The sequence below is a fragment of the Sprattus sprattus genome (genome assembly GCF_963457725.1).
Source record: "Sprattus sprattus genome assembly, chromosome: 10".
NCBI classification, from domain to species: domain Eukaryota; kingdom Metazoa; phylum Chordata; class Actinopteri; order Clupeiformes; family Clupeidae; genus Sprattus; species Sprattus sprattus.
Genome location: NC_137908.1, coordinates 30887157 through 30959245, shown reverse-complemented (window position 1 = coordinate 30959245; position 72089 = coordinate 30887157). Strand labels below are relative to the sequence as shown.

The 72089-nt window shown below is 42.5% G+C and overlaps 3 protein-coding genes and 1 pseudogene across 4 annotated transcripts; 1 reads left to right on the top strand and 3 right to left on the bottom strand.

Annotated features, from left to right (window-relative positions):
- Nucleotides 1–3600: 3600 nt before the first annotated feature.
- On the bottom strand, nucleotides 3601–11487 carry agtrap (angiotensin II receptor-associated protein). The gene is made up of 5 exons (XM_080845804.1): nucleotides 11368–11487; nucleotides 10916–10950; nucleotides 10502–10610; nucleotides 9945–10155; nucleotides 3601–4047 (listed from the first exon to the last, which is right to left on the bottom strand). Exons 1-5 carry the CDS (start codon nucleotides 11392–11394, stop codon nucleotides 3920–3922), a joined length of 510 nt encoding a protein of 169 aa, XP_080701930.1. The 5' UTR covers nucleotides 11395–11487; the 3' UTR covers nucleotides 3601–3919.
- A 6184-nt stretch (nucleotides 11488–17671) lies between these two features.
- draxina (dorsal inhibitory axon guidance protein a) lies at nucleotides 17672–27988 on the bottom strand (the record flags this gene model as incomplete). Its single annotated transcript, XM_080845692.1, has 6 exons — nucleotides 17672–17784; nucleotides 18429–18518; nucleotides 18638–18730; nucleotides 18986–19106; nucleotides 26343–26521; nucleotides 27400–27988. The coding sequence occupies 6 exons, from the start codon at nucleotides 27986–27988 to the stop codon at nucleotides 17672–17674; spliced, it is 1185 nt and encodes a 394-aa protein (XP_080701818.1).
- Nucleotides 27989–37640: 9652 nt separating this feature from the next.
- pank4 (pantothenate kinase 4 (inactive)) lies at nucleotides 37641–57066 on the bottom strand. Its single transcript, XM_080846315.1, has 19 exons — nucleotides 56939–57066; nucleotides 55871–55953; nucleotides 55000–55208; nucleotides 54501–54684; nucleotides 54281–54373; nucleotides 53540–53693; nucleotides 52684–52865; nucleotides 48868–48949; nucleotides 47614–47714; nucleotides 43118–43273; nucleotides 42771–42883; nucleotides 42379–42466; nucleotides 41999–42150; nucleotides 41710–41765; nucleotides 41550–41599; nucleotides 41091–41195; nucleotides 40826–40926; nucleotides 40639–40707; nucleotides 37641–40291 (listed from the first exon to the last, which is right to left on the bottom strand). Exons 1-19 carry the CDS (start codon nucleotides 57057–57059, stop codon nucleotides 40063–40065), a joined length of 2328 nt encoding a protein of 775 aa, XP_080702441.1. The 5' UTR covers nucleotides 57060–57066; the 3' UTR covers nucleotides 37641–40062.
- An 11888-nt stretch (nucleotides 57067–68954) lies between these two features.
- LOC308370750 (transcription factor HES-5-like) lies at nucleotides 68955–69533 on the top strand (annotated as a pseudogene). The gene is made up of 2 exons: nucleotides 68955–69017; nucleotides 69128–69533. The product of its transcript is annotated as a transcription factor HES-5-like (transcript).
- Nucleotides 69534–72089: the final 2556 nt, after the last annotated feature.

Here is a 72089-nt window from a genome sequence, read left to right as displayed (position 1 = left end):
TATGGCTAGACAATATTTCTTTCTTCGTTGGGATTTAACTCAATAAAATCTATAACTGAATGTTAAAACATCTTTCAAACTACATAATTCAATAAGAAGTAAAACAATATAAAATCAATGATGAATGATTAACTTTCTTTCTCAAAAAAATAAAAACAAGAACTAAAAATATATGCTTACTATATAGAGAATGGGAACTTGCACGTCACCTGGATGACTAGAAATCCGGCCCCTGACAGTGTTTTGCATGTGATACACTGTGGTTGCAAAGGTGCCTGTGAGACAGACAGATGTTTTTCTGCAGGATTGTGTTGCATAGTTGACCTATGTCGTTGCTGTAGGAACTGGAAGATAACTGTCCTGACACTGACACTAACAGTGAGGACTGAGTGTCCCTAATCTGTTATTTCTTATTCAGTTTTGTACAGTTTTATATCATATTTCATGTTTCATAAAGAGTGTTTTTATGGTTCATTAGTGTTGTTTTCATTTGTGGAAGAATGAATGAATGAATGAATGAACAAACAGATGGTCATTGGTATTTACAATTACTGCCTTTTATTGATACATGGAGGTTTATTTGTCACATACATAAAAATACTACTGTTTTTTCTGTGCGAGTGTGAAGAAAGAAAGATCAAGAAATATTTTTCATAAATAGCAAGAGGGAGTTTAAAGAGCAGTGTGTGAAAAAAGGTGTAATTGATGTTTTATAGTCATTGTGTGTGTTCAGGATAAGGAATGCTTGAGGAAAGAAGCTCCTCCTCAGTCTCTCTGTTCTGGTCTTGTAGCAACAGAGACGTTTGCCTGACCTCAGTGTTTTGAAAAGTCCATGGTCAGGATGTTAGGAATCCTTTACAATACCTTGGGCGCTGGTAGGTAGGTCTTTTCTTGTAGGTCTCCTGCAGAATATGGAGAGATGCTCTGATGATTCGGTGCTGCAGTCACAGGCTGTACAGTTCCCATACCAAGTGATGCTGTCAGGACACACAGCTGATGGTGCTGAACTTCCTCAGCTGATGTAGGAAGTACAGTCTTTGCCTTAATTTCTTCGGTGGGTGTTTGTTCACAGTCCATGTAAGATCCACAGTAATGGGTATTCCCATGTATGTTAAACTTGATGTAAATGACTTAACATAAAAATAACATTATCGTATATTTGCCTCATTGTTATTCTTGGACGCGGCTATCTATACAGCACTAATTAGAATTAATTTAGCCCACTTTTGAGGATGTTCGGATGTTTTCCTCTATCTTTAACGATGTTTCTAACCACACGGGAGCCGCCATTTTTCCATTCTGTTGACAAATGCAGCCTTCTCATTGGTGTAGCATGATCACGTGTCGAACCGTGGCACGGCTCCCGACAAAAATCTTATTACGCTCTGAAGTCTCTAGTTCTGCATAAAATAAATCCATACAGACAATCGACTGGAAAATCAGCGACGAACTTTTTTTTGGTAACTAACCACGACTCGTTCTTTTTTATAAGCTAAAGATTGTGTAGATGCCAGTGAGTGGAACGGGCTGAAACGAAAACCGTGTTCACTTTACGGCCTAATAGCCTATGGCATAAATTATAGGTTCTAACCTGATTGTTCAAATCCTTGATTGTGATTGGCTAAAAGCCGTTGTAAAATCCAGCATTACCTTACAATTTGACCTGATTGCGTTCCATATTACTGCGCAGCGAATGGCAAGGCATTCATATAGCGCATTGCATACCCAGTGTTCCAGCTGGCTGTTGCGTTGCTTCAAGGGAACTATAGGAACTATATTTTTTAGTGGCGGAAGAATGACGGTTTACTTTATCATTAAACTATTGTTTCTTAAATTGAATTGTCATTATTTATGAAGCCATATCAAATATGTGTAGTAACAGCTTTAGAAAAGCAATAAGCCCCGCGAGTTCCCCTTACCTGTTCTAAAATCAGCGCAAAGCACGGCCTTGGGGCTTATTGCTTAATCATCAGTCTGTTTGTAGAGCTGACAGAGACTTGTGGATGGAAAATTATAGACAAAAGCAATCAAGCCTTTTCAATTTGTCAGAGTTGCAGACTCTTGGTGCTTTTAAATCACTCAATTTTAGCAGTAAAAAAGCAAGCTATTTTAAATTACAAAAAAAATACCCTATCATCTATAAAGCTTCAAGTGCTTCCCTCTGACATGAGTTTCGCACAAAGGCTGCAGCCAGGTTGCTTAGTGGCTGTTATCCACGCGATTTGAGACAGCACAACAAAGATGAAATCATCACCTCAGGAATGTCTAAAGAAACAAGCTATCAAATGTAAACTAAAAATCAGCATCAGCAGAAGACTTGGTATTTGTCGTTGTGAATCTTCCTACAGGCTTACACAACCAACCAGCAATAACAGACATTAAAGTAACAACTCATCAACGGGACATTTGGCATTATCACAAGTCTAATGAAGGAATATATAATTGTGTTGCGCTGTCTTGTTCAAGTTCTGTATTGCACCTGATTCGTCACTTCCGATGGAGAGGCAAAGTGTAAACATCCCTTACTAAATGATGACAGCCCACATCGCCGTGCTATCAGGGATGCAGCAGCAAAACCCAATACAGACTCTAAATTCAGTCGTGTTTTCGCCGAAGCCCCAATTAGGCTTGTTCACTTTCACCTGAAAAAAAACATAAACCTTTCTTTGAAGTAATACTGCAACATACTCAGAGAGCTAATGAGAGGGGGCAGAGTGGGGTACGTTAGAGATGGGAATGTTACATACACTGGTAATAATGGAAGGACAAATATCTGTCTACAGCTTTTTGATGGTTCCTATGGAAACGTGTTACGTAGAATGTTAAACAGCAGGAATCTAAATTTAAAAACCAGACAGTGTCTGAGGCAGGGAGAACTATGCATTAATAGAGCTAAATGATAATGAGCTTTTGTATGAAATAACATGACTCAAGGAGAGCAGCAACAACACAGACGTACCTACAGTCCATAAAAAGAAAAAGAGAAAAGAAGCATCAAACTGCTGACACGAGTTAGCTGCTGGCATGATTTAGACCGACATAGGATTTACACGGTAATACTATGACCTTACGCTTAATCTGATGTCTTGCCAAAAATGTAGTTGCAAATGTCACAAAATATGTCTAGGGCATTGATACAGATGTGCTGGCTACAAGGTCCATGCATGTTATGTGCTGGCCAAGGAAATTAAGTTATATCAAATTTCGCACAGTCTGAATCTTTACCTTCATGAAAATCCTTTTGAGGGATTATACCACTAGGCTGCAAAGAGTTGTCCAGAGAGCTGAAAATATTGAACCGCTGACACATCTTACGAGGAACATTATGAGGCAGAAAATCTCTTTCATGACACCCCCTTCAAAATTAAAAGATCTTTGAATGTGACCAGGCCTTGAAATTGAGAATGCTACTTTGATTTTGAGAGTGAAGAAGATAAAAAGACCAGTCTCATGAATGCCAGTCTTTGCATTGTTGGCCACCACATATAAAGCCCATCACAGCAGATTTCACATGACCATGTACCATAGGAATCCTTCTCATGTGGTTTCATATTTCACGAGGGATGAATACAAAAAAGAGCAAGTGTAACAATACAAAGCCTTAATACAGTAAAGCTATAGTGCTAGAGGTATGCATTGTGTGAACATACATATTAACGGTATGGTTGACCTGACCATCAGCTCACAAGACAAGCAACGACACACTGACATTGAATCACATTTTCTCTGCATAACACTTTTAATACACTAAGGTTATGTGTGCTGATTATCACTGTAACAAAACTCCTTCCTTTAAGTGCCGATAGTGCCCTCTACACTTCATATCACATGTAGCATCATCAACGTTCACAAGTTGCCCAACAGAGTTGAACAAGCACGGTCATGGGTCTGGGTTTGGCACATAGGCCTTGTCAGGGTGTCAGTAGGATCGCACCCCTGGCTTGCTGCCCTCTGCCTGGTTGAAGGGGTTTGCCGGGGTACTGGGCGACTGGTCTTGCGTGTCAATGGACTGGTAGGCCTCTCGGTTGCGCGTAACCGTGGGGAACCCTGAGTAATAAAAAAAAAAAGGTTTGTGAGAGGGAAGCATTTCCATAAATGATGATATTATCATTATTATTATCATTGCAAGGCGAGAAGTATATTGATACCTGGAGACAACCACAGAGAGATGCCCAATGGGGGATGGGAACACTAAGTATACAGTATTTAATATAACTATTATTAACTAAAGCAATACATATACCTCCTTTAAGCAGAGTTGGAAGGAGGATTGGAAATCATTGGCTAAAAGTACAGATGCATGCCAAACCAAGGGCCTAATAGTCAGGGTCTAACCTGCTCCTCCGAGACTGCCTTATTATCAGCATGTGTTAAAACTGCCAAGGGAAGCCTAGAAAAACTGTTGTTTCGATATCTACTTACGGAGCCCTGACAAAGTCATCAGAATGTTCCTCCTATATCCAGTCCCAGATGTGCTATTGATCGGATGATGTTTTTGCACACACAGGCATGTACGGATTTACTATAATGGGAATAGACCTTTGGCACTGCGTGATGAACATGGACGCAGAGAGGCAACTAGAGAGTGAAACTGCTGCAGCTGACACTAGGTCATTCTACAAAGCCTGGTCAGTAATGTGGGAGTAGAATGGAAATCAAACTGAAAGTAACCTTTACGGAAATTGTTTTATTTACGGAATAATCTTTTATTGAAGGGGCGTAGACCAACATGAAACTAACACAGAAAGCTTAATTGTACCACAGCCCTTAGGAAAATAGAAACCACACAGGCAGAATTCTAGGGTCCAGAAACCAGTAAAAGAAAAGGGACAGAATAATTTCTAAGTGTCTGGTCTGTGCATTTAACACTGCATGTGTGCGTGAAATAAAAGTTCAATATAACCTTGTAAGTGATCTGTGATCAATAGTGTTGCGAGCATGAGAAGCTAGACTCTAGACTTTTTCTCCCCCTCCTCCTCCTCTTGCTCCCTCGGTCTCTCTCCTCATGACATGTTGTCATAACCAGAGCTCACCCACAGGTCTCCAAAATCAATAAGAGGACAATAAAAGCCCCCCCTGGCCCCCCAGGCAGACCGCCACAGGGTCCCAACTGTAATCATCTCCACACTTTGCCTACACCGCTTTCTATCTCGCCGCCAGGTCCTCTGCACATAAACCCACAAACCCACAGGGAAGACTGAGCAGAGGAACAATGGTGTGAAATTAGCAAACATTTCAGTCTCATGAGGAAAGATCTGTGGTTTGGAAAAAAAATGTATTATGAATAGTATACTATTTAGTTGGCTTTCATCTGAAGGTACCTATTTCAGTGATTGTTTCAATTGTATACCCAGACACTAAGCTTTTTATATTTTACTATTACCTGTTAATAGTTGGGAGTGATATTGTGGCTAATTATCTAGTTATGGTATTTTTAAAACCATTTCACATAGTGTGCTACAACCCTCTATTTCAAATCCATCAGTGTATCTATAAGATGGGCCACATACGTAGTAAGAACTGGGTGGCAGTAAAACGTCGTCTTCAGCTTTCAAATCGGCAACAAAGTTAGAACCCAAGGAGAATTGATTTACCTGTTCAGAGGAGACAACTCCAAACCACAGTATTGCATGTTTGGGTCCTGAGATAGGGGTGTAGAAACATCCTCATATGTATATACATACAGCCGCGGAAAAAATTAAGAGACCACTTAAAAATTATCAGTTTCTCTGGTTTTACTATTTATTGGTATGAGTTAAAGTAAAGTTAACATTTTAGTTTTATTCTATAAATTACTGACAACATTTCTACCAAATTTCAAATAAAAATAATTAAAAATTAAGAGCATTTATTTGCAGAAAAATGACAATTGGTCAAAATAGCAAAATAAATGAAATGTTTTCAGATCTCGATTAATGCAAAGAAAACAAGTTCATATAGATTCTTAAACTACACAATACTAATGCTTTAACTTTGGAAGAGATCAGAAATCAATATCTGGAAAAACCGCATCTTTTTTGTTATTTTGACCAATTGTCATTTTTCTGCAAAAAATGCTCTAAATTACAGTATTTTTATTTGAAATTCAGTAGAAATGTTGTCAGTAGTTTATAGAATGAAACAAAAGTGTTAATTTTACTCAAACACATACCATTAAATAGTAAAACAAGAAAAACTGATCATTTTTTCAAAGTGGTCTCTTAATTTTTGCCGCGGCTGTATATATATATATATATATATACATACACTGTATACACATATATATATATATATATATATACTGGCCAATTATTCAATTACTTACACTATTTTCATCCTGAATTCCCTATGTGTCTCTCCCCTGGGGCCACCATAGGATATCTGCCACTAAGCAGGATTTACACTCCTCTTCCCGCTGCAAAATTCAGCTATAATCTCATTTCGACAGCCTGGAGATGTGTCAATAAGACCAGGCTTATTGGAAACATAACTACTCAGGACTAGTGTCGGAATACAAATCATTCACCCATGCTCAACCGCAGGTGATGTATCTCTTTGACCTTGAAAGGATGTGAGCTGAACAGATTTTTTTTTTTTTTTAAAAAAGCATGCTGACCTTAAACTACATGTCAGAGCAATGTCAATTTTTCACTGTCAATTTTTCAGTCACAAAAATTCAGTCATGACAGAAGGAAACTGAAGGGCTAGTAGCATAATTTTCTTTGTCACAATTTATTTAAAAATATTATTTATAAAACCTACTTGTGAATAAATTACTACTGGGTAAACATAGACAATGTCTAGGTAATAACAGAGATTTGAGCAATGATATGAATGAACTAACGCACTGTTCGAAACAGGAGACTTGCGCCACATTATCTGTTTTGGTCCTCCGAAAATAAATATATTTCTTCTCTGTATCTGCAGCCTGGGACATTACTGTAGACATTACTCACAGTTTATGGCTAGTAATGAGTTATAAAAAAAACACATCTGTGTGATATTATTGGAGACAACTAAGCAAATGTGCTGTCACACAGGCGTCCCTTGTTTCCTCTTGACCTGTAAGCATAACTTCATAAACCTTTAAACCCACTCCACTGGGCCTTCATTTTAGCTGGTAAGTTTGGACATGTTGGAATGCAACGGCAACAGAATAAGCTAATTAGAATTCATCTAACTGCTAACATGGCACGTTAGATTTAAAATCCTATTCGCTAGGACCCTACCAATTATATAGGACCCTCTGATTTTTTGGCTACTTTATCTGATGACATCACTCAAACAATAGCTAAAAATAAAATAAAAAACACAACTAGAATATCAAACACAAAAACAAAACATATGCTCAAGCTACAGCCTACATTTCAAAATGTGTGCCAAATTACATGTCAGAGTCACTTGAAAATTGCGACATTTATGGACAGCCAACAGACAAGAGATGACAGAGGAGATTTGGACTGAAGCAGGGGCACAGGCACAGGCATAGGCACAGAAAAGACATTTACAGACAGCTGGGGGAGGACAAGAAGATACCTATGGCCATAATTGCTCCCTTATGTCACAGCATCTCCAAAGAGACCATGGAATGAGAGATAGACAGAAAGCAACAGGGAGGGGGGAGGGAGGTGAGAAAAAGTTAGCAAGACAGAAATTAAAAGAAAAACAGAGGGTGGGAAAAAGAGGAAGGGGTAGGAGAGAAAGAGCGAGAGAGAGAGAGAGAATGGTATCTAATAGCGACGGAAATTGCTGTCTGCACTGTCCGAGGTGCAGTGGCTGTCCACGGAGGTCTCCAGATCTGAGGAGAAACGGACACGGATGGAGGAACAGGAGCAGAGGAAACGCCAATGAGGAGACAAGAATGGGACAGAGACAGAGAAATAAGTACAGAACAGTGAGGACAGCAAGGCACAACACCACAAAGACAATAAGGATGGGAACATAGTAGTGAAAATGGAGGGGGCTGGTATCCCACCCAAACGCCCAAATATTTGCACCCACTTAGCCACAAACACCCTAACCCACCACATTCCCAAGCAGTTCATCATTCTTTTAAGAAAGACTAAACTTTGTGGTTTAAGGACCGGCTGAATGATAAGGGATCTAACTTGGGGATCTAACTTCACGTATCTCTTCATTTAAACTATATAATGACTTGCCATATTGATGGGCTAATTTCTGATTGTCCACATGAATAAATGCTGACTTGCGGCTACACACACTTGGTACTATAATGACAAGGACATTTGAGGACTTCTAAGGTGACCCATTTACACTTACCCTCTCCATCATCCCCAGGACAAGATTCAACACACAACAGGTTGATGCATGGCAGCCAGCAGTAAGCACTTGCAGAAGAACTCGACTGAAAGAGGTTGCAAGAAAACACACACCTTTGTGTGCACACACACACACACACACACACACATATGTGTGCACACACACACACACAAACACACATGTGCTCACATGCACACACATACATATGCATGCACGCGCACACACACACACACACACACACACACACACACACACACACACACACACACACAAAGCAACTCGTGGCTTACATTTGAAAAAAACGCAGGGGGTGTCTTGAGTCATGCTTTCCAGAAAAACCCACAGTTTTTGTAACAGCTAGCCTTTTCACGGTTACAGATGGACATTCGACACTACACTTGAAGCTGATTCACTCAGACTTGGTGTGATGCTGGTTATGTCTGTGAGATACCGGACGTACCATACGTACCATAATCCCACCCTCCACATAGTCTTTGTGTCACCGCAAAATAAGCATGTAAATGACCATATTTCATCAGCACTAGGCCTACACATTTACTTTATGGCAGCCTACATTTCTGCTACAGTGTTTAGTATGCAGGGCGATGGAGTCCCTTACAGAGGTGAAAAGTTCACCATAGAAATACAGTCTTCATATCCATCACCACACCCTCCATGTTTAATCACTCTAACACTGGCAGGTGCTCCATTACGTGCCCGCTGGGGTCTGGAGGTTGATGGCTATTCCTTTTCCTTTTTCAAATTCTCTCTTTCCATCTCTCTCAACCCCAACTCTCTCACCCACCCTGTCTTTGGCCAACAGCGCTCACAAAAACACTTTTTTTGCTGTGTCCTTAAAACACGATTGCTGTGTCCTCAATAAACTCTGTTGGAAGTAAACCACAGCAGTCTCCAACATTGATATGCATTATTAAAAAATATATAATTATAATATAATAAGTCATAAGTCCATTTGATCTATTTGAATATCTTTATGTTCTCAATTATCAGACAAACTTATCTCTACGCCAAGTATTTAATGTCAACAGAAATTATAGGAGCCTTAAATGTTTATGCAACAACATGGTCCGATGCCACATCAGGCAGTTTCAGACATTTTCATCAATTTTTTCAGTTTTTTGCAAAATCACTTAACAGCAAAATCAGATGCACAACACACGCCTTCTCCCTATGACCCGGACTGCTAATGGATTTCTATAATTACAACTCCATCCCCCATTCAAACTGGCACTCAAGTTTGTGGAAGAGCGCATTTGCAGCAGAGGCGCATCAATTCATTTACCCGCCGAGCACAGCTCTTATCTGGTCCACACTTTACATTAGCAAAGCCTGGTATATCAGGCGCATTCGTCTTGTGACCCACCGTCTCGCTAACTTAATTAACCCGAGCCTCTAGTTCTCCCTGCCTCCACTTTCCTCTCCAGACAGCTTCAAACACAGCAGATTTGCCACAACTTCGCAGAGACGAAAAGCAAAGTCTAAGTTCACACAGGAAAAGGTTTTTATTTTCCTATTTATCCACAACGCACAAAAAGTTGAGCGTTTCTAAAAACCAAGGGCACATGCATCACCACCTCGTGAAGAGAACACATCTTCAGAGCACCAAACCTATGAGGCCCTCTGTATCCATCCAGCAAGGCCCTCTCCGGGTGTAGTTCACTTACCGAAGTTGACGTTGTAGTCGCCTCCCCTCTCACGGTACATCTGGTACACGAAGAAGCAGGAGACGGGCTTGAGGAGCAGGCTAAGGATGGACATGCCCACACTGAAGCGAAATGTGTCCCTATTCCTCTCCGCCAGGCTCTCAGCCACAGGGTAAAATATTCCGAAGTGGATGATGTCTGTCACGATGGTCACGACCATCCCTAGAAGGAACTGTTGGAAAAAAGGGCGAGGTTGGGCGGAGGAGGAAATACAGAATCAAATGAGTTCAGTGATTCATATATCTGATGAACAACCGCCAATTTGGTGCCATCAGATGTGTGGAAAAGAACACAATTTGCTTTCCGTTTGTGGGCTCAGAGAATCACGGTCAGGGCCAGATCCTTCTCAGAGTGCAGAGCTGCCTTCTCAATTCTGTGCCAAATCAATAATTCTGGGTAGAACGGCAAGTGGGTAAGACCACGTGTGATAAGTATGTAAGTGTTATAATAATCTGAAGTACACATGTGATTGCAGTTATTTTGGAGAGAGCCTAAGAAGACATGCTTTGGTGACCCACCATTAGCACAGCATCTATGGAGTCTCTGTGAGCGATCGCCCATACACCAATAGCCAGCATGGTAAAGTTTCCCCAAGCATAGGATGATGGCATCCATGCCATACAACCCCTGTGGACAGATACACATTCATTACATTACACATAATACAGACACATTACATTTTGACTCTATATCAACTGAGGGGATTAACTTCAGCTGCACCAAACAGTAAAAACATTCAAGAATATTTCATGAATCAGGACAAAGAACAGTGAAAGGGGTGCAGGTTCATTGGTGCTTCAGAGGGTAGTCATCTACTTCTCCACCTGACTAGCAGACCTGAACAGCACCTTCAACTAGCGCTGGCAAGGCCTACGAGAGAAATTCCTCAGGTGAGTGGAAAAAATATCTGTGGAGCCTTGAGACTCACTCACCAGACTGTCAGCAACCAGTGAACCAGTACGATGGCCTACAGGGATAAACAATGCAGCGTTACCGCAGGAAAGTAGTTATTACGTTTGCTAATCGCCTAAAGTTTCACGTCTTAATGAGGAACGTGCGTCACACATTTTAATGGATCACGTAGTCTTGAGAGATACCTTTAAGCAATAGCCCACACTCATAACAAGCATTCCACTCTCACTGACCAACACATTTCTTTCATCACAGAAACATTTTCAACTTACTCAGCGCGTAAAAACAACAGAATGTGCTACACAACTACTCGTATAGCAGGCTATGTGTATAAAATACTCAACTGGGCATCTGTCATTCATAAATTCACAACAATCGACAGCTTCTGACTAAGTAACCTTGCGGTTATGGAACTCAGGTAAAGAAAAATATACTGTCTGTCTGGTAATTAGAATGATAAATGGGTGATTACCTTGAGGTTAATAGCTGGGATTTCCATAATTACTAGCCAGTGCGGACACTGGGCAAACTCCTTCGCTTTTTCAAGTTTTTACCCACAATATAAAGTTCTGAAGCATACTGACTCTCTCGCGCTGAAGTTTACTAACCCCTCCCTTCAGGGGGTCGGGAAACACAAACCATGTGACAACAGCCTGACTCTTACACGTGACGCAAAGCTGCTCCGTTAAGTTCCGCTATGTTTCTATTCAAGACATGTACTCCCTTTTGATTGTCTAAATTATCCCAACATGTATCACATTTGTCGTTGTGCCTAAGAATAACTTGATTAAAGTCTCCAACTTGCTTTCGCGACTTTTTATGACTGTCAGAGTTTGTTCTGCCCATCATGCTATTGTATCTAAATCCTTCTCGTCAGATTCTTGTCTGGTCATACATCTTAATCCTCAAGTGACCCCGATAAGTAGCCTACATTGTCACTCTTTTAAAAGGTTGCTGCGATGCGTTGGCATGGTTTTATATGTGTATCACTTACTGGTGTGACTTGAATGATTGGGTAAGATGGCTATTGGGGGTGTCCCAGTAGCCTACACTTGAAATGTTATCAATGCTTCACTCCAATAAGCTCATTAAGCTTCATCTGATGTTTTTGTATTTATGTTGTTCAGTGGCAGTGTACTATGTGTATTGTCTATGACACTTCTGTGGTTAATGTCTGGCTCAGATTTGAACATGGTGCGCATTATTTGCATGGAGGTCGACGAATAACATGCTAAAGTTGAATTCTGTCATTCTGACGAAAGGTTATTTGAGCGTACCAGCTAATCAAATTAGACCCTTCCTTCCGTGCTCCTTTCCAGTGTGGTGATTGGCTGGAATTGTTTATGACCCCAGCCTACCCTTACATAGATAAATTACTCACCTTCAGGTTGCAGATAGATTTGGCCCTGGTTTGGTACAGGTCAACCATATCCACCCTGGGTCAGGGCCTAAGTGGGGCGTATAGTGCTTCTGTCAAAGAGAAACTGAATAAAATGCTAACAGCGAAGACCTCTCATTTCCTCCTGTTGTGTGGGCAATGTTCTGTTCTGTCTTCTGCTGCGGCCTGCTTACGTGTGGCATGTAGGCTACACTGCAAAAAGTGAAATCTTAGTAAGATAAAATATCTTTATCAAGGCAATGTATGCTTGTTTTTTGTCTGACAAGTTATAACTTCTTACAGGCATTTTTTGTGTTAGAACTTTTCACTTGCTTCAAGCTTTTCAGTCCTTACTGCAAAATCTATATTATTTCAATGATCAATTGCACATTTGCATTGACTTCAAAACTCTCCAAAAAAATGGCAATATTCTCAACAGATGACTGTTTTAGGGAAGGAGCTGTGGCACACGCAGTAGCAACCCTGCACAATGAATGGGTCTGATGGTGATACAGGTAAGCGTTGGTCATTTCTCAATTCCTCCCTCCAGCTAGCATCCTGTCTCGCACTACTGTCCTATCTGATTAAATGCAAAAAAGCCCAAAAATGAAGCTAATAAATGAAATAACAAAATTGCTGAATTTAAGCTAATTGTCCTAGATATTGAGAAAATAATTCTTATAGTATCTAGGCAAATGCCTTACTGATTTCAAGATAAATTGTCTAACATACAGCCTTATTCCAAGATGATGGTGCTATTATTTGCTGAATATAGGCACACTTTTCTACGTTTCGAGAAAATAATTCTTAATTTTTTTAGTTTTTAGGCAAATGCACTTGTTTTTAGAGAAGCTGAACTTATTTCAAGATAAATTGCCTATAGCCTCAATTCAAGATGATGTTGCTATCATTTGCTGAATACAGACACATTTTTCTACATTTCAAGAAAATGATTCTTAAATGTTTTTGTTATTAAGCAAATGCACTTGTTTTTAGAGAAGCTGAACTTATTTCCAGTTAAATTGCCTAGCATATATCTTCAATTCAAGAGGATGTTGCTGTCATTTTCTGAATACAAGCAAATTTGTCTACATTTCGAGGAAATAATTCTTATTTTTTTTTAATGTAGGCATATATACTTGTTTTAGGTGTAGTTGTACTGATTTTAAGATAAATTGCCTTATATAGCCTCATTTCAAGAGTATGGTGCTAACATTTGCCAAATTTCAGCACAATTTCCTACATTTAGAGAAAATAATTCTTACTTATTTTGACAAACGTACTTGTGTTTAGTCTGGCCACACTAGTTTTAAGATATATTTGGGTTCTTTGAGGCTTGCTATTTTAACTTGTTTTTTTAAACTCTTAGTAAGTCAAATCTTCCTGTTCTGTTGGCAGATAATTTAGCTTATTTTAAGCAATATTTGCACCATTTTATTACTTTTTTTTCTTGTTTTTGAAAGCTGATTTTTTGCAGTGTAGTGGCCACATCAAACAGGGGAAAACAGGGGGGCATCTTTCACACCCCTGGGGTGTGGCGAAAATCTTTTGTTGGTGGACACTTGATGGGCAGATGGCCCTCTGGCGTGCAGTGTGGTATCTTGGGAGCAGGTGTGACCTTTGAACTTTCGTGGTGTCCATCCCAAATACTGTGACCTTTGATTGATAGGGCTCACAAAGATTTAATTTGATGTTGGCTGGCTGGTAATATTCTAAATTACATTATACTCTGATTGATACGTTGAAAATGGAAACATCTCCTGCTATTGGATAGTTTTGTTAAAAAAGGGAATATGTGGCATGTTTTTATTTTGCCCAATTAAAAGTAAACGGATTAAATCATAAATACAGCGGCTTTAGCCCATCCACAGAATGTTCTAGCTTTCATCCACATTCAAAGGAACGGTTGTCCCACATCTAGCTGAAGAAGAAAAAAACAAATTCAGTGAGTGTTCTGGATCTAGCTCTGACAAGGTCCAAATAAGGAATAAGGCCCAGCAATCTAATGACCTCTTCAGTCTTCCAAATCGTCATATGGCACCTGTTCAGTGCACGGATAACGAGCACGCTCCAACTCTGTTAATGTGGCTGGAAACAATTCTATCTCTCCGCTTCCCTCTTAATTCTCTTGCTCAAAAGATGGATGGCCCTGGCAGCCTGCCGCCTGATGCTGCCACGGAAGTTTTATAGTCCGGGCAGGTCCTGAGGAGTCTCGTCTGTGTTACACATGGATCCAGCAGAGATGAGTGGTGTGATCTATCATTCGGCTGGCCTCCTTCCAAGCCGATGGCAGTGGGGGGGGGACGGGACATGCTGCAAAGTTATTATTAAAAATACATCAAAAGTGCTTTTAAAAATTCGAGCAAGGAACGGCATTGCGCCTTCTGATTGCCTTGCCACGGTTAGAAGAATGTGCATTTCCTGCCGAGGCTGCACAAATATTGATGCAGCGGCTTGGTTGTTGAGGCTAATGTTTCATGGGGCAAACATTTAGTGGTATTGATTAAAACTCTCTTTGGGCTCAGCCAAGCAATTCGTGTTTCCACCCACCTTTTGTTAAGGAAGATGGAGAGGGGTTACAGAGAGAGGGACTTGAAGAGGTGGTGGAGAGGTGCGTGGAGTGTCTATGTATATGTTACAAAGAGGAAGAAGCTTTGTGTGTCACATTTGTGCACATGTCTTACATCTTCCTCTCTCTATTTCCTTCTGTAAGTTGTGTGTGTGTGTGTGTTACAACTATGAATTGGTGGATGTCTAAGGCAGTGTGTGATAAACTTAAGGGGTGGGGTACACCATGTGTGAGGTCAAAATAGACTGAGAAATCACAGCTTGTCCATTTGTATTGTTAGTATGCATGTGAGACAGAGAGCAGGGGTAAGAGTTAAACGAGATAAAGTGAGAATAAACATCCCAAAAAGGAGAAAGCATAAGTGAGAAAAACAGAGCAAGATGTCCTTTCTGGTGTTGAAGGGAACCATCAAAAGGCCAAGGTCGGAGCAGGCCTCTGCAACTGAGGCATGTTCTGGTCCCCCTCCCCACCCCCCACCACACCGTTGACGCCACACAGCGCCTCTCCTCTCGGGGCCCTCTGAGACAGGCAGCTGGCGTCTCCACAGACGGCTTGGGGCCCTCGCTGCCTAATGACACGTGCTTCTGGTGACTCTGACAAACACTTCTCAAGGACCCTTGCTGCATAATTAACTCTGTTGATTTTCTTCAAAGGCCTTTGAAGAGGTTATCACTATGTTGACTTTGTATGTCAAGTGTAGGTTGTGTGCATTTATTCATTTTTAATATTTTTGTATGCTGAGTAATGGACTGCTGTTGAAGGAAGCCACAAATGTCTGCTGCCAAACAAATAGCCGGAGTTGTCATAATAAATTTGTTATTGTCCTTGACATAATGAAGACATTATCATGACATAATGGGGTCATGAATTGAAAGTCATCTTTCATCTTTGTCACAAAATATTCAAAAGCTCTCACTCGTCGTTGTGTTTCCCACAATCAAGTCACACATAAAAAGCAGGAAATAAAAAGAGGATTGGAAAAACAACAGCATGTTTGCAATGTCCATTTTCTGCAAAGCAGAGCACTCCACATCCCATCTGTAAAAAACCTGGTGGAGACTTTTTTTTACGGCCATGGATCACAGGCATCCGTGCTCCTCTCTCAGCTGCACTCAGCAGGTCGATCAGTGGCTATGGCTGTGACTGTCGTTCGAGTATTTTATAGAGTGGGGTGGTGAAGTGTGAAGTGGGCTGTGGAGTCCTTGCGGCACCTGCTTCAGACTAGTGCTGTAGACAATGCGCTGTGTGTGTGTGTTATAATGTAAGTGAGTTATAGTGTGAGTATTATAATTTCGTCTAACGTCATTTTATTTCAGTATTCAATCTATCAAACTATGTTCCTTCATTTGAACTTGGTTCGTTTTTCGTGTGTGTGTTATAATGTGAGTGAGCAAGTCTTTCTCTCTCTCTCTCTCTCTGTGTGTGTATGTGTGTGTGTGTGTGTGTCTGTGTGTGGGCCTGTCTGCTGCGGCCATACCAGTATAGAAGAAAATGCTTTTTAATCCATTTTATTATTGGGCTGCCATTCTTCTGTGTAGCTGTCGTACGGTCTAAAAGTAAAGTTTTCAGTGAATTTCTTGTTCATTTTATGAAATAAAAAATGCCATAAATGGAAGCACAGACACATTTTGTAGCCAAAACAAACATACCTTTTACAATATAACCTTATTTGTCTTCCTCATTGCCTCATTGACTATTGCCAAAGAGTTAGTAGATTATTTTTATACATATTTTCTAGTGTATTTATTCAAAATGTGAGTCTTGATCCTTGAATCCTTATTCTGAGAAACGCCTTTCTGGATATTTTGAATATTCTGCTCCATGCTTGTGACAAGTACAGTTGTTTCACATGGATGTTATTGACTTGACAACTTCAATTTATATTATCTTGTACCTCAGTATTTCTTCATAAAAGAGGGTGGCACAAGACAAGTACCAGTTCAGGTGTTTAATAATGACAGTATGACAGCTGAAAAAACCATCATCAACAAAAAGAAATACAAGTTGTGAGGTGTATAGTACAGGATGTAAACAGATTTACCATGAAGAAAGAGTTCAGATAATGGAGGAAGCAATCTTTATCTGTGACAATGGCATTAGCAACAGCATAGAGGACACTCCACTCACACTGCCAGAGAGTCTTAACGGACGCGCCTTCACTGTCAGAAGAGCAGACAATCCGTCCATCTCTCCCTCTTTGTCTTCCATCTCTGCCATTATCTACACACATCCATCACTGTCTCTCTCTCCTCTATTAACAGACAGATTTGACACTCCACACTCCCGAAAAGACGGGCTCCTCAGTCACCTCAAGGCATAGAATTAAAAAAAGAAAGGAGAGTCCTGTTATGAGTGGCTGACATAAATAAAGCACAATTTAAAATGGAACAAACAGAACAGAGACATCTGCTGTCATTGTGTAGTTAACAAGCACCACTGAAGAATGATGAGGGGTGTTATCCATACAAGGAGAAAAACATGGTCGCTCGGCTTGGCTCTTACACAGAGACTAATACTGTACAGTGCAGACTAGAAGAGCATGGAGGCTACACGGTCACCTTTGACACATAGTACATGCACTCACAGTGGGATGGGAGGGGGGGTATGATAGAATGATGACCAGGGCAGGCTGGCACTGTTGGCATTTGGCATGAGCCAACCCTTCTCCCTCCCCCATCCCCTGCTGTGAGGTTTGGACTGTGTGACTGTCAAACAGGTGGGTATGCAGGCTATTTGTTAGCATCTTCATCTCTCTTTCTCTTTCTCTCTCTCTCTTTCTTTCCCGCCTCTATCAGACTCCTTCACACTCCTTCTCTCTCCCTCTCTCTCTTAGATGGTGATGAAAGCTCCCTGGTCGCTGTTGGCGGACTCTGGCTCCACGCAACGTCCTCTTCGCCGAGTCACGCGTCGCTTCCGGTGGAACTTAGCGTAGCAACGGAGCCCTGCATGAACACAAGATTGGCAAAGGCAGCAAAAAAGGCATTGAATTATAATTCCATTTAACGTCATAGAGTTTCAGTATTCAATATATCAAACTATGTTCCTGCATTTGTTTACTACTAGAAGAAACTTGGTTGGATTGAAAAAGTGCCCCGATCATTTGTCTATTATATCCCATCACCCTGCCCTGCTGTGTAACCTCCATTATTTGGGTAGACTAGCATTATTGACCCTCATTGGCCTAGCATTATATGGCCTCATCATGCTGTCAGTTAGGGTGAGGCCAAGCATGAACTCTGCAGGTACCACAAAGTGCTCAGCTGAGTCATATTTAGGGTTTCAAAAAGCACAAGATTATTTTGTTTTTTGTTCCAAATGAGCTTGTGCCTGAGATTGTATCCACTGGCCAAATCCATTTCACAATCGTTTGTTCACATCAAAGCAATCATATTACTCTGCTGCCAGTGTGATGTGTATATTTGTGTATTCTGTCTAGTGAGCATTTTCTTTTAATGTATTCCATGCATTTGTTGATATATGGCCATAAAGATTCAGCAATCTTTCTAGCCAGATTTGTTTGACTTTCCACAGCTGATTTAGCAGTATGTGTGTAAGGGACCTTCAGGCCTCAGCATCTAATACTCACCTTCCTCACACATGCAATCATCATAACACTTATTGTTGAGCCCTCGGTTGTGTGGCTTGCATTCATGTTGCCTCAGGTCACAGCAGGAACCTAGGGATTGGGGCAGAATTAGAAAATACCAAAAAGGACTGGTCAGTTTAAGCTGTCAATCATACTATTCTTCCCCCTCATTGGGTGTTGTCGATGGAGGAGAGTGGGGGCTTACTGACCAGGCAGGCAGTCCAGGTGGTGGTCACATGGCTCGATGGCATCTGCATCTATAGTCACGTTCATGTTGCTCAGGTTCTTACTGCGTCGCTTATCTGCATTGCGCACACATGCAGTCACACATTTTATTAATTTACAGTCACACAGTCATGCACAGAAATTATACTATTTGTAAAAACCCGGGGTGGAAAATGAGAAAAACTACGAGCGCAACATTTTCATTCTTTGATTAATCTCCTCCTCCCACCAGTTAAATACTTGTAGATTCACTGCGTCACCACGACGCAAAGCTGCTTCTTGCAGCCACAGCGCCTACAATATTACTCTGGGAGCTGTTTTCAGGGGCTTACCTTTTTTCTTGGAGGTGGGCCAGGAGTCCGCAGGCTTCATGTCCTCGTAGTCGGTCCAGTCAAACAGGGTCATGTCCAGAGTGGGCATCACCTCTCCCTGGGCCTTCCCTCGGGCAGACTTCTGCAGACACATCACACAACACTGCTCATCATCTATTTCCTAACTAGTCATTCATATTCAGCACGTAGACATTTCTAGACGTGTCAATTATCAGCATTTAGAAAGGTTTAGAAATGCAACTGATGCATGTTTGTATTACCCCTTTAGCTATTTAATGGACTTTGTGCAAACAAACATACTGTATGTGCATGTGGATACACGCAAGCGGAGCAGGCGGAGGAGGATGAGAATGTGCACACAGCTTCTTCCCTCTCTATCTCTATCACTCAACACACACACTCTCACACACACACACACACACACACACACACACACATAAAATACACAGAGCACCCCAGAGAGGCACACCCATAGGCGTCAATTACGGGGGGGACATGTCCCCACCACTATTCATAATTAGAATTTTGTCCCCACCACTTTTAAAAATGTGCAAACCAATTGCGACCGAAAAAATCCCTATCAACCGAAATCGTTGAGTCTAAATCATGCGATAGGCGCGCACAATGACATCCTCACAGCATGAACACCTGCCTGGCTGCGTGTGGAGCAAAGAAGGAGCAAAGAAGCAAAGAAATGTAACTCTAAGGTAAGCACGGACTGATATTTATACTCCTACTCACGATCTGTCTTCACACCTTTGGTGACTATTTTTCGATAATTTTTTTTCACTTAAATGTGTTTTACGGACTTGTGAAGTTCAACGTAAGAAAATATCTCCACCTTATTAATGAACACCTGAGAATTGGTTCTTACACAGCCGAAGTGTTCTCAGCTGTGCCGATTGAGGTAAAGGATGTCATACATTTTGATTTGCATACATACACACAACACGCCTCGCCAGGGCACGCAACCGTAGTGACGTGTGCAGTCAGCCCTAGCCCTAACACGGATGAGGCACGTCTCTTTGCTGCCTCTGTCAATATCTTCTGTCAGTCTAATTTTGTTTTAGGTGTTATTAAATATCAATTACTCTAGCCTACATTTAATTTGGAAAACCACCGACTGGTGACAGTGATAAGGTAAGATGTGGCGTTGACCTTGCCAAATGTTAGCTTGCTATTCACAGATGAGGTAACGTTCCCTACAGCTAGCCTAGCGCACGGTATGTCTTAAATTGAGACCGTTATGGCAAAATAAGCAAGCTGGTGCTGTTGTCAACATCGAGATTATCTATTTTTTATTGTTCGAATTGGATTTTCAACACCTGACAATACACTGTAGAGCATATTGTAATGCAACGTTGAATGGATGAATAGCTTACATAAGGGTACCCATCACTTTTCAAACCACACTCAAGCTTATGGTTATTGTCCCCACCACTTCTAAAAACAAACTGACGCCCTTGGGCACACCATTGGGTATTGCTGTCTACTTTCAGCTATCTGATGGGCCACACACACACAAACACTATAAACATCTTACACAGCACAAACATTTGAAGCGTTTTGATGAGTAACATTCATTTGAATACCAAAACACTGACACACAAAGATGTTTTACTCAAGAGATGTACTGCTAACTTCATAAAGAATGCCTTAACATCGCCGTGGCCAATGGTTGAAAACATTTATGGGTGCTCTGCGCACAGAAGCCCCCTACCCACACCAAAACCAATTTAAAGTGTATTGATATTTGAGCTTCAATGGAGAAATTGTTTACCCTCTTCCCCCCCACCTCCACCACACATACACACACACATACAGTCTTTAAAATTCCCCGTGCAGCCACCTGCTCTGTGAAGGGCCGTAAAGCTGACAGCGCTGAGCCAGAGCACCCTCCACTGTGATTTACAGGCACTCCAAGAGCTGCCCACAACATAATTGCCTTTGCCTGGGTGCCGGTAGAGCCTCTGCTCGAAGACATAGATAGAGATAGAAAAGAGAAGAGGAGACAGGAGTGGAGTGGAGAGGAGAGGAGAAGAGAAGAGGGGAAATGATGAGAAGGGAAGAGACGAGAAGACAAGAAAATATAAGAGAGAAGTGGAGAGGAGTAGAGGGGAATTTATGAGAAGTGAAGCGAAGAGAAAAGAAGAGGAAGTGAGAAGTAAAGGTCAGGTATTTAGCAGACACTTTTGTCTAAAGTGACACCCTGCATCAGTTTGGGGTCAAACCCAGGTCACCACTTAGAAGACGGCCATGCTAACTACTGTAGCACACTAGTGTAGAAAGTGAGATCAAAAGAGGGTGAGGTGAGGGGACAGAGAAGGAGAGGAGGAGAGCAGCGGTGAGGGACAGCTCACCAGAGAGAAAGAGAATAGAGTAGATAATAAAAGTAGAAGAGAAAGGGAGGAGGAAAGGAGGCTATTTAGGTGAAAGGGACAGGAAGGAAAATGAGACAAAAGTGGAAAGAAGAGGTGAAATATGGAGAGGACAGAGAGAACAGACAACTGAAGAAACCCCTTCTCTCTCAGGAGAGAGAAGTGGCACAGAGGGACATAACAAGGTGTTGTGATCTGATCCATGGCCAGTGTCTCCTCTGCTTTCATACTGATGGAGCCGCATAGAAATGCTCATATGGGGGACTGATATAACTGCAAAATAGCTATTCTACTGTTATTTTGTATCATTTGTATCTGTAACTTATATATTGGTGTATTCCTGCTCTGATTGGTTGCTGCAAGATCATTCTTGTGTGAGCATAGGAATGCTCATATGGGGGACTGATGGAACCGGATATTGATGTTTCCTATTCTGATTGGTTGTTGCATGGTGGTTCTTGTGTGAGCATAGAAATGCTCATATGGGGGACTGATATAACTGAAAAAATATTGCCATTCTACTGTTGTAAGAGACATGAACAAAGTGCAGCATTATTTTGTATCCGTAACTCATACCATTGGATGTGTACTCTGTCTGTCTCACTGAGACCTGAACAAATAGCAATGTGAACCCCTTCCCCCCCAGATTGCCTCTTTCCTGGTATCACCCTTGGTCCTCTGTTATCACCCCTCTCATCCCATAGGTAAACCCCTCCACCTCACTGTATTCTTCCTGCCTGAATGCTATAAATGCCAACATAGTCTACAATCAGTAAAGCCATTCTCTGAGCAACACGCTTAGAGGGGGTTTTCACCCTGAAATAAACTCCAGAAATCATGACTGCGTCTTCTGGTCCGTTTGGCGTGCTCATTTGATTCTATCAATAGCCACAAGCATAATCTCACTGAGTGTGCGTGTGCATTTGTGTGTGTGTGTTTGTGTGTGTGTGTGTGTGTGTGTGTGTGTGTGTGTGTGTGTGTGTGTGTGTGTGTGTGTGAGAGTGAGAGTGTGTGTGTGTGTTTCTTCATGGCATCAAAGTATATTAAGACTCATAGTATATTAAGCAACTTGAATGGCACAAGTGTGGTTTCTAAATATGTTGTTCAGACAGAATTGATATTCACATTTAATTACAGAGTGAAAGTATCTGTTTTGAGCATATGCTAATAATCAAATAATTCTGGCTAATGCAGGTGCATCTCAATAAATTAGAATATCATCGAAAAGTTGATTTATTTCAGTAATTCTATTAAAAAAGTGAAACTCATATATTATATAGATTGTTTACACACAGACTGATCTATTTAAAGTGTTTATTTCTTTTAATTTTCATTATCATAACTGCCAGCTAATGAAAACCCAAAATTCAGTATCTCAGAAAATTAGAATATTGTGAAAAAGTTCCATATTGATGACCAATGGTGTCACACTCTAATCAGCTAATTAACTCAAAACAACGGCAAAGGCTTCCTGAGCCTTTAAATGGTCTCTCAGTCTAGTTCAGTAGGCTACACAATCATGGGGAAGACTGCTGACTTGACAGTTGTCCAGAAGACGATCATTGACACCCTGCACAAGAAGGGTAAGACACAAAAGGTCATTGCTAAAGAAGCATGCTGTTCACAGAGTGCTGTATCCAAGCACATTAATGGGAAGTTGAATGGAAGGAAACAATTTGGTAGAAAAAGGTGCACAAGCAACAGGGATAACGACATCTTTGAGAGGTTGTGAAACAAAGCCCATTCAAGGGAGATTCACAAGGAGTGGACTGCAGCTGGAGTCAGTGCTTCAAGAGCCTACACGCACAGACGTATCCAGAACATGGACTTCAACTGTCGCATTCCTGTGTCAAGCCACTCTTGAACCAGAGACAACGTCAGAGGCGTCTCACCTGGGCTAAGGACAAAAAGGACTGCACTGTTGCTCAGTGGTCCAAAGTTCTCTTTTCAGATGAAAGTCAATTTTGCATTTAATTTGGAAATCAAGGTCCCGGAGTCTGGAGGAAGAGAGGAGAGGAACAGAATCCAAGTTGCTTGATGTCCAGTGTAAAGTGTCCACAGTCAGTGATGGTTTGGGGTGCCATGTCATCTGCTGGTGTTAGTCCACTGTGTGGTCCAAGGTCAGCGCAGCCATCTACCAGAAAGTTCTAGAGCACTTTGTGCTTCTCTCTGCTGACCAGCTTTATGGAGATGCAGATTTCATTTTCCATCAGGACTTGGCACCTGCACACACTTCCAAAGGTACCAGTACCTGGTTTAAGGACCATGGTATCCCTGTGCTTGATTGGCCAGCAAACTCGCCTGACCTAAAACCCATAGAGATTCTATAGGGTATTGTGAAAAGGAAGATGCGAGACAACAGATCCCAAACACACAGAAGAGCTGAAGGCCACTATCAGAGCAACCTGGTCTTCCATAACACCTCAGCAGTGCCACAGACTGATTGCCTTCATGCCACGCCGCATTGCTGCAGCAATTCATGCAAAAGGGGCCCCAACCAAGTATTGAGTGCTGTACATGTTCATACTTTTCAGTAGTCCAACATTTCTGTGTTAAAAATCCTTTTTTCTATCGGTCGTCAGTAATATTCTAATTTTCTGAGATACTGAATTTTGGGTTTTCATAAGCTGTCAGTTATAATCATCAAATTTAAAAGAAATAATCACTTGAAATATATCAGTCTGTGTGAAATGAATCTATATAATATATGAGTTTCACTTTTTGAATAGAATTACTGAAATAAATCAACTTTTTGATGATATTCTAATATATTGAGATGCACCTGTAAATGCACTGGACAGATAAGGCAAATTGTTCTTAGGGAACAAATCATTAAGGCAAATCCTGCAATGCATTAGCAGCCAGGGATTACTCATCAATATGTATCTTTGCAATCTTTTCCCTCAAAGGCAGCTACATTTCAATCTTTGTGTGGAACATCATAGCAACACCCAGCAACAACCTAATCAAACTCTCCTCAATGCTTCTGACCCTCCAGAGAAAACGCCATCAATGAGATACACTGCACAGGAGTTCCGGGCTCGGGGCTCCTTATTAAACCAAGCCACGTGGATCGAAGCTTAAATAAGAGCGCCCGCGGCCACTACGTGCCACTGAGAAGCCGATTCCACACAGCGTGTCGCTCACAGTGTAACTGACAGCTCAGATTCAGAGATCCACGCCGCGGGTGACAGCCACTCACAGTTGGAATTGTAAACAGCAGAGCAAACAGTCTGGCTTTCTCTCCCCAAGAATCCACACAAGGCCCCAGTCCTGTTAAACCACACAAACTCCTAGCCCAGCAGTGAAGGTCGTGTTGGAGAAGTACAAAAAGAGATGAAAGTAAAGCGCCCTATCTGTCCACAAGACATTCTGTTTTGTAACCATGCATCACGGGTCTCAAATATTAGACCTGTGATAATGGAGGTGAAAGCACAGCCTTAGATTCAAAATCTGAGGCAATAAAAAGGGTATTTTTGAAAAGGCATTCAGGACAAATGCAAGGGGAGGGATGCTGGAAAACAAGCTGACATATATAAATGACCCTGACATACTGGCCACCTGGTTACCTGAAGCCATACAGCCTTTTATAATGCTCCACCTCTACTTTTCTTGAGGCAGCAGTATTTTTCTGTGGATGGAGCTGTGGAGGCATGAAGATGGATGATCTGTGTGGTTACTGGCACAAAGAGTGGGAAAGACAAAAGAAAATGAGAAAAAGAGAGAGAATGACATGTATGGACAGATGGCTAGAGGAAGGAGGAGGTAGTAGAGGAGGTGGTGGTGGAGGAGGATGAGAATGTGCACACAGGCTCCTCTCTCTCTACTGTATCTTTCTCACTCAACACACAAACACAGACACACACAGACACACACACAGACACATACACAAAAACACACAAACACACACGAAGACACACACCACACTTGTGCTGCTAACTGTCCAGCCTGGCTCCCACCCTCCCCCTTCCCCTAGCAGAAGGGCTGGGAGGAGCGGGGAGCAGAGGATAGGAGAGGAGGTGAGGAGCGGAGGTGATTTGTGTGTGTTTGATTTGCAGATGGGAGAGGAGGCTCCGGCCCGGAGGCTGCACACAGACACAGGATCGGCCTGCTTGATGGGCCTCTCACCGCACAACACTACCCAATCAGCCAGAGCTCCCCACACCACACACACACACACCACACACACACACACACACACACACACACACACACACACACATAAACCAACCAACACATACATACTCACGAACACATGGAGTCATCCGTGCGCACACACACACACACACACACACACACACACACACACACACACACACACACACACACACACACACACACACACACACACACACACACACACGCACACACACACACACACACATACACAGGAGCACTCACGGTGCACACAAGCACGGGTCATGATGAGCTGGGCACAGGACCAGTTAAAGAGCTGGCAGTGGACCAGACCACAATCCAATTCTTGCCAAGCTGACCCCCCCAGTAATACGTGTTGATTAGCTATTCTTAATGATGAGAATGGATAATGAGAGCGAAAGCAGACATGACTACAAGGGGAAAATAAGCAATTACTCCCTTTTTCTCTTCCTTTCCAGCATCCGGGCTGAACAGACAGGCCCCTGTTGGTTTGTGTTTTTGTGTGGGCTTTTTTTGTTTTACGGGTGTCCAGAAAGAAGCTCATTCTCTCTCACTCGGTCTGTTTTCAGGCTTGCATAAAGAGACGTGGAAACTAGCATTGAGCAGTGCACGTCATGCGTAAACTCACATCGCACCAGGGGTGTTGAGGGAAAAGGATTAGTCCTCCTCTGCGCTTGGCATCAGGGAAGGACATTGTGGCGAACAACAGGCCCCAAGTATTCATGGATCCTTGTGTGTGTGTGTATGTGTATGTGTGTGTGTGTGTGCGTGTGCAAGATGGGTGTGTGGATCTTTATGTCTGTGTGAAGGCATATAGATACCTGGGGTTTAGTGGAAGCCGGGGGCAACGTGGGGGAATGCTCACTGGTCACCGTGGTAACGGGGATACGGGAGGTGGGGGAGGGGTCGTGTGAGGGTGGGGCGGGGCTGTGACTGAGGGTAGCAGAGGAACGCTCAACAAGCAGGTCCCTGTCCTTCAGCTCAACCTCAGGAAGAAAACCTGCATGGAGGGAGGTATAGAAGGAGAAAGAGAAACATTGAGAGAGAGGGGCTCGAAATGTGTGTGTACATAGACATAAAGACAGTCAGAAAGACCACAGATAAAATAGAGAGAAGACAACAGAACACAAACGAGAAAAAAGAGAAAATAAAGATGAGAAAGAGAAAGGGAGAGAGAGAAAGAGACAGACAGAGACAGACAGGGAGAGAGAGAGAGAGAGAGAGAGAGAGAGACCATGAGGAGCAGAGTGATGGGCACTGGAGAGGAGGGGGTGGGCTGGATGAGTTTGCAGACAGGACGATAAATGTTCCCTCTCATGACATTGTGAGGGTGATCTGTTCCCTAAAGATGTGAGAGCATCCATCAATCAGGCCTGTGGAGGCCTGGGCACTGTAGAGATGGCCAGCTGACAGCTGATGGAAGCTTTGACATAAAGGCTGCAACGACCCAGTTTTACATTTATGATTGGCAAATGATTTAAATGAGAATAGAAACATCAAAATGCACCATGAATTCAGGAATCATAAGTCATCACAGATGGTATGGAACACTTATAATATAAGATTTTGAATATCAAACAGTGACATTTAACATAATACAAATATAGCTCAAGCTTCCCAAGCTTAGCTTTGCGCAATAATTGAGAGTAGGCTATAATGTATAATGGACCATTTAACAAGTAACAACATGCAATAGTAGAACACTTCCATGTTAATATAATGATACTTCACTAAACACATTCAAGTGAACAGGGCAGTGAGACACAACAAGAAACTTTAAAGGTGTCTGTCCTCTTATTGAGCAAAGGCACACCAGCTAAGCATTCATACATCTGTTAAATGACTAAAATGCTAAATGTAAAAGCCTGAAGTACAGACCTGACCCCTCCCGGACCTCACCATGTCTGGCCTTCTCCCTCCGTCCTCCATGCCTCTTGTGTTCAGCCTGATGCCCATGCCCATGCCCATGTCCGTGCCCGTGCTGGTGGCCGTGGCCATGTCCATGTCCGTGCCCGTTTCCATGCCCGAGCCTCCTGCCCTTCCTCCCCAGCTCTCCGCCGGGTGGGTGGTTGTCCCGGGTGTGTGAGGCACCTCTGAACCCCCTGTGGGCCCTCTCTCTCTCCCGGTCCCTCGGCCCCATCTCCAGCCTGACGGGGCTCAGGCCCTCTAGCCCCGGGCCGTCGTCTTCGGGCCGGGCTGGGTGGTGCACGGGCCTGTGGGACAGCAGACCAGCACTGGCTTTGCCCTCTCGCACGTTGCCACCACCACCGCTGGCACCGTGATTCCTGCGGTGGCCTCTGCCCCCCGCCCCAATCTCAGGGTCCAGGAGCAGGGTGTTGTCACCCCCCCGGCGCGTCTGAGCCGACCCCCTCTTGGGGTGTGTGGATCCCGGGTCCGTGGACAGAGTGGAGCAGGCCAGAGAGACGAAGAGCAGGGCCCAGGGCAGCAAGCAGCGGAGAGCGGCCATCTTTTAAAAACAGCGCCACCTGCTGGAGAGACCACAGCAAGAGCGTTTACGTCAGACTGTTAGCTATCGGGGCCAACAAAACAAGGGCCACAGAGGAATTCAGTCAGGCAGGAATAAAACTATTTCTGAGAGCAAACAGCCATAGACTAAGCATCAGTGAATCACATTAGTCAAAGCAAACACGGCATCTGCACAGAGGCAATCTGACAGCAAAGTTATCAGCTTGAAACACCAGGCTTTGGTGAGAAACATCACAAACAGCCCAAAGAGGAGCTAAAAGCAGCTATAATCTCAAAGGCACACATGTCAAGGGAGACGTTTAGTGAAAATATTGAGAGCAGACGCAACGCTGGAAGAGCTGGTGTAAACCAAGAGTAACTCGGTGGCAGATTGTTCCTCTGGAGGAACATCAAAGAGGAGGCTGAGACTGAAGTATCTAACCGTGGCAATCAGTGGCATGCACGTTCTCCAAACCTCCATCTCTGATCCTCCATGTCTCCTCTTATTTTTGGAGGGACCTGAAGGTCATGCTCGCTCTCAAATCAACCTCATTTTTTCCCCTTTGTATCCTTTGTTCTCATTGACAAAGTGAAGCCTTGGTACTCACCACACACGAGCAAGCATATACATGCACACACATGCACTCTCTCTCTCTTTCTGTCTCTCCCTCTCTCTCTCACACACCCACACCCACACCCACACACACACCCACACCCACACCCACACCACACACACACACACACACACACACACACACACACACACACACACACACACACACACACACACACACACACACACACACACACACACCAATCAGGGGAGCCACTCGTGCACCTCGCCTGGGGGCTGTGCACAAGGACACCAGAGGATAGGACAGACACAGAGAGGAAGAAGGGGAGAGGGGGAGAGAGACAGAGAGTGGGGGACACAGGAGGAGGAGGAGGAGGAGGGTAGCTGGGACATAACCTAAGGCGGTCCCCATGGTAATCATCACAGAGCGCCTGTTTGCATCTCTGGTCCCCATAGTCTCTGCCAGGGGTTGCTATGTTCTGCATCAATCGCTGTTGGTTCTGCACGCGCCCCTGTTCCACAGCCACAGTAAGATCTCTCGTAACTGGGGCATGTTCACAGCACGCCGCCACCACTGAGCAGCGTTCTCTCCAACACCCTCGGCTTCGATTTGAGCTCGGGTTACTAATCACCTATTTACTGAGTGTTTCTCATTGGGAGCGCGCTGAGCAGCGAGAGGAAACAAGCCATTCAGAGGTTGCTACACGGGCGAGTCCATGATGTGGCTTGCTGGTGACATTGATGTGTGGCGTTGTGGGACTGCCTTCGGGGGTTCTTTGGACTCACACAGCGGAGAGTGGTGGGGGAGCTCTCCCTGCTAAAGGGGTTGGGTGGCAGTTCATCACAGTGGCAACCTGCTCCCTAGGCAGTGGAAGGCCAGTCTTTTGTGGCAGAGATGGCCACTCGCACAGGAAATCAATGCCAATGGTGTATGGAGCTGCCACTGGGGCTGTGGGTGTAGATCGATGAGTTGAGACTGGACTCTCAAACACACACACACACACACACACACACACACACACTAATGGAGATCATTTGGAAACACTGTTAATGACTTCAGAATATATTAATCAAGTGCCTTGTATTAATATACCTTGTATGAATCATGTGCTTATGTAAGCAGGCTTTCTGTGTTTCTGTGTGGGTGTTACTTAGTCTGCATATGTGCAAGAGCATGTTTGGGTGAGCTCATTGGTGACAGGGTCGAAATGTGCTTTCTCGACCCTGGGAAGGACAAGAAGCTCAGTCACGGACCTAGAATGACTGAGATGTTAAACATTAATGGCGTCAGCATTAGATAAACTTCTATCGACATAAACCTTGTGCAATGTGTTTAATATTGCTTCTCTCTCATCTGCTGCAGTGCTCGGAGAAAGTGCCCGTGCTTCACTCTGACCTGAGCCTTACAAGCTTGTTGTTGTTGTCTTATAAATGTACAACTCTGAGTCTGAGGTAACTTGAGTGAATTTTCACCTAACACACACACACACACACACACACACACACATGTGCAGACAACATGAATATGCATGCTCATCCAATCATACTCCACATTCTCCATATACACAGACAATCACATACATTTGAGCAGTTGACACACATATGCTTCACACATTCACAAACACATTCTCCATTCTTCATACAAACATACATAAACACACACACACACAAACTTATACCATTAACACACCATCTTACACACCTTATTCTTGCTAAAAACAAGTGTGTGTGTGTGGGGTGATTTGGCTTTAAAGGGTTAGCTCTAGAGCATTCACAGCAGAGTTATTTGAGAGCGTCTTGACAAAGGCTAAGTAGAAGGAACTGCATTCTGGGAGGGGAGGGATGTGACTGCTGCCAGGGAAAATCTGCCCTGCCATTGTGGGCCCTCCACTCGGGAATACCTGCTGCTTTACTGTGGTTGGCCTCAGTGGGCCCCCACTAGCTATACACTTCACTGGCCCACAGAGAGAGAGAGAGAGAGAGAGAGAGAGAGAGAGAGAGAGAGAGAGAGAGAGACTGTGAATAGACAGCCTCATGTGGGAGAGTGAGAAATGGAGAAGAGAAGAGAAGAGAAGAGAAGAGAAGAGAAGAGAAGAGAAGAGAAGAGAAGAGAAGAGAAGAGAAGAGAAGAGAAGAGAAGAGAAGAGAAGAGAAGAGAAGAGAAGAGAAGAGAAGAGAAGAGAAGAGAAGAGAATATATGTATTGAAAATAAGATGAGGAGAGTGAAATTCATGCAATACTTTGTTCTCTTTTATCACTCTATACTAAGACTAGGCTTCCTGCGCATTTGAAAGCTGTTATAAAATCTCCCAATTGTTTGAAATGAAGCCACTTCAATTCAACTATAGGATTTCAAATTATTGAAGAGCCAAGCTGAGGAATGTAGCGAGCCAACCAAAGTTAGAAAACACACTGAATAAAGTAGCAGTGCATCTGTGGATGAGAGACTCAGTTTGCTGCCTGGCTCAGAAACAACAAACACCACAGCCCAGTCGAAGAAACTTAACAGCAAACAAAGTAAATAAATAAAAACAGAAAGGAGGTTGCTTCAGTGGAGTGCCTTTACAAATAGCTGTACTACCCTGAATCTGAAGAAACATTCTCTCCCTCACTCTCTATCTCTCTTTTAGCCTTCCTGCCTCCCTATCCTTATGGGGTTATCTCTCTCGCTCTCTCTCAGAATGGCTGTTCTCCTCTCTTTGTAATCACCTCTCTCTCTCTCTCTCTCTCTCTCTTTCTGCATCACCCACATGAAAGCCACCTCCGGCCACAGCAGGGCTCCTCTATGCTCTGTTCTGCGTGTCACATGTCTGTCTAACAGGTTGGGCTTTGAGGGGGCCGCCTGATGAAGGCCCTAATAAAAGCCCCTCGCATGGAGGTGTAGCCGGGACCTGCCTCTGATGAGAGGCCCTCACGCTGGGCACCATGGGCAGCCTGTGCACGCACTCGCACACACGCACACACACACAAACAAACACACACACACACACACTCTCTTACCCTCCCTTTACATCGTTCGTAGCAACCAACATGAAACAGAGGGGCACGGTGGGTGACATCGCTCAGTCCCTCCCATTGCATGGAGGATGAGTGCCACAGAGGGCGGGGGGAGGGGGGGGCAGGCTTGTTCCTCAGATGGGTAGAGTGGCGGAGAGATGACAGAGACAGGAGGATGAAGAGTAAAGGGGAGGTGAAAGCAGAGCTTCCTGGGATCAAAGAGACTTTTAGAGAGACCAAGGCTATGTGGAGTGAAGCTACAGCATCATTCCCCCATGTGGTATGCTGTTGAGCGCTTAAGAGTCTGAGAAAAAGAATATTTCATAAGTTATTAGGAATGACTTGTCTTCAGTCTCAAACCCTGTCTATTAACAGCGTATTATGCTAGTATTTATGCTAGGTTAATTGCTTCATGTGCAATTAATGTTTCAGTTAGAACAAAAAACTGCAGATGATTGTTCTCAGAAACAACTGATTACTACTAATTGGAAATTAGTCAGATAGCTTATAATCATGTTCGTTGTTAGTTTCTGTTAATAGGAGAATAGACTAGCTAAACTGCACTGGGTGAATTCAGAATGGCAGAGAGGTAACTGGACAGCAAAAAAACCTGAAAAAGGCAAATCTGATGTACACCATTACGGTTGAGTTTGGGACAGCCATGCAAAGCATGCTGGGATTTGAGAGTCCTGGGCAGAGATGACAGCTTTAATGCGCTTTGCTAACCTCGCCTCTCTTCCTGCTGAGAAGAAGCCTCCAGGAACCATCTGGTGCTCGCTCTCGCTCTCACTCCACCAGTATCAGCATCTGAGCCAGTCTCCAGACAAAAGGCCCTTCTAATGGTGGGAATTAAGATGGAGCCCTCCTCCACATTGAGGAGCCTACTAGGTATCAAACAACCACAAGGCAGGAGGTTCTCCTTGGGTTCCGTAAAGAGATTATGGGCCTCGTTCTGTAGAAAGACTGATGGTGGAGATTTTTTTAAGCTCTGGCTGGTTTTCTCTGCCCAGTTAGAAGCCTGCATGGTGGAGCTTGTTTCTCTGTTGCTGAACATGTTGGGCTTGGACATGCAAACAGGAAACAGCCTGTCCATTCAGCTGGAGTCAGGAGGACTTTGCCCTCTCTTTCTCTCTCTCTCTCTCTCTCTCTCTCTCTCTCTCTCTTTCTCTCTCTCTCCCCTCCAGATTGTGCATGTACATGTGTATCTCTTTTCCCACTTGCCCTCATAAGCCAACATCCAATCCCTCCCTCCTTCTCCAGCTCTGTTTAAATCCCTTGCTCCTATTTTCTCCCCTCATCCTTTCAAGCGGCACAGGCACAGGCACCGGCCCAGGCGCTGAGCTGAGTGGAGGGCCGGCGATGCGTTTTAAGGACTCACTCCGGAGGGAAGACAGCCATGACTAATGCACTTTCTCAGGGCCGACAAAGGTGGGACTTAAATCTCTGCATGAAATCAAGCACAAGGGCAGGTGATGAATCCAAACACAAGGCCAGCTGAAAGCAGAGGATCAATGGGAGAAAGATTAGTCTGTGGAGAAGGACGACCACAAGCTACGTATTCCCATTTTAAAATATACTCCAGAAACTGAAGATGTACAGGACAGACAAAAGGGGAAACAGGCAATGAAGACGCATCGATTGGAATAAAATGGAAATACCCCAACGTGAAAAATGTGAATAGAATAGAAACGAATAGAAACAAAACAAATAGAATAGAATAGAATAGAATAGAATAAAATAAGGTGGGGGGAGAGTTTAGAAAGCAGAAAGAAGTTCTATACCCGGTGGTTCAGAAATATTATTCTGCAGAAAGTGTGTCAGTATGGCGTCATTGTTGTAACAATAGTGCTATCATTTCTGCACCAGACTACTTTGGCACCTTCACACTGTGGGCTGCCGGAGTTTTGTCGGGCCAAAATGCACCACAGACACAAAGTGCCCCCCCTTTTGTTCCTCACCCCTCATAATAGCCTAGGTGCTAAAACTGCCATGAGGAAGGTCCATCTGTTGCTAAAAGGGAGACAGGAACAGGGGGAGAGAGAGAAAGAGAGAGAGACGAGAGAAGAAAAGAAACAGGGAGGGAGGGCAGGGGAGGACAGGACAGAAAGACAGAGTGAGAAGAGAAAAATAGGCAAATTGATGAAGAGGCAAAAAAAAGAAAAGGGTGTCTGAATAAAAGAGTGAATGAATAAAACGATAGATAAAAAGGAAAGACAAAACAAGAATAGAAGAGAGAGAGAGGGAGGGACGGGGGACTTTGAATCTGATTGAATGGTTGCCTGATTGCCGCAGGTGGAATAGACGTAGCAGGGGTGATCACAACATCGCAGCGCTATCTCACGGCGACACCAGTGGCACCCCACCACGCTGCTTTTATCGGGAGGGAGTGCGCTGGCACCATGTTTGCCGCTTTCGCAGCATGGGCACCCTCGGCACCCTCGGCACGACACCCACAACCAACAATACTTCCAGCTGCGCCTCACACACACACACCACATACACACACACACACACACACACACACACACACACACACACACACACACACACACACACACACACAATGAGTCACTCCACAGAGATGCAGACACGTTCACGCAACTCTCCAAGTATAGGTAAGCAGGCAGGCATAACAGAATAATTAAAGTATATTCCTACATAATATAGGTATGAAGTAGGAAAACCTTGATGACTCTTCATTCCACTCTTCTTAGTGCTACAGTCAAGTGTCTCATTTCATACTGAAAATGTGTACAGCATGTCAGTTACACCTGCCTCAGTTGAAGCGGTCTGAATGAGGGCACTAGCCCTCTCTTCTACTCCCATGGGCCCTTGTGCTTGTGTTATTGAGCTGTGCTTATTAGGGGGTGAGAGGGACAGCAGTGCGGCCAATCTGGGCCGTGGAGGGGCACCAGCTGCCACCTGCGTCCATCAAACACACCCAAACCACCGCTCTGACGGCTAGCGTTACAAATCATCCAAAAGGTCTGTATTGATCTGCGCCGTGCCCCCCTTTCTCTGTGAGCCGGTCTCCTTTGAGCGAGAGGACCCAGGGAATGGCCTCTGAGTCGTTGATGCTGCACATATTTCATTAAGCAGACCTTCTGAAACGGTCTTGGGTGGCTGGCTGACACACATATTTGTACACGCCTGGGCTAAACCAACGTGTCTTCTTAGTGTTGGTGGTCCAGGGGAAGTTGAGAATTCACAAACAGAAGGTTTATGACAGTTGATGATAATAGTCTTGTGTTCTCCGGTATTGATGTGGTGTCGTTATTGTGAACAGCAGACCCTGTGCTGTGGCCAGTGGGTAGGCAGCAGCAGGAGGAGAAGGAGGAGGCGAAGAAGGAGGAGGAGGAGGAGGAGGAGGAGAGGAGAAAAGGCAGTGAGCAGGAGAGCGAGCAGCCTGCCTGGAGGGTGAGAACACAACAGCCTACCAGGTGTGAACGACGTCACTCCCAGTTGGACGGCAATCTGTGCTGGTGACAATGCTCTCCGTGTGCCATCGCTTGCAAACAGTGCCACGGAACAGCAAACTGTGGCCACACAGAACTGGTGGCATTGGGCTGACTAATATCTGTGATCCACTAACACAAATCTAATAATGTCTACTGTGGAGATCATCCCACGTGGATGGGCAGACTTTAAGGTGATAAGTGTGTATGAAATATTACATAGTGCTTGTTTCTAGCGAAGCCAAAGGGTGGATGACCCATTTTCAGAGCCATCTCAAAGTTAGCTTATTTTCACCTGAATACCCCCCTTCATCTTAGTGCTGTTTCTGAAACCAGGATTTTTTTTGTATTAACTCGGGAGGCTGGCTCACTTGTGATGGTGGAACAAATATGGCTGGGATCTGATTTATATTCACTTTTAATTGCATGGCCTCATGAAAAAGACCCACTCACCTCACTAATCTACACACCAGCCACACTGAATTAATGTGAATTTACACCAGGTCAGTGTAATGGGCATATTCACTCAGCCCCCTTAAATCCCTTGGTCAGCCAATTGAATAAATATGTAGGCCTACTATCTACTATCTGTATATAAATTACCCAATATATAAAAGCGCAAATAGTATACATCAAAATGCATGTACCCTCAGTTACTTATGTTCAAAGCTATGCACTTCTGAAGTGTATAATCCTTTATACAAATTAGTATGTTTGTAAATAGAAAATAGATAAATGTGTGCATATAGCTTCTTCTTCTGACACTGATGTAATACAAAACATTGTATTTCTAGATAATGGATTACTGTCACAAAACAAAAGGGACCACTAAGGCAGACATTTCCACTTGGGAACGACGGGAATATTGTAAAATATAGAATTAGTCTTCTTAGATGTAGAAAAGAGGCATTTATTTAAAAACTGATCCAGAAAATGTTGTAAGAGAATACCCGTTAAGGAGTAGCGGTCCTTAATGTTAGAAATTCAAAACGCAGACACTTAGGCTACTATCAGAGTAGTAAATATACAAATACACGTTTGACAAACTAACGCAAAAAATGCATGAGGGGCATTACTTAAATTAATTGCACTTACCTGTGTAAATATATTCGTTGAGATTGTGAGAAGCGCTACGGAAGACGGGTCATAGGAGATGCGAGGAACGGGGGATGTAGCCCGCAGACTCAGGAGTGTAGAATGTGGAGGACTGGATGCAGACTGGGCTAAAAAAGAGGATCCAAGCTCCAGGCGCGTCACCCGATGCGCGTCCTTGTTAGAGCTGATATCAGCGGTGGTCCCGTTGGAACAAGATGGGAAGGCGTTACAACCTGAGGGTACAGGATGAGGTCGGGATACTAGGACACCATTTAATGTAGGCTACAGTGAGATAACAGTTTTAGCAAACTTATATTTCCATTCGGGGGCTCAATACATACAAACTATAGGCATACAGCATTGTTTGAATAAATCAGGAAATAAGGGAAACCATTGTGGGATCCATCATCAAAATGGGATCCATCCATCAAAGAGTCGCAATGTCATAAAACCACAAACAAAGAAGAGTACATTCATCAGAGGTCTGAAGGACTATTATGTAGGCTACTTACTATTCAAAAATAAGCCGAACACAAATTATGTGGATAGTGGAATGGAAGTAATGTTATGTGGATAGTGGAATGGAAGTCCACATGAAAGACTGCATGATAAAATATGCCTCTCAGAACCCTTTCATGAATACATTCTATTTTAAATAGTCAGCATATACTGAAAAAGTCTGTTGCTAGAGCCCTGTGGGATTCTGTCTAAAGTAGACCAGATTCCCCTACCACACTGACAATCTATTAAACATGATTTAGTTTGGCAAGGGAACGTGACAACTGCCTCCAAATAACACAATTTCAGCAGAGAGTGTATCATCGTCATTTAACACCCCCTTGATGAGCCGGAACAATACTCTGAGGGGGAGAGGGAGAAAGCGATATAGAGAGAAGGACCAGAAGCGCAACCAGGAGAGGAAGGGGAACCGGAAAGGAGCGGAAAGCGAGAAGGAGTTGAGAGACAGCGAGCTGTCGTGCTATGGCGTGCGTTCTGGCTGCGGGTGAGAAAGTGGAGGCGCAGCGGGTTTAAGAGGGACCCCCTGTCGTGCAATACCGTCCCCCTCCTGGAGCGCCACGCACGGGCAACGCTCACCATGCCAACACCAGAGGCGCTCACTCGCTGCGCTTTGATGGGCACATGGTGCCAAGCTCCTCGTTCCCGAGGCTAGCGCCTTTGGGGATGCCGACAACCCCAATTCCGTCCTTTCAGCCGCATGCACTCAATGACAGATTTCCCCCTACCATCTGGCATTGAAAAGATGTGTTCACTTCTGTTGATCTCTACCTATTGAACAGGCGTTTGCAACAAATGCTGTGCAACACATACCGTACAAATATTTTTTTAGGAATTGATTAAGGTTTTACTGCATAGAATGCACTTTGTAAGGTCCTCAATTTGCAACCGTGTTAAAATATTGCAATTCACACTTTTCCATGTTTGTGTTTCAGTGTTTTTTTTCACAATCTTTCAGTTTATTTAGGAGAGAAAAGAGTGAGAATAAAAAAATACAGTCAACACTGTTTGGTGAACACTTCTGAAAATATATTTATGAATGTAATTACATGTGATTGTCAAGATAACATTTGCTAAAATACTATGCACCTCAACACAAGGCCAAGATGTGCAGATGGGATCGTTTTTATTTACACACTTACAGTGTATTTACATATGATCATACAAAAATTTCACAAGAGAGTCTTATGGACACAGCAAATAAATCCTCGGACACAAACACACAGAAGGACATAAAACCAGGAGCTTTGGTCTGACAGTTTTCAGACTGAACACAATCAGAGAGGGCTGTATAACAACATTCGAAGATGGAGGACTGAGCCCAAGTTCTTTAATACACACACACACACACACACACTTTCACCAGCTTCACTACCCTCTGTAAATGGTGTATTGGTACACTTAGCTTGGTCTTAAGTACACAATTGTGTTAACAGACGCAGACTCTCTTGCGTGCTCACTCCAAAAGACACAAGATAGCTTGATGGTGCTCCCTACTTGCTAGCCCTGAAGATGGTGTGGACCAACTAATTCCACACACACACACACACAGAGAGAGAGAGAGAGAGAGAGAGACAGAGAGAGAGAGAGCGAACAACACTCATATGAACAGTCACACAAGACAGTGACAACCACAGGCAATTGCAGATTAACATCTGAGCGCACACAAACAAACATATAACACATTACACACACAGTCACACACACACACAAACAGAGACACTCATACACACCCACACACACACACACAAATAGAGTACCACTGACAAATGATACATTCCGCCTCTCAGGGGACATGGTTATAGTACGGGTGCAGTGCAGTATGAAGCTGAGCCCAACCCTTGGGGGTGGACCAAGTACGTGGTTTAGAGACAAACCAAAGTATGTTTACTCCGAGTAAGCCCTAATGAGTACGAAACCACAGGGCTCTTCTTTTAGGTTTACCACTTACTCAGAGTTAACTTTCCCAGGTCTGTCACTAAATCACATACTTGGTCCAACCCCTCTGAAGTTAAGGGACGTGGACATTCATTGACCGCACAAGATCACACCCAATAAAAGCCTGGAGGGAGAATTAGTGCCTTGTGACTGAATTACGAAAGAGCACCACCCACTAGTCAAGACTAGACTTCCTGAAACGAGAGACTCCCAACAAGTCAGTTTCATGTTGTGTGGGATCTACTACATGTACACACTGACACCTAGTGGTAGAATTCACGGCCGACTCCACACAAACACAAAGTGCTTCATACCGAGCCTATTTTCACTTGATTATCACAAGGAAAATGAGAACGGTATCAGTCCGGAGTATCTGTGTTTATTTTTTTCAATCTTTTTTTCCCCCCTTAAGACAACTGAATGACCATGTCACAGAGGCGAGTCTGTGGGAAAATACTACTTCTGATTTTGGCAGAGTAAGGAGATTCATCTCATTTTGATTCAACCCCAATGGGATCTGAACAAAACCTCAAGGCACAGGTACTAACATACACACAATAACCAGTTTGCCACTAGAAACCATAATCAATGCGCTGAAACAAAGCATATATAGGCTATTTATATTAAATTCAGAACCGCCTACACTGCCAGGGAGATGACGCTGTCATGAAGCCTCAGCAGATGTTCTGTGTCCAGATGCTGCACTGCTATAGGGAAAGAGAGGCAGTTGCACAGAAACTCAAACCTCCTGAGTAAAATGTCCTGTACTGACTTACAGAGTAGTTTGCAGGGCTTCATCTGTCTGTCTAGACAACAGGTCTGTGCTGTAAGAATCATGATCCAGAACAACCAGCGACAGTTGCAGGTTATGTTCACCAACAGTTAAAATCATAATACTTAATTTTTGTTTAAATCACAACTTAAAAAAAAAAGTCCCCTATCGTGAGACCAGAATTCCCCCTGCTCCTTTGAGAACTGCTGTTAAAATACAGAGGTGCACGTGTGGGGTGATTTGCCTACTGGGGATGAAGATGGCACAATGCATGCTCAACACTCCATATCCTATCGCTCTACAACCCTCCCCCAGTCCATGTTGCACAGGAAATCATTTCATCCTTTCGCTCACCATATGAGCACGTCGACACTAAGAAAAAAATATTGAATCAAATGCGATTGCTACCGCCGCAAGACAAGGCTGTTTTGCTTCCGCTTTGATTTAGTTTTTCTGTTTGCTTTGTTTTGTTTCATCAACACAGCCTGTCGCTAAGCAACACTGCATCAGGGCAGATTCATTTTTTTGACTGACAAGGCAAATGTGACCCACCCACACATACTTGAGCTCTCCCAACCCGCGAATCCCACACATTCTCCTCTATACAATCAAAAACATTGACACACACTTCCTGACTTTAAGCCCCCTTCTTAACAATGGAGCCTCCTCCTTCTCCCCATTCAAGTGATGGAGCTTAGTCAGTGGTCTGTGGCGCAGGCCCGGCCTGGCTAGTGCAGCCCCTGCGTCTTGGGGGGCACCTCGTACTTGAAGACCACGCTGAAGATCTTGCCGCCCAGGCGGTCAGCAAGCCAGGAGTTCTTGATGACGGCCAGCTTGAGGCTCTCGCAGCTCAGCGCCGCGTAGTAGTTTGTGTGGATGGCACGGCCCATGCCCTCGATGATCACCAGGTCCGTCCGCCGCTCCCGCACCACCGTGGCCAGGACTTTGTCCAGACGGCTGGAGGAGGTAAAATGGATTGTTTTTTAAAAAAGGAGAAAGAAAGAAAGAAAGGAAGAAAGAAAGAAAGAGAGAGAGAGAAATGTGTAATTGGTTTCAGCCACTAGCGAAACAGGCCTGCACAAGAAATTATGGATTTAACTTTTAAGGTAGACAATGTGCAGAGAGCAATACTGCAAAAAATAAATATAAAAGCATTAATATTTAATAATAATATAATTTTAAAAATCCTATACTGCACAGGCTTCATTATCAAAGTTGGGCTTTCAATATTGATTTACTGCTACAGAAATATGCAACACCAAGCAATTCTTTTGAGACCCCACAAGCTAACTCTCAGCTCTTACCTCAGGTCTAGGCAAGGTGAGCTGGAGCCACTCTGAACCAAAGTCAGCCTGTCGTCCTTGACAGCAGCCCTGCAAAAAAAAAAGGGGGGGGGGTGGGGAGACATGAGCATTGCAGGGAAGCGCAAAATCCCAAACAAACCCACACACACAAGCCCCTGCTGGGCCCGGTAACGTATTCTACACTCACTGGATGACGGGGTCCATGCCAGCGATTCTCTCTGTCAAAATGTGTAGTTCATTGTTGGTCACGTCGTTCAGAGCCGGTAGAGAGTTACTGGCGAGCACAACCTAGCACAGATCACATATAAGAACACAAGACAAGAAGACGAGCACTGGCGTGGTTAACTGCGCTTACTTAGAGTACATTGTCATGCCACAGAGCAACACATGAGCAACAATGTGTTTTTCCAGAAAAAAAGAGACACTCATGTAAGAAGATTCCAGAATCTTACCTGTGTGCCACGGATGAGGAGTTCTCTAACAAATGGGAAAACTCCCAATATGATGTCTATCCCACTATTATCTACGAAAAACAATGCACATTTATGAGGCTCTCCCTGCAAAACAAAGCCAGCATGGATGGAACTCAATCACAGGTCTTCAGAAGCAGAAGTCACAGTGTCACAAAGAACATCACAGTAACATGTCAACATTTTCAAACTAAAACTACTTAGTGCATTTACAAATGTCTGCACATAAGACAACATCAGTATAAGAGATTAAATCATAGAGCAAAACCTTCTTCTGTATTTGTGCATACTATGCATTTCTGTGCCTTTATGGTGCATGTTGTGCTTGTAAGGAGATCTTTTTGAGGAATATATAAATCTATTAAAATGAACTGAACTATCCATGTACTTCATGAGATAACTACTACGAGTGGAGTGTCTTCAAAGTCTGACTTTAAATACCTTCAACCTCTCAATCCACTGGTTGTAGGCATCCACAAGCCATGGCCTTTCTGTCAAGTTTAAAAAGAAGTCATTACTAGTTTTGCAATATATTTAGCTTAATGGTATTTGATTCTCAGAGGAGCAAAATACAGATTAATGTAAGCATTCATTTTATTACCTTGCAACTGTTGCTTAGCCTGTTCAAACCCAAAGCCTGGGTCTGACTCCAGAACACTGAAAATGCATTAGTGAAGGGTCAGCCAGTGACAATGAAGCCAGACTATAACATCTTTCCAAATACACACACACACGCGCAAACATCATCAGATTGCTGACATGTAACTTTTGTCATTCTCTCCCAACTACATTTTCTCTTCCTTTAATCCTCCCTCCCTCCATCTCTCTCTCAATTTCCCTCTTTCTCAGCATGCCACACATGTACGCCCCTGGCTTCGGCCCTCACTCACTCAGAGACGGCTTTAGCCCCCCAGTCGAACACGTTGCCGGCCAGCAGGCCACGGACGAGGGCAAACTGCCTCTGCTCCCAGCTCAGGTCCTCCAGGGCCCTCACCACCTTCTGGTAGTACTTCAGCGCCATGTCGTTTTCACGCTGCTTAATCTGCAAGGCACAGAGAGAGGAGGGGGGGGGAAGAGAGAAAAATCAACCCCATGCTAAAGGCTTGCGGCTCAGCTATTCTACAATTCTATCTTGCCAAATCTGGTAGATAAGTGCCGGATCAGGGCCAAATGTGTTTCAGCTTCTGCAACTAGGACTACATGCTATAGGAGGCAATGATGTAGCATGTCGATGCTCCAAGACAAACAACACTTTGAACGGGATTTCAACCTTTGAGTAGGGGTCAGGAAAGTTAAACTCGTTTAGGCAGTGCTCCCTCGTGTCTAGTAGACTTCGGACAGTGAGGGATCCGTAAGCACTAAAGATAAGAGCAGAGGAATGCTACGTTAGCGAAAAATAAACAACAAACACTTCACAGCCAGGTACAGACACACAAATACACACACCTACTAGCGAGACACACACACACACACACACACACACACACAAACCACAAAAACTCATATGGCCACGCACGCACGCACGCACGCACGCACGCACGCACGCAGCCACAATAAGACTGAATGACTGATGTCTGTTTTGAACCTGCATGCTTTGGCAAAGCACTTTGGTAATACTGTTGTTTGAGACAGATCTGAGGTCGCCGGAGGGAGGGCTCTTACAAAGGCTGTTGGCGAAGTGTCTGCAGCTTGTGCCGGTACTTCTGTCGGAACTTCTCCGCTCGCTCAGTGGCCTCCAGGATGTCTGGCTGGCTCGCCAGAGCGCGCTTCACCACCTGAGCACACAGAGAGCAGACCACTTAGCTGCCATACTCACGACAGACCACCGTGGAGAAGGGCCTGTGAAATTACTTGTCGAGTAGAAGCAAATTCAATTTTAATTTTCATCAAAAGACAAGGCATGAGTCAAAATAAGGGAAGAGAGAGAGAGAGAGAGAGAGAGAGAGAGAGAGAGAGAGAGAGAGAAAGAGAGACAGAGACAGAGAAAGAGAGAGATAGAGATGAAGTACCCCATCCAGCGCCTCCTCAAAGCAGGAGAGCCAGTACTCTCTAGCGTGGGAGTCTTCGGTGAGGTCCACTGTGTCGGGGATGTAGGAGGACGGATCCTGCAGCAGGGGCAGGTTGACCAGCTTCCTCTCCAGCCGGTCCATCTCCAGCATGTCAAACTGAGGACGGGAAGACAGCACAGACCTGGCTTAACATCAGGACCTAACATACTGCTCAGACAGCAACCCACAGCTCTGTCCCATGAGGGGACCCAGACATATTTCTGAGAAATATATTATATTATCATCAATTAACAGCTGTTATTAGGCCCACTTGGGGGCGTGCCCATTTACAAATGTACATGTAGATGTTGGACACAGACCGTTGTTATTATTTCTACCCTGTGAAGCAGGAAGTTCCATGTCTTCTCAATGCCAACACACCGGGTTTTTAAGGACAAGAATGTAACTGGCAGAGATGGTAGTACAACTGGTTGTGCAACATGACATAACTATGTTCGTATTGTGTTTTCACTCTGTGATGTACACACTCAAACATGACAAACATGCACCAGGAATTACAAACACACACACACACACACACACACACACACACACACACACACACACACACACACACACATACACACACAAACTCTCCGATTTGCAACAGGGTATTGATCATGTTGCAGACCAATCCTCCACACTAACCCAGTCCTCATTACATGTTAAGCAAGTTTTGTGTAAGTGAAGCAGCTTGCACCACACCGCCAAACCACTGAAGTATCTCTGACTATAACCGTCTGTACAGCTTGAGCAAATGCCCAGACGACACCTTAAAACCTTAGTCATTCAAACAAACATGCTCAGAGCTTTACAGGTACTACACAGAAAGGCACACACAGAGCTCCTGAGCTTATACATGGGTGTATCCAAACTACTCAAAACACTGTGGGCCCTTATTTCATTGCCGGGCAACTGGCAGTCCCCCGAGCATGAACTAAAGCTAATTTAATAACATGGAAAAATCAATTTGCTAATTTAAAACCACGAGCAAGATCCTCAGCGTAAACACGGACTTCCACATGCCACACAATACCTGTAGTTCATGAGCGACGGACTTTGCGTGTTGCTGAGCAATGAAACTAGGGCCCTCTGCCACAAGATGGCTTAGCTGTCCAATAACTCAAAAGTACATCATTAGTGAAGCCAACAACTCCATTTACACACACAGAAATGAAATAACGCTATGCGTGGTAGCGGATCTAATTCTAAGGCCCCATTACGGCAAAAGAAAGTTATGAAGCAAACGGCATGAACAATCCAGCAGCCTTCAACTCTGGCCAGCAGAGAAGCCCACCACAGCAGACATGGTACTTACGGGGAACTGAGCGGGAAAACAGAGGAGGGAGGAAAGACAGGAACAGAAGGAGACAGGATGGCGTATAAAAATAAAGTAAACATGGAGAATGTTAGGAGGAAAGTCCTCAGGAAAAATAAAATATGTAATGGGAAAGAGAACTTCAGCACTGGCATGGATACAAGTCTACAATGACAACATAGGACACTCTGCTTCTGGACACACGGTCAAGTAACAGCTCATCACATCGCCCTACAGCAGTAAAGTCATCATCACAGAAGGAGCTGTATACATGTATAGGGGTTAAAGCAAAAAACTTTTTTTTCTATGTGGGTGAGTGCGAGGGGGGGGGACACATTTACAGGGTCAAAAAACAAACAATCAAACAAAAAAACATTAAGAAATGAATGATGGCAGATTATGGTGGGACTTTTGAAACTGCAATCCCAAGAAGGTCAGCAATACTCCACCTCACTACAATATGGTACTAATTATGTCGCATTTACGATTTCTGTTGATATCAAGTTTTGCTGCTAAGCTTTGTCCTTGGAAGATTTCAAGATGACCTACAATCACAAGGTGACATGTTATAAGGGTATGTGAAATTCAGTCAGTGAAAGAAGATTTGATTTGCAACCATTTCATTGAGGATATATGAAAAAGGACAGTGATTCACTTTTTAAACCGTTAAAGTGCATCAGTGAACTGTAGAATGTAGTTTTATATTGCAACATTTCCATAATTACTTTGTTCAGAAGAAATCATCGTAAATTAAAATATACATCTTTTATTCTAGCATACAGTAGCCTAATTGCTGAGGCATTGGCTATATTCATGTTCCTGCCTGACAAGTGTTGCGTTTTTACTGCGTTGTAATCTTCATCAAAAAAACGAACGAGGACATTGTCCAGGTTCTTGTCGGTGGCCTCGTCGACATTTAAGGAAAACTTTAGCTTTTCCGAAATACGTCTTTTAAACTCTGGTGTTATGACGTGTGTGTTAAAATAGCTGGCATGCTGATTGGATATTGACAGTTTAGTGAAAGCAATTTTGTCTTCAGCTATTTTTTGGCATAAATTCACCAGGGGTTGGGCGAGCTTGCCTGGATTGTGTTCTGCGATGAACGTACACTTGCATATTTTCAGGGCACATTCACGGTCAGTTATTGATGCCGGTCCATCAGATGTGGTTGTTGCTCCCGGTAAAAGCGTTGTGTGTTCGATAGCACGAACAGCTGCTCTACGAACGGGGTCTAACTCATAAGTGGAAGCACTGGAAGCACTTTTTTCCCGCTAGTTGCATACAGTAGCTTTCTTGAGCACAAGAGAGCACCTGCTTCTCTTAACTTCGTACACCGGCTACCAAAAGGCTTACCGTCCTTCCCTATCTCTTATATCCATGCCCAGCACCATTTATTTTTCAATCCTTCATCAACTAGAAGGGCATCTTCCCAAGGATTTTTGAACTTACTCTGCTTCGGTGTGACATTATCTCTACTTTGGCATCTACGTAGCATAGGCAGAGCGATACAGAAAATTCGGTGGTGAAAGCACATTTTCCCAATACCCGCCCTAATCTACTTCTGATTGGCTAATAATGTTCTTTTGACAGCCTGAGAGTTGTGCTCCTTTCATATCATTGGCAGACGAACTCATAAACTCGAAAGTAATGGTGATGATATCGAGTTTTCAATATAAAAAATATATATATGGGCCATTCTACCGAATTCGTGTAATATGCAGTCCCTCAACAATAAAAACTATTTACAAAACAATAAGGTATTTAGGCATAGATATTCACTGAGAAAATGTTATGGTCTATAAACCCAATGTATTAAATGAGATAGTGATAAGCTAAATATATACAAAATCATAATTTATAGGGTACTTTCTATTGGGAAGTAGCTGTCCCCAACCCTGACATCTAAATTTCAATGCCTTTAAATAACACTTTCCAATTTAAAAAAAAAAAAAATTCAATGATTTAATTTCAAAGATCTTTATGATTGGGTAGAAACAGAACTTGGAATATTTAGATTTATTGTGGGTTTAATTTTTAAATCAATTAACTATACTCAAAAAATCATGTCCCTAGTTTTCATGTCACTACCGAAACACAAGAGTTTTAGTCCATTGGCTGAGCCTGTGTTTTAGCCACGACCCTGCATTTTTGACCATGCAGTGACACTGCATCCCTGTCCCTCATGGTTGAATGGTAAGTAGCTAAATCCCATAGTTTTTATATAAATGTGTTTCAAAGTCTGAAAATCGACGTGTAACCTTAAGAATTGTCACTACCGAAACCCATGTTTTCTTCAATTAAGTAAACCTTTTGGGGTTTCATGCAAAATCTTATGTTTGTATGTGTGTACACCTCTTCAAAGATTTGTTTGCAAGCCGTGTGCTTGCTAGAATTCTTTATTTATGCTTAAAGTTAGCTAGAATTGTCACTACCGAAACAGTCACTACCGAAACATATGGTAGTGACCAGATGATTTCGGTAGTGACAAAATTAAATGGTAAGTAGTTCAATCCCATAATTTTTAAATAAATGTGTTGTGTGGACTAAAGGGCGGCCCAGAGCACCTTTTGGAAGATTTTGGGAGAGAAATGAACATCCATGAAATCCAACAGTGCAGTCACTACCGACACAGATAAATTGAACTTAAAAATTTGGTAAACATTTCATTTTTATGGATTTCATTGTGAAAACCTTCAAGAAATATTTGTAAAAATACTCTTCAGAGAAGGGAAGGGAACACAATCTGATCAGGTCAGTAATAATACTTTTTTCCTATAGTCAATGTGATGTTTCAGTAGTGACAATTTTTGGAAGAGGAAAAACATTCCAACACATTCTGAAAATACAATATAAAAATTGACTGTTCTTTTACTAGATATGTGTACTTTAGATATGGTACAATATACATACGGACAAAGTTTTGGGAATAAAACGTAAAAAAATTCATAATATTTCCGACGGGACTTTGCACCAATTCGGTAGAATGGCCCATATTAGACTTTTTTTCCGCAGCCAAACGCTGCACGCCGGAAATCCGGCACGGTGCCGGAATACTTTAATCCCTTCATGTATGGTTCCATTCCGGTGCCTTATAAAGGTTCTAGGCAGGTTCTATGTAGTGCAAATGTGGTGGACGTACGGTTCCACTGCGCGCTCGCTGCATGGGGTTGATGTCTGGAGACACGCTCATGAGGCCCGAGCTCCCAGCGTAGTTCTCTCCCCAGCTGTACTGGTTAGGGTCTGAAACACACACACACGCACGCACACACACTCACACACACACACACACACACACGCACACGCAGACACACACACACATGTCTGGACAACATATTTGGAAACATCTCTTGTGCCATTCAAGTTGCTTAATACACTATGAGTCCTATGATACCATATACACTCAGATGAAGAAACAAACACATGAATACATGCACACACGCACGCACACAGCTGTTATCTTCCGAACCAGATGTGTTTAATGTCATCCAGATTCAGACAGTGTACATTAGTAATAAGTTGATATCTGCATCACAGCAGCTCTTGAACCAGGGCGTGTTGACAACTGAGGCTGATCTTTAAGGTCAGTGCATGGGTGCTATAGCTAGCACCAAGGTCACAATGGGAACCCATTGCACTGAGTGCCAGGGTTCAGGCTTTGGTCCCTGTGTGTGTGTGTGTGTGTGTGTGTGTGTGTGTGTGTATGGGGGGGGGGGGGGGGGGGGGGTCAGTCCTTTTGTTTCAGACTTGATTATACTGCTCTCTGCACTCATCTCAAGCTCCTCTAACAGAAACGATATGTAGTACAAGATTCCATTCAGTTTTAATGGTGAGACTCAGAGAACATTGCAATCCAAGACTTCCTTGGCTGAAGAAGAGGTCCTGAAATGCCATATCTCTTGTGGTAATAACACGGTGATACTCACAGGGGAGAATGGGCCAAGAGAAAACACATTACTAAGGCTAACATGCTCTTTGTGCCCCACCCTCCCACCCCTCCAATGCCTGGAGTTCAAAACAGTTCTACATTTCAAAATGCTGTGATTTATGGTTTGCGTGAAGAGTGCAGCATTATAATACTCCCCCTTGTATTTGCCCGGTGTGCCTGATCAACAAAGCTGGCTCTGTTTAGGGACTGGTTTCTTATTTGGCAAAGCAGGTTCAAGCTCACAAATGTTGTGGGTAGAGCACTCACTCCAGAGCAGGCAAGTTATTGTAAAGTTCTGCTGTACCAATCGCCAGAGCTTTCTGTTTCTACACCCCAGTTGTCCTACCTGGTTTAAGAGCTGTACGTCGCTTTGAATGAAATTATTGATAAGATAAATAAATTGAATAAAAGTTAAGAAAGTTACAAACTAAAATAATTAAGAGAGATCAATCGCTGATGACCACTCACTGTCTTCCTCTGCTCCTTTCAGGAAAGCTCCAATGGTTCCCAGATATCCCTCATGCCTGAGGAAGAGTGCCTGGACCTCACCCTGCCAAACCACACACACACACACACACACACACAGTGAGAAGAACAGCCAAGAAGCCCAGCATTTCACTGTATGAAATGTGGGATTTACGACAGTCTTTCACCCTGTGTATTGCCAGAGCCCACATTGGTGTGAAAGGCCCCCCCCCCCCCTTCCCCTGGCCAGGCCTAGGTTTTGTTATGTTAATTGAATTGACCTGGATTGAAACGACACAGGATTTACGACAGTCTTCGACCCTGTGTATTGCCATAGAAGCCCACATTGGTGTGAAAGCCCGCTAACTCAGCCCTAACTCAGCCCTAACTAAGGTCATATGCACACGAAGTCTAGGGCCTCCGAATCGGATTTACTTTTCACACCAATCGAATCTTTTAATTTCGTAAATACGGAGGCTGGCAACGAGAGATTTGCGTAAAAACGGAGCCACCAGATTGTGTTGAACGGGCTGTAGTACATACCTCACGCCTGTGGGTGGCGCTTTACACAACTGAAAAAACTTGAAAAACCTAGAAGAAGAGTCTAAAAAGCACGAGGATAAACACATTACACGAGACATTCAAGCTCCAATTAACAACATTACATTATGATGGTTAATAAAATCAGTGGTTAGACTAAAGGATATGCGAAAATGAATTATTTTTTCTATTGATAATTTAGAGTTTGGAACAGTACAACATGACATGTCTGTCATCCCATTTCCCCATGATGCTTTGCTCCGTCCATTTTACATACATTTATGAATAAAAAAGCAAATTAAATCGCTGGCCAATTTATATTTGTGGTCATGAAAGTTATGTTACGTCTGAATAAGAAGAATTAGATAAAGATAGGAGGCTAATCAAAAATCAGAAGACTGGGTTAATGTTAGTGAATTCGAGGCCCACCACGAGTGAGATTTTGAGGGAGAACAAGTTGTATATATAGTGGTTGGAGATCACATGGGGCAATGACGTCATCAGGTTGCGTGAAACCGTGCAGACGAACACCAGCCCCCGTACCGATTCAAATCTACTCACTTTCTACCCCAGACTTCGATCGTTGCGGAAACCGTGTGCGGATAGAGAGTGTTCGTCTTTATGATAGGGCTATCGGTATTATGAACAGATCGGATGCAAACAAACTAGACTTCGTGTGCACGACGCTTAAGCCAACTCACTGCTTTGTCAAATAGGGATGGGTATCGTTTGGGTTTTTTCCGATACCGGTACATAACCGATACTTTTAAAACGATACCGGTGCCTAAACGGTGCCAGAACCGATACTTTTTTTTTTTTTAATTCAAGACATTAGGCTTATTTATTGCCAAGGCAAATAGTTTTCTTCAAATTTAACAATATATTAACTGTTTAAGGTATACTATAAATAAAAATAAATACAAAACACTTGGCTTCAAACCTTTTAACTTCAAACTATGAACAATATAGGCTATTAACTTATAACAACTGTTTACAGTATACTTAAATAAATATAAATAAATACATAACAAACTCTGTACACACTTCACACTTCAGTAATACTTTTGCAGAAATATGAGCATGTTTGCCTTCAGAGTAAAACAAATATTAATTAGTTTGCATTTATTTAAACCCACTGGTTTCGTGAATGTGTACTGCCCCTTTAAAAGTTTAGCTTCAGGGCCTCTTGAGTTCTCTCCCCTATTTACACGCAATTTTGTTGTTGCATATGCTGCACGTCGCGTTGTTTGAATCTTTTTGTGCGAAATACAGCCACACTTTTGATCGTTTACCTTTTGACATTTTCTCTGTTATATCGATGGCTAGCTCTGTTTGTGCTTGCTCTGTGCAAGGCTGCCTGCTCTTCGCTGTCAGACTGTTGCAATGTTATTGTAGCGTCCAAGTTAGTGCTCTGTTAAGAACTCACATTGAGAAGGAATATCTTTGGATGAGACGGTAGCTCTCCGTTTAATAAAGCGTATCCAACTTCTTCTTAGAACAACCACACTTATCTTGAAACCGAAACCACACGCAAGTCAACCCATTACCATGGCAACTCCTCAACACAAATCCCGTTTCCACTAGTCCCATACGGAATGCAGCGTGAGCGACACAGGCGAGAGTCTATATTGGGAGATGGAGCAGTTTTATATGTGCCCCACGAAATCTGTTATCAACACAAAAAAGTATACAGATCGTACTCAGAAAGATCTACGCCACTAACGTTACTTCTCGTTGGTTATCGCTAGTTTTGTTAAATTATAAAAATTTTAATTAAAAAAAAAAAAAAAAAAAAAATTATCTGCTCAGGCACCGAAAGGAAGCACCGAAATCTGCGTTGCATTTCGGTCCGGGTAGGTATCGGTTGTATGGAACCGGTGCCGTATTGGTACCGGTTCTCGGTACCCAACCCTATTGTCAAATTAGACAGATGGACTATATATATATCTGGAAACCACTTACAGATTCCGTTTAGCTAAATTTGCATCTGGATGGAAAGATGTTATCTCTACCCATCCCACCCATGCTAAAGCCATTTCTAGCATAACCTGCAATTTACCGTGGAAAATAGAAGCCAGGCGATTTTTTATCAGTTCTCACCACACAACGACGTCTCATCTTTGATCCTTGAATGTCGATATGTAATGATATGGTGTTATTGAAACTTACTACGTGTAAAAAAAGACTAGACATTTAACGTTTGTTATTCGAGTCTCAAGTCTCTAATGTTGCCTCGGGCGCCTTTAAGTGAACATAATTAAAACTTCACATAAGTCCACTAAACAATTCCCACTTAAACTAACTATAACTAGATCAGAGCTCCAGTAACAGAAGAGAAATACCCCAGAGGAGGGGGGAATGATAAACCAGTGGCATTCTTGCACGGACGAGCCAAGCTCTGAACCAGCACGTTGGCTCAGTGGCGAGAGCACAGCACCGGGAACCTGAAGAACTCAGGTTCAAAACTTGCGAAGCTCGCGCAAGATTTCATTATCTTCCTGAAAGACACAGGTTAGATACTCACGAGTGGCAAACATGTCCCAAGTTGCGAAATGAGTACCTTAGTATCAGAGTAAGCTCGACTGTATAATTACATGCCAAAAGTGAATCTCAAGAACATTACAGAGAGGAAGCTCCAGAATATGAGTGGAACAGCCTCGAAAGTACATTCCGATTCTCGAACTCTGAAAACAAAAGGCAAATCAAGAGTTGTGATAACCCCGGAGCAAACCCCTAAAGACAGAACTCTAAAAACGAAAGGCAAATCAAGAATTGTGATAACCCCGGAGCAAAACCATAAAGACAGAATATCAATTCAATTATTATCGAGTAAAATATAAAATCGTTTTTATGGGGCAATAGCTGTAAATGGGAGGGGATACGTTTTGTCAGTTGAAAGCTGACCAATAGACAAAATCTCATTCCGTCTCATCACAAGACGTTTTAATTAAATTCCTTGTCGTTTTCAACCAATGGCTGCAGCAGGGTGTGTGTGGCTAGACTGCTGACAGTCAATATGCTAATAAGAGCATTTCGCACCTCTGTCAGCGGGAGGTGAGAATGCTAAACACATCTCCCCCCCTCCCCTCGCCGGTCTGTTTCCGGGAAATTCCGTTCGTATGCGGCAGACGGATATTTTGGGGGAATGTCCGCGATCGACCAGGAATGGTGATCATTCGCGGCTGTATCACAGCGTGTACGGGCCCGATAATCTTGCTTTTCGTGCAGTGTTTCCCACCATCCCACCAGCTCTAGTCCCCAACACGCCACAGGGCTCACCTTGGTGAAGAAGTTGATGCTGTAGGTGATGGTGTGCATGGTAACGGGGTGGCCCCGGATGAAGAAACCCCCAAAGTAGACCGTGCTGAGGTTGTGCAGGCGGGCATAGAGGCAGGCCAGTTGGCCGATGTCGTTGCTGATCATGTGCAGAAGACTCTTGGCCATGTCTTCTTTGGAGAACTCTGGCAGGGGCGAGAGGACACAGATACGGGTAATAGAGCACACTGCAGTGCAGAGAAGGACCTACAGAGGGATAACATGAGGACTCTTTAGTCAGGTTAGGGTGCACACACCAAAATATCTTGATTTACAGAAGGCAACAACAACTGACTGTTTGACTACAGCTGGCCTTGGCAGTCTTTGATACTACATTTCTCAATAGTAACAGCACACTGTAGAGGACAAGACCGTGGAACTGGGTGAAAGGTCACTCCTCATGCAAGAGAGCCTGGTTCTCTGTACTGTTTTCCTCTTGTCATGATTTTATGGCTGCAAGAGTGGAAGTGGACAGTTTATAAGCAGTAAGACCAAATAGGCATATTGCACAAGAATTTATATGGCCATAACTGAGATGATAAAGTAATCTCACTCCAGTCACTTTGCCATGCTGCATTGCAGAGGCATTTCCAACTAATGGTACACAATTCTTTCAGTTGAATATATTGTCGAACTTTCGACTTAAAAACTAAACTAACTGAAACCCTGTTGATAACAAGGGTAATAAATAACTTTAGGTGACCAGCAACCAGTTTGACAACTGATTTATGGATTTCTAGTACGTTGGTGCTGTTGGCTGGTTTTGTCCTTTTCAGGAGACACTTTTGACTGAACCACTGATGAAAGAATCCAGGCTCACGTTTGTCTGTAGTGGCTGATTTCCCAAAGCTGCTGGCGATGAGGTCGCCAGTTAAGCCCAAGGACTCGTACGCCCCCCCGTAGATATCCTTCACCAGCATGTCAACATTGGAGTGTTGCCCTCTGGAGGCCAGCTGAAGCAGCTCGTCGAACCTCTAAACGAGTGCGAGAGCGTGAAAGCGAAAGAGAGAAAGAGCAAGAGAGAGATTGTGCCATGGTTAAATGTGGACCTATGAGGGCTTGAGGGCAATGCATAGTTCTGCAAGCATGTATGCCAGAGGTTGCACAATGAGTACAAGCCAGCCATCAGAAAAGCAAACACAGCAGAGGCCATCCTCATGGGAACAGCTTACTCCCACTTCATTCTGTCCAATACGATGCAGAGAAAATGACAAGAACACTAGAGAAAGGGAAGGAAGGACACAGGATATTGTACAACTAGGCTGTGTCAATTCTGACACAGATGTACAGAACTGCACATAGCAAAGAAAGCTAAACAAACATGGACAAACACATGAGCAAGGTACACTATTAGTAAATCCATCATCAAGGTCAGAGCAGTTAGACATTGAAACATCAAAACTGACATTTCTCTTTGGCATAGTTGCTTTGGATGTTACTGGCTTGCTTAGTTGTGATTTAGAGGTCAAAGCCAAATCTGATGTCCAAAACAAGACTGACTGGTAACCTGACCAAGAAGTACTCAAAAAGTAGCCATGGAATATCGGAGACAGTCAGTTACCTTTGTTTTGGTGAGCAGGGCCCCAAGACCCCAGAAAGTTCCCCCACCAATAGAACTTCCCCCAATGCGCTCAAATTTGTCTTCCGATTCCACCTAAAACCAGCCACAAACACACAAGAAGATGAACGGTGGTAAACTGCACACCAAGATATATCCACAGGCTGTAGTACTTACTCAGGTATCTGTAAATATACTCTATATTAACAGGGGAGATGTTTACCTTAACGATGGACACCCCTGAGCCAATGTTGATGAGCAGGTAAGGGAAGATGTCGGGGTGTGTGTTCTGGAAGCGGAACTCTGGGTCAGCATGTTTGGCGTAAACAAAAGCCTCATGGGGAATGTTCCTCAGAACAAAGTTACAGCCCTTGATCAAGCATGTCATCTCATCTTCTTTGTCCACTCTGACAGAAACAAAGCGAAAGACGGACTTGAAAAGAACTTAGTCTAAACAATCTATAAGCATTAATGCTTGGAGAAATGTTTTAGCTGCGCCTTTACATCCAGGTAGTTATTACTAACCAAGATAAAGAAAAAGTCTGAAAGATTCTTCTGGGTTTTGCAATCAGCAACTAAAAATGTCATCACAGTGTGGGCGGCTGTAGTAATCAATCTGGCAAATTCCAGAGAGACCAGCAACTTTGCATGCCAACTATGTCTTATGCCTGGCATAACTACACTTGGAGCAACAGGATATGTGGTGCAGTGTGTGCACTCACTTGAGTTTGAGCTTCTTCTCGATCAGGTCCTTGAATTTGTGTGCTCCTCCGCCCGTGGCTTTAATGACTTTGGTTTCAGTGTTGACCAGGTGGTCTTTAATAAAGTCGAGACAAGTTTCGATGTATGCATTCTCAAACTTGATAAAGTGGAGTCGAGCAGTGATCTCTTCTTGCACAGAAATTTCATAAACAGGATCCCCTTCTGCCTCCTACATATGCAGAAAACAGTGAATATTACAGCAAAAAAAAATAACACCAGCACTGCAGCCAGGGCTCCAGAATACTAGAACAGTAGACTTCATTCCCAACCTGTGTGTACAAAGTCTTCAAACGGCACCCTAAACACTACCACAAGGACCTCCATTGCCAACTGACTGGCACTGTCCTATATGAAGCAATTTATTACTGTGCATTGGACCAGACCAATGTCCAAAAAAGTACTCTTTTACAGCTGCCTGAATAGGCTCATTCCTCTAGAAAGAAAACATACATATCTGCTCTGAAATAATCTGATGGGGCTCAATCTTGCCAAAACAAGGCATAGAAGAGCAATTGGGCAGCTAATGCCTTTATTTTCACAACACTGCAGTCTCATTCTGTAGAGTTGAACGTATTGAGGCGGATAAAATAGCCTGGATTGTTCAATTCAGCACAAGTCATCCAAACCCCATGGTTGAGATGCCACACAGTGGTCAGTGTCAGTTCAGTTGTTTACCACTGCTGCCTGCGAAGAAACTGTGTTCTTTTTTCAAACAAAGATTTCACTGTAAAACCCAGACATTGCACTCAGTTGACAGCTACTCTGAATTCTAGTGCATTGTGTAAAACAAAAAGGTAAATTAATAGATAACAGATTAAAAAGACACCTTACCTTGACTGAATGATCAAATGACTTTACTTTGGCCACTTTGTGCTGGACCGTTGAGTAATAAGCGAGCTTTGTCAATGAACCACCTATCAGGTGAAAAAAATACAGGACGTTCAGCCGCAACTGGTTGCATTTTGTTTACCAGTCATTCAAAAGTGGCTCTAATTACAATGTCGACATTGGATGGAGTGATTTAGCTAGCGAGATGGTCTATTTCACAAATGCTATTTATACCTCCAGTATTAAACCATATATTAGGCTCCTCTGCAGCAAGGCTTCTGATCGTTTTCATATGATATTTTAGTTATAAACAGGAAACAATGTCCTATTGGGAGTTGCCCACGGCGGGCAAGTGATTCAGCTAGCGAGAAACGTTCTATTGTCTAGTGATTGCCTTAGATACAGTATATTTCCAGTGATCAAACAAGGTGCAAGATCATGCACACCTTTTTAAAACAGGGGCGTTGTGAATTTGAAATCAGATCCGCAGTCTCTGAAGACGTTAAAGCATCCAGCCGCATATAAGATTTGTGTCGCAACTGAGCTTTGGTAGTCTGAACCCCTTAATGACACAAGTCGATCCATAAACCTCATGACATGACCAGTGAGTCGTAATATAGCTGTAGCAATGCTTTCCTAACTGAAAAACCCATCGGCGTCAAAGGAGCAAAGTTGGTTTCCAACATTTCATACCATTTAAAAAATAATGACGTATCATGTCAACTAAAATTAGGGGAATAGCGTTAACTTCCAAACCAAGGTTCACTTGCTTTATCGCTAACTAGCTAGCAAAGTGGTTGTACAGGTATGCACGTTTTCATTAAAGCTGTTGACAAATGTCATTTATAACGTAACACGACGGGAAAGCAAATAGGTGGGCCAAGCACAGCACAGTTCATTAGCTTGTCAGATAAAAAGCAATATGATACCATGGCTAACTTTGTACTGTTTGCTCCAGGGTTAATGTTGGCTTACACCTTGCAGCCAGTTACATTACAGTCATATGAGCTCCACATGTGCTCGTAATTTATAAAACTTCTACTGGAAGAATTCAGTCCTGTGAACGCTTACCTATGTCAATAGCGAATCTCTTTGCATTTTCTAAATTCCGAAAGATTTCGTCCGGTGGGAGTGTAATGCTTTTATCCATGCTATTTCTTCCCCCTTCAGTCCCACCAACGTCACCCGCCATATTGGAAAACTTGTTTGCCAACAGCACGCAGCCTGCGTAATGAATACACGTCTTGACGCACATGAACACAGAATCTTAGGTGAGGTCTGTCACTGAAATGAGCCTTGAATAAACATACCTCCTTGAATGGGTAACTGAATGAACGTAAGGTACAATTAGCATTCAGTCATACTCACCGCTGGACTGGGCATAGCGGGCATTTGCCCGGTGGCCTGAAGCCTTTCATTATTTTTTTTATTCATGCCAAACTCGCGTCTAACGTAGCAGACCATGTAAACTTCAATGCAGGCCACATAACGTCAATTCAAGTTAATGGAAGTTAAACAGGCCTGCGGGATCTGGCCTTCATGTACTCTATCTAAAGTTTTCAGCACTAACTTCCTTATATATAGTACGGTGTGTCTCGACAATTATTTATACTCCTATAATACCGTACGTATCTTTGTCATGGTGGGTATTATTTTTGCAAAAAAAATAGTAGCAATTTAGAACAACAGCACATGATTAACCTACATACACTGAAGAAACAATAAATAAAAACGATTCAATGAAACGAATAAGTTATTTTCTTTGGTATTTTGTCATTCAGAATTTCAGATTTGCAATGGGGATTTCTGGGTAACATGTTTAACACTGTTAATGGACCAGATCATTTAAATATTCGTCTCGCGAGAAAGGTAACAGAGTGACATTAAGGCTGCTAACTGTCAATAGCAAAGGAGCAAGACTGCTATACCCTATTGTGAAGGCTAAACGAGTCTGTTGAAAATGTCTTATAAACACAAAAGTGGCAGTAAGGAGAAGGTGGCAAAGCTACCTAAATTAGATTATTTTGATTTTTCAACAAACGTTCGCCAGTCCGTGGAGTCTGCTAGTGCTACGGACAACCCTCCTGCTAGCACCAAGGCTCGTCGAATGCCATTCAAATAGGTGAGTAGTACAAGGGTATTTGATGGGCTGCCATGCCCCCTTTAACAAGTCGCAGTGGAGCACCCGTTTCATTATGTGTTTTTCAGATGTGGGTAAAGCAGGTGTGTCGCTTGTCATCCGTGTTTTAAGAACGCTTTAGCACACTTTGACCCTGTGTTTACGTCACCGCGAGTCGGAGCGCGTCGCTATCCATGTTTCTAATACATTTGTCACTGTCCTGTCTACTTTCAAAGAGCAAGAGGACTTTGAGTGTGAGAGGTGTCGGGCCATCCGTGACCGCACCATGGCTAGGAGGATGGAAAACAGAACGTGTGTGTTTAATAATTTAGTTAGATTCATCGTGTCTGCGTTGCTTGTATACACAATTTAAATATCCTATTGAAACTTCTTCTTGTATATTGTTAATACATCTTTTGCTGTTCCTCTTAATAAATTAGTTAATTACGTTATGTGGGACGTCTGTCATTTTTAAGGGTTATTGTAAACAGTGCTATCTAGGCTACTTTCTGACCATTTCTAACGAGTTAAACAAGATTTCGTTCTTTGTGTACACACCTGTCACAATCATATCGATTACAAACATCTATGTTTAGCGTAATAGGGAACGCCAAAGTAACTATAGGGCCCGTCAAAATAGCGTGCACCGGGGCCCGTCGTAACCACGTTACGCCACTGTACAGATGTCATCATTGACAGGGTAGCCGAGAGCGATCTGATGAAAAGGCTGCTTTTGTGATGAGGTAAAATAATACGCTGACTTGAAACACTCATAGTGGATCAGATTAAGTTAATTAATATTTTTTAATATAATTCCTTTACTTAAATTTAAGTAACAAGGTTGAAAGAAATGACATGTCTAAAAAGTAATGTGACCTACGGTCAATAGATCATACTTTTGATAAGCCTACGATAACAGTATTTTGGGAGAACTTTTCATAATGCTTCTCATAGTGTTAAAATGTTTGTGTCTCCTAGTGCACATTGATCGTTTAAGGCAGTGATTACCAACAAGGGGTAAGTGATACATACCACCTGAGGTGCGCAAGCAAACTGCAGGGGGTATGTGGATAAATTAACGAATGTGTGCAGCATAGTCACTGCATGAGTGAAGGGGTACTCATGGTGTGACAAAAAGGCTTAAGGGGTACGCATGTCAAAAGCAGTTGTGGAAAAAACCCACGCTGTCACACAGCGCGCTTACATTTTTCCCCGTCAATACCTGGTGGTGGCCTGCTCTTGGTTAAAAATGCCCGGCCTGAAAAATGTCCCCAGTCCAGCCCTGGTCATGCTCAACATTCATGTAATATTATTAAAATAGAATACATTCTAAAAACCTGCGCGATCGTGTCGACAAAAGGAAGCGGTGACAAGCTCTTATTAATCATTTCTAAATTGTAATTTTTGCAAGATCTGGATATTTTGCACACATAGTACGTGCATCAAACAGGGCTTTTATTATGGCTGAAGATGGCATACTTAGCCACCAGCGAATGGGCCTAAGTATAACTGAATAAACTCTGTTGGGTTCATGTTGAATGTACTAAATGTGTGCTATTTTCTTGTTATGTAATAATGTACTTTGTACACACAATTATGCTGCACAAACTTACATTTATATTCACTGCTGGAGCTGGAGTTGCCAGAAACCACTAGTCTACTATTGAGTTCCTGCGCCTGTCGTCATAGTTGCTGGTCGCAAAACGATGGGCGTAGCCATTTTGGCAGTAATCGCGTCAGTTACCTGGCAGGCACTGACTGGCTGTCACGGCTTCAGTTGACTGTCATTTAGCCGTTGGGAGTGATTAACCTATGTATAATATTAAAAAAATATAAATTACTGTCTATCAAACTGGGATAATTTAATACCCTTGCAGTGATGATGCCGAAGTTTTTGGATGCAAGACCATTTATAAGCCTACAAGCCTTTGTATGCTCTGAGGTAGTCCCCAGTGTAAACTGAGGGAAAATTGAGCAGATAGCTGTGGATGTCAGCGTAGCGCAAGTCAGGTAAATATTCTTCGTTGTAGGATGTTATGCTCTTGAAAAGCACCCCAGGAGCGTTATATGGGTCGCTTATATTTAATCTCTGTAATTTTGGCATCATCACTGCAAGGGTAAGTATTAAATTATCCCAGTTTGATAGACAGTGTCACGTTAGCATTGTTTGTTTATTAGCTTGACTAGGTACGGCAGTGTCACGTTAGCATGTTTGTTTATTATCTTGGGTAGCTACTGCAGTGCATCTGTAACTTGATAGTTTGTGTTTTTGAACGTACCGAACCTAAGTGGCTGTCATTTTCAACCTTAATTTATATTTTATTTATTATGACTATTATTTATATACGTATATTCGCTCGGTAGGAACTCTTGAAGGCTGGCGCCGGTAGTAATGTTTACTGCCAAAATGGCGTCCGACAACCAAAAGTCACGTGACGCAGGAGCTCATGTTTTTTAAACATTTTGAAAAGTTGTGAATCACTGCGTTGCATAATGATTAGTGTACTATTAAGTACACTAAAGTACTACTGAGGTAAAAAGGTATTTCTACTCAGTACATTTGTACACAAAACAATAATGTGCTAGAAATGTACTTGCTGATATGAAAATAGATTTGTAGTACATTAAAATGCACTTAATTTTTTACCTGGGTTCACCAAAAACGTCAACACATTTGTGCCTTCCTTAACCTGATTTACATCTTGGTTTTACTACAGGTAAAGCATAATTAAACACGAGAATATCTTTTTAAATTCAAGACAGAGATGAAACATACATTAGCCACACAATATAGACCAATGACTAGACTAGAGCACACAGAGTAGCCTACACACAGTGTTCCTGTAAGATTTAACACTTGATTTATTGGCGAAAATATGTCGGCTATTCTTGCTGAGTGGTGACATTGTAATAATGCCCCATCGTCCTTGTGTGACTGTGATAATGTTTACAAGTTTTAAACAAGAGATATGATCAAATAAAATAAATGATTTAGGTGCTTGATTAAATTCAATTGAAAATGTTGAACTGTTAAACTGCAAATGCAGAAACAATGTTTGAGAAAAGTGATTTTGTTTTAATATCAAAGGAGAGCCTGCCATTTAGTTTTTTTTGTTTATCAGTAAGTCTATCAATGTTGTCCATTTTTATCAGTCAACAGAATAAATTCAAGTTGGTGAATTGCAACAACCTCCAGGGGGCGCAATAGCTTTGACTGGTTGTGGTTGTGTCACACTATGGAGACCGCAGTAGAGGGCAGCCTTTCTGCCTGTATTTGTTCTACTCCCCTAGATTATTTCCGGCTGCTCATGATGCTGTTCTGTGGGAAAGTGTACCTCACCATAACATCCAGTAGAGGGAGACATGCTTTGGCCAGCATGCTTGGCTTCCATTGTGTTGAAGGCACCCAGTGCAACTTTCGAGGCTTAAAAATAAACATTCAATTTCTAGTCTATTTCATTCAAGGAGCAAAGATGAGACGTCGTTGTGTGGTGAGAACTGATAGAAAATCGTAAACAACAACAATCGTCGCCATTTTTTTTCCAAATCTTTATTTTTTGGTGCCACCAATAAATTAAGCAGGATGCCAGTCAATGGAAAAATGGCCTCTCCCCACCGGCGGTTGTTGTTGTTTACGATTTTCTATCAGTCCTCACCACACAACGACGTCTCATCTTTGCTCCTTGAATGTCGATATGTAATGGTATGGAGTTATTGAAACTTACTACGTGTAAAAAAGACTAGAAATTGAATGTTTATTTTTCGAGTCTCAAGCCTCGAAAGTTGCACTGGGTGCCTTTAACTCTTTATTTCCATCCTCAAGTGAAAAAGGTTTTATGATTCCCTCTGGTGACAGTTGAGCAGTCCAGTGATGAGGTTAGTGGATAGTTAAGGAACCATATGACGCAGACATGTAAAGAGAAGATAAATGTAACCTTTTGAGTACATTTTCAGTGTATCCTCTACATTTTAGTCTTATGGAGGTCAAAGTGCACTTTGTCTGGGCTGTAGCAAGGTTACCCTGTGGGCAGAGTCTGAGAACCACTGGAACGGGCTACTTAGGTAAAAGGTCAGTATATATTCCGCCACATCTCCATACGAATGTGTGAGTCCTGGCTAGGTTGGCTTTTCACACACTTTATGGCCCATGGCTAAACCTCAGGGGACACTAAGCAATATGGAGCTGCCACATGCTCCACTGCAGGGTCATTTACCATGCGTTAGGGGACAAGGTGCTGGGTTAGGGGTGATGGGGAGAGAGAGAGAGAGAGAGAGAGAGAGAGAGAGAGAGAGAGAGAGAGAGAGAGATCCAGAGACCCACTGTTTTGCTCTGGGAAAGACTTGACCCTGCAGAAAGAATTGATCTGTTGCCTAATGTTTAATGTCCAAAGCTGACCACATTCTTCATCATGGATGTGTGTTATGCGACAATTAAATAATTAAAAGAAAATGTGTAATTTTTTATTTTAATTATTAATGAAAAGTAATATTCGTTTATATTGTAATGTTGATTAATTAATAATGTTATACAATGTAACTTCACTCTCTCCTGCAGAGCACTGTTGTCCTACACAAATTAGCCCTCATGCCCCACAACACACCCCTCCTTTTTGCCCATAGGCTGGGAAACATTGAGGCACAAGGCTTCCCACACGTCTGCATTCACCCCATTCAGCACCCAGGACAAAAGAAGTGTGTCAGATCTCAGTCCATCTCTGACCCAGACTGACTCAAGGGAATCAGAAGGCTCAGGTGTAATTCGGCGTGAGAACATATCAGTGCATAGTAATAGGTTTTCCTACTTCATACCTATATTATGTAGGAATATACTTTAATTATTCTGTTATGCCTGCCTGCTTACCTATACTTGGAGAGTTGTGTGAACGTGGCTGCATCTCTGTGGAGTGACTCATTGTGTGTGTGTGTGTGTGTGTGTGTGTGTGTGTGTGTGCCTGCGTGCGTGCGTGCGTGCGTGCGTGCGTGCGTGCGTGTTTGTGTGTGCGAGAGAATACAAATAGGAACATGGCAAATAACTAAATATGTTTATCTTTGGTCACATTAAGTATATCATTCTTTAGGTTCATCTTTAAAGTTCAAAGGAACTGATCATTTCGCATCCTGATGAACTATTCTTATATACCTGACAGTGTTGATAGATGACCAGGTACAAATAATTAACCAAAACAAAATCAAGCCACACAGATGTATTAAGAATAACATATCAATATGTGGTATGAGAAAAAATTAGTTTCTACTTATGTGGCAAAATCTTTGGGCTTGTAAGAGATTGAAGTAAAGAAAATACAATTTTCCTTTTCAGATACAGATATTTAAATATTTATAATAAAATGTATACATTTCACTATTTTGTCATTTTATGTGATAATTCTTGTCAGTAGTTTTAAAGTGAGAATGTTCTGTTGTTATAAACAAGACCAGTTGTCCTTATTATGTAAATCGTTTGAGATAATTTCACGCTGTACATAATTAATCCCGGGGTCGTGGGTAGCTTGTCTACAGGCTTTTTCCCACAGAAAACATTTCTGTCCCTTCCGACAGATGGCACAGAGGACTACCTCCCCTCCCATCCAGTATGGGCAAAACCTTTCATGCTCCAACTGACAGGAGAGAATCATGTGCTGACCATTGTCCCACCATCCCAGCTCTGATTGGTCGTCAGATGCTCTGAGTATCAAGAGGGAGTATAAATAGATCCCTATCAGCCTTCAGAAAATCAAATTCGCTGAAGAGCATCCTACAAGCAGCCACTTCCACCTGCTCAACTGAGACCAAGAATTTTAGAAACATGCCGGAATACACAAACATCATTCTCCAGGATAGCATCAAGGCCCAGACACCAAGGTGAGATAAGAAATAAAGAAAATGAATATGTGAAAATGTTTATTTATAATCTACGTCATGTTTGAGTTGATACAAGTGACTAAACAATATTTCTATTGCCATTTCTGGTTGCAGGTGTAAACTGCAGAGGCTGGAGAGCAAGTGTCTGAGGACCGTGGAGAAATTGAAGGCTGCTCTCGAGGAGCATCTGCAGAACGGCGTTCCCACAGCCGAGGTGCTCGAGAAGACAATCACCCTGCTGACCCTGAAAAAGGCAGTGCTTTTCCCCAACGGCTATTCCAGGTGTTCCCGAGACATCCTGCGGCTCTTCCCCTCTCCCGACGACGATGTCACTCCCCTGCTCTGCCAGAACTGACCGTCAAGAGGAGGAACCTGGTATGCAGGCCTTAATGATACAAAAATATCCTATGGATTTTTCAGACCAGACCAGAGACTTTTTCACTCTGTCGTTGCACTGCTGTGATATACAACTGGTGAAACACCAGCTGTGAACAGAATGCTGAATAACATGCTGCTCACTTAATTAAGTTATTCAAAGCAAAGTGGCCCTACTATGGTTGCAATGAAATGTGATGTCAGCATTCATTTCTTTGCGGTATTACTGCTATATTCTCTCACAGAGAAAAATATTTGTATGTAGATATCCTTTTTTTTTTTTTGAAAAAAAAACGGCATTCTCTTTAAAAAGCCATGGTGCTATGGTTTTATTATATGCCTTTATTTAAAGGTACTTTGCTTTCATTCAGCTGAGAGATTTAATGTAAATGTTTAATGAAGAAATGTATGTACTGTGAAAAATGATTATCATTAAAACAAATGTTTTATAATTGAACTGTTGCCACCGTATTTTTATTGGTGCCTTACCACAGCTTTTCCCAACACTGACAGATCTTTGACCTGATAGAAAACTGACTAATACAATTTCTGGACAGCATGGTTGTCTCAGTGAGGTATATCCTGCCTGTACAGTCAATTTGATATGTTGCCCCAAACTGATCTGGAGTCAGTGAGGAAATATATCAGTGCATGAATTCCCTGGGGTTCAATCCTATCAGGATCTTATGGTGGTACGGCTGGTCAACCCCTAGGTGTACAAATTAAGCCAATAATAATGTCATATATTTGAACTGCATGTTAAAAATGAACATTGTCTACAAAAATAGGTTTCCAATGACAGGATCAACTTCACCAGAGACTTGACAGAGTTCTAGGCAAAGTTTTGAAGCCATAAGAAACACAGAGGGGGGCAAACTTGTGATGTCATCTCAGGAATACCTCGGAATTGTTTCACATGTGACTGTCTTTTATCTTTTAGTTTTGTTCTCCTTTGAAGCTGAGAAAAATATATTAATACTCTCTTGTTGTTACATCTCACTGTTTGCCACCAAACATAAAATAGCAGCTTTAGTTTTAAAACCCAGCATATATATAGAAATATATATTTATATTTTTAATATTACCTGTCTATATTTATCTGTCTCTAAAGTCTTGTAGCATGTTAGTAGAAGTTAACCATTACATTTGTCTCATGGTTGGATACACCCTTTCTTGAGATGGATTATCATTAAGGAGGCACACTTCTATTGTTCAGTGGAAGCCCCATCAATGGGCAGAGTGTGGGAAAGCTCTGGAGAGGAGAATCCCAGTTTCTGGTTCATTAGCATCCACAGCCACAATGCCACAAGTATGGCAGATTGTAAGTCACACAAGTTTGGAAAGTAACCTCAACTGTTTGTTTTCTCTACAAAATCACTTACTGACAAATAACACAACAATGATGAATGTATCAGCCAGGGCTGGACTGGGGACATTTTTCAGGCCGGGCATTTTTAACCAAGAGCAGGCCACCACCAGGTATTGACGGGGAAAAATGTAAGCGCGCTGTGTGACAGCGTGGGTTTTTTCCACAACTGCTTTTGACATGCGTACCCCTTAAGCCTTTTTGTCACACCATGAGTACCCCTTCACTCATGCAGTGACTATGCTGCACACATTCGTTAATTTATCCACATACCCCCTGCAGTTTGCTTGCGCACCTCAGGTGGTATGTATCACTTACCCCTTGTTGGTAATCACTGCCTTAAACGATCAATGTGCACTAGGAGACACAAACATTTTAACACTATGAGAAGCATTATGAAAAGTTCTCCCAAAATACTGTTATCGTAGGCTTATCAAAAGTATGATCTATTGACCGTAGGTCACATTACTTTTTAGACATGTCATTTCTTTCAACCTTGTTACTTAAATTTAAGTAAAGGAATTATATTTAAAAATATTAATTAACTTAATCTGATCCACTATGAGTGTTTCAAGTCAGCGTATTATTTTACCTCATCACAAAAGCAGCCTTTTCATCAGATCGCTCTCGGCTACCCTGTCAATGATGACATCTGTACAGTGGCGTAACGTGGTTACGACGGGCCCCGGTGCACGCTATTTTGACGGGCCCTATAGTTACTTTGGCGTTCCCTATTACGCTAAACATAGATGTTTGTAATCAATATGATTGTGACAGGTGTGTACACAAAGAACGAAATCTTGTTTAACTCGTTAGAAATGGTCAGAAAGTAGCCTAGATAGCACTGTTTACAATAACCCTGATCTTAAAAATGACAGACGTCCCACATAACGTAATTAACTAATTTATTAAGAGGAACAGCAAACAATGTATTAACAATATACAAGAAGAAGTTTCAATAGGATATTTAAATTGTGTATACAAGCAACGCAGACACGATGAATCTAACTAAATTATTAAACACACACGTTCTGTTTTCCATCCTCCTGGCCATGGTGCGGTCACGGATGGCCCGACACCGCTCACACTCAAAGTCCTCTTGCTCTTTGAAAGTAGACAGGACAGTGACAAATGTATTAGAAACATGGATAGCGACGCGCTCCGACTCGCGGTGACGTAAACACAGGGTCAAAGTGTGCTAAAGCATTCTTAAAACACGGATGACAAGCGACACACCTGCTTTACCCACATCTGAAAAACACATAATGAAACGGGTGCTCCACTGCGACTTGTTAAAGGGGGCATGGCAGCCCATCAAATACCCTTGTACTACTCACCTATTTGAATGGCATTCGACGAGCCTTGGTGCTAGCAGGAGGGTCGTCCGTAGCACTAGCAGACTCCACGGACTGGCGAACGTTTGTTGAAAAATCATAATAATCTAATTTAGGTAGCTTTGCCACCTTCTCCTTACTGCCACTTTTGTGTTTATAAGACATTTTCAACAGACTCGTTTAGCCTTCACAATAGGGTATAGCAGTCTTGCTCCTTTGCTATTGACAGTTAGCAGCCTTAATGTCACTCTGTTACCTTTCTCGCGAGACGAATATTTAAATGATCTGGTCCATTAACAGTGTTAAACATCTTACCCAGAAATCCCCATTGCAAATCTGAAATTCTGAATGACAAAATACCAAAGAAAATAACTTATTCGTTTCATTGAATCGTTTTTATTTATTGTTTCTTCAGTGTATGTAGGTTAATCATGTGCTGTTGTTCTAAATTGCTACTATTTTTTTTGCAAAAATAATACCCACCATGACAAAGATACGTACGGTATTATAGGAGTATAAATAGTATGAATGAATAGAAAGCTAACTCTTATACAAATACATCAAACTACAATATACTACTACATGGTAATGAGAGTTGGTTACATGCCAGGCCCATACGCATCAGCTGGGGTAACATCTATGACGACGACTGTTCTATGACTATGACATAATTCACGTCGCTAAAATTCATGCGTTTTGCATATGCCATGAATAAGTGCTGCAATCACAGTTACATTTCAACCATGCTTATGAAATGAGTTTGCCAAGTTGTAAGTCAAATAAGTGCAGAAATGTACTGTAAAAATACGCTATACTAATATATCCCAACACTATGAATATTTTGATGGATTACTATTCCCTGTCTGTTAGATGACTGTACAACTCTAGACATTACTTTAAAACTTAATATAAAGAAACTCTAGACATTACTTTGAAACTTAATATAAAGAAGCTTATATAAACGAATAGATAAAATCAATCACTGTCTTAAGATTACCTGAGCAAAAGTCTGTATCTGTTCACCAAGAAGAATTTGAATGCGGACCTCCTTAACGTATCCAACGCTATTCTGAACTTTGAGTGAAGGCAGGATAGTTTTAATACCGCTAATATTGTTTGTGACGTCATTTGTGACGTCATTTCGGTGCTACGGGAAACGATAACCCATTAGTCCCTACGGGAAACGGTAAAATACAAATATCTCGAAAACTATAAATTCAAAAATCTTCAAAATCAAGGATGCACAGGTTCATGACATGCGTAAGCTACATGCGAAATCTCATAACTAACGTAACTACCGTCAGTGAGATACGCCCTAGACTGACAGACTGACAGACACACAGAGATTCCTGGATTTATAGATAGATATATCTTGTAACATCATTTTGATATGCACTGGAACATGTAAATCACAAAATGAAAGTTGTGCTAAGGCTACTAGTTATAATTGCAAGGATTCGGAGCCAATGATAAGATTAAGGAGTGGGCACTGTAAATGTTGTAGCTTAATCACCATGCAAGTGCTACAGTATATCACATTAATGTTTTACTATTATGTAAATTCAATCATTTGTTTTCAGTTGTTTTCATAGAAATACATTAAAGTGTAGAATGTATGCACAATGTTTGGATTGTGAAACTCTAAAGCGAGAACATATAGAATCACACGTGTGTACAGTAGTGAGTAACGTGTGCCCTGTCAGCATCATTGACCCCAACATCAGGCAGCAGATTGACTCTCCTTACAGGGTCAGTCCTTTCCAACATTCACACAGTGGGTCTGTGGGTCTCTCTCCATCACCCCCAACCAAGCACCTGTTCCCCTGGGGTTTGACCATTGTCCCCCAGCATGTGGCAGTTCCACACTCCTCATTGTCCTCTGCAGCTCAGCCATTGGCTACTGACTGTGAGAAACTCCAACCAGCCCAAGACCCACACATTCATATGGAGATTTGGGAGCATAAATAGATGAGATGAAGCCAGTGTTGATCAGATTCACTCTACACAGAGAGAACTACTACAGCTACAGCTATGGCTCCTACAATCACTTCCACAGCAGATTACCCAAAGGAACACATGGGTCTAAACCACAAGGTAAATATTGGAACCAATCTCTTTCAGATTTCATGGTGATTTGCTTGACTACCTACTTTTTGGATATGCAAAGACCAAATGTATTAATTACATCTATTTTCTCTTTACAGCAGAGAAAGCCAGTTGTGGAGAAGATGCGCAGAGATCGCATCAACAGTAGCATTGAGGAGCTCAAGGCTCTCCTGGGTCCACAGGTCCTCAACCAGCAGCCTGACTCCAAGCTGGAGAAAGCAGACATCCTGGAGATGACTGTTTGCCTCCTGAGACAGAGGCTCCAGCAAAATACATTGTCCTCACCTGATAATATTAACCAGGAATTCTCCAGTTGTGCCCGAGAAGATGTCCACTTCCTGTCAAAAAAATCAAGGAACTGTGGTGAATCACCTCCAGACCCTGAAGCCATCCTCTAATGAGGACACAGAAGAGCCAGCCCTTCCTCGGATGAGTGTGTTGGACCAGCACACACTGAGCAAAGAGAAAAGTCCAGCCAAGTGTGCCCCCTGGAGGCCGTGGTAGAATAACATGAAGTAGTTCAAGTTGAACAAAGGTCAAGCCTGCAAATGCAGGTTTCATGTTTTCTTTTTTATCAGAAAAGAATGAAAAATGTTTCCTGGAAGAAACACAGGAAGCCATATTAGTGTGAATGTCTTCAGTGAAGACTTTTTTAAATGTGACAAACTCCTTCGTTTGTGAAACTTTCAAGCAGACATATGGGTGAAATTTTCGCTGTATATGAAAAGAACTCAAATACTATGTAATTGAAATGTATTGATTCCACTCTGCTTTCTTTTAAGTTAAACTGTTTCTAAAGAAAATGCCAGTGATTTTATGAATGGAATCCCCTCAATGAGGGACGTTTTTTTTTCTTTATATCTAAACTATGGGAGAAATATGAAACTTTCTTAACATTTAAGAAACCTAAATATATATTTTCTTTCTTTCCATATTGTGCTTTCTATGAAATATATTTCTCGTGTACTGTAATAACCACAAAGAGCTGTTATTTAAAGCTTCTATTGTCTTTTAGAAAGACCTCTTTTACCTGTCTCAGTAAAGACAAACCTATTGAAGTAGTTATATACAGTGTCTTTGTTAGAAGTTGTTAGAACATCTGTATTGATTTCAAATGGCTCAAGTCTGAAAAAAGACAATAAACGAATATCTGCAAATTCCCCTGAGTCTGTCTTTCCACTTTCCATTCCATGATGGATTATTACATTTCAGTCCTCCAGAGGAGGCAAATATGAAGGGCTTATTGTAAGCTAACAAAAACACAATGATTCGTAATTGCAGGTGATTATATACTAATGAAAACATAATTATGAATGCTATATTCCATTTTAAGCTAATAGATCCCCCTTAATCCTACATACTGTAACTTTAATTCAATAAATCAGGCCAGAAATTAGAACCATTTAATTTCCCTGATAGCACTAGCCTGACGATGTCACACTCATAATTCCAGTCAGAATATGAGTCTAAAACTGCTCCATTTGGCTGTGATTATGGGGCGTGTTTCAAACGTAGACCATCGGGGCCAGCTGATACATTAAACTTTTACCGGATCCCATACGAAGGACGGCGAAAACATATTTTCGATCGACAAATGCTTTGACCGTTTCTCTGGTCCTCTTTCAAAATGAATGCGCTGTCAATGTCTTCTAAAACAGAGTCCAATCTCCACATTTCAGCTCTCCAGCGGCAGTTGGCTTCAAACCAAGTGCTTTTTGGTGACGTGGTTGATTACGTTACGGTTGATCATCTGTCCATCATCGTATAAAGCCCGCCCTGACAATTTGATTGGCTGTCTAGTTTTTGGTCGAGCATAATTTCTCCCCAACGGAGCGGTGCCAGACCGAACTTCCAGTCCTGTTGTGGGCGGGGCTAAGTTCGGTCTGGCATCCAGGCTATGTTAGCACCATAGCACGGATGCATAACTCATATTAAGATGTCTGATTATGGTGCAGAACAAGTGTAGAAACATGTCTTTAAATGAGCTTATACACAGCACCAGTCAAAAGTTTGTACACACCTTCTCATTCAATGTTTTACTTTATTTTAATAATTTTTTCTACGTGTAGATAAATACTGAAGACATTAAAAATATGAAAGAACACCTATGGAGTTCTTTAGTGAACAAAAAAGGAGTTGAACAAACCAGGATATGTTTTATATGTTAGATTCTTCAAAGTAGCCACCTTTTGCTTTGATGACAGCTTGGCACACACGTGGCATTCTCTCAATCAGATTCAAACTATCAGACTATGATGGCCTGCTTATCATGTCAATTAAATGAAGAAGCAGCACGAAGAAACCAAACTACTTTCTAATTTTGATTGTGTTTATTAACATTCAAATTCAGATGATTTATTATGATGATTGACTAAAACATCAGAAGGATTATTTCCAACATCCAGTGGTTGGCCTGAAACTGAGTAACATTTCACTGTGCTTAGAGTCGGCTGGACAGCACGGGGGTGAACACTCTTGACTTATATGAGGGGTAATGAGACACGCTTGTATTGTTCTTCCATTGAAGAGCAGTGAATGGAGAGAGTGTGGGAAAGTGTGGAGGACTCTCTCTCAGACCTCATGTGGGACAATAGACCCAGACACATGCCTTAAACATCAGGGCGGAAGAGCATTATTGGCTCTCTAATGAGATTGGCTGCCATTTTTTTTAGCTCCCCATAAGAATATCTAAAGTGGATTTTAATTAAATACAGGGTCATGTCAAGTGATGTCAAATACTTGCAATACAAATTTGTCCAACAAAGACCTGTTTAAGACATTTCTGAACAGAAGTGTGCGTGTCTTGATCACTTCAAAATGAGTCTAACTGGTCTGTTCTCCTGAACATTTCATCAGGAGGACACAGTGAAAGCAGCATACATGGGCAGAGTTTGGGAAAGCTCTGGAGAGGAGAGTCTCAGTTCCTGGGTCTTTAGCATCCACAGTCCCACTGGAGATTCCACAGATACACAAGGGAATAGGCACGCGTCTTTTCATTTACAATAACAAAATTCATATAAAATAAGTGTAAACATACTGAACATACTTCAATTTTATCTG

Bases quoted from the DNA above. Each gene is read 5' to 3' on its own strand.
- agtrap (XM_080845804.1), bottom strand. From the start codon at position 11,394: ATGGAAATCCCAGCTATTAACCTCAAG. The intron at 10,951-11,367 runs GTAATCACCCAT...TTATCCCTGTAG, and splicing joins TCCCAGCTATTAACCTCAAG to GCCATCGTACTGGTTCACTG. The intron at 10,611-10,915 runs GTGAGTGAGTCT...ATCTGTCCACAG, and splicing joins CACTGGTTGCTGACAGTCTG to GGGTTGTATGGCATGGATGC.
- pank4 (XM_080846315.1), bottom strand. From the start codon at position 57,059: ATGGCGGGTGACGTTGGTGGGACTGAAGGGGGAAGAAATAGCATGGAT. The intron at 55,954-56,938 runs GTAAGCGTTCAC...TTCACCTGATAG, and splicing joins GAGATTCGCTATTGACATAG to GTGGTTCATTGACAAAGCTC. The intron at 53,694-54,280 runs GTAACTGACTGT...GCACTCGTTTAG, and splicing joins CCCTGCTCACCAAAACAAAG to AGGTTCGACGAGCTGCTTCA.